We start from the raw sequence: 72089 nt of genomic DNA on the forward strand, positions 1-72089 counted from the left end.
CTCAGCAGTATCCAGTCACCCTCTACTGTACAGCATTCACTCCTGGCCCACCTTCCCAATGTGAAAACAAGCCCTACCCCAGCACTCCTCTGGCTTCCTTGTGAAGGTGAGCATCACCCAGAGATTGTGTGCCCCGCCCCCACCTTTGTTCAACTGGGCAGCTCTGTATGAGTTTCTCACAAGTGGTTATACTGAATCTTTCCTTGTTAAGAGTATTGACTGAGATGACAGACATCCTAAATTAGATGTAAAAGAATCTACACTGGCCCCATAAGAAGAAAATAAACAAACAAACAAACAAACAAACAAACAAAAGACTACTACTCTCAAGAACACAAAGAATGTGGGCAGGTGGTACACACCTGAAACTCATGACCCTGAGACAGGAATCAAGAATTTGGGTTTCGGAAAGTCAACATCTGGGGGAAAAAAAAGAAAGAGAGAAAAAAGAAAAAGAAAGAAAGAAAGAAAAACACCCAAGAGAATGGGGGAGAATATGCCCTTCTGTCATGTCTACAAAGCTCACAGACATTGTGTGCCCAGCAGTGGGAGATAAAGGAGGCTGCTACATGTCTGGGCTTAGTGGGAGGAGTGTATATTAACTCTGAGGTTGTCTCTTCAATATTCCACAGCCAAAGTTCAACCGGAATGTGGGTTTAAAAAATACTCAGTTCATTAGACTTCCTGCTGGGGAAAACAAAGAGCATGAAAACTGGAATGTCTCCTTAGAGGGCATTGTGAACACATAGGATTTGAGCCATGATTTAGCATGGCTACCAGAAAACAGGACAATTGTACAATGAAGTACTTGGTGGGTCTCATGGAGACCTTTCTGTTTTGTGAAGGTAAAATGAGGAAGAAGCCTTCTTTGTAGCATTTTTTTTTTTTGCTTTTTTGTTTTGTTTTGTTTCATTGTGTCATGGCACAAAACTGGTCTAACCATAAAATTTGGTGAAATTTTATGAAGGCAGAAAGCGACGTGATCTAATGATGATCAGGTAGAGTTATGAACATGAACCTAGCCTGGAACTCTCTTGACGTCTAGCTGTAAATACCAGGGCTTTATCTCAAACTAACGGAAGAAGGGACAGGTCTCAGTCAGGAGGAAACAGCTCAGTGAACCTGACTCTTGTGCATTCACGAGAATGAGAATGGAAAGCCACACAAAGAAGACTGGAAATCTCTCCCCGTCACCATCTCATTCATATGTGCTACAGTTCCAAGCTGCCCTCATGGATGCTAATTGACTCTGCAATAGATCGAAACTGTGTTGGTGAGCATTTAAGCATGGCACTGAATGCTTCTCACACAGTATTTGGAAACATGCCATAAAGACAGGAGCTAACACCTTCTAACTGTGTCTCCAGCAGAGGAGGAGAGAGGACAGCACCAAGGACCATCCCAAGGGATTTGAGTGTCTTTGTGGTTTACACTCTCAGAACCTCTCTGTCCATTTACCTAGAGTCCCATCTACCCATCCATATCCACCCCAACTGATCACCCAGTCCATAGTCACCGTTATTGCCAAGAACAAGTCATTTTCTAGGAAGTGCTCCCATTTCTATTACCCAGGGAGTTAAAAGCTGTGCCAGAGTTGGGCTTCCTTGACCTGTTTGTGCTTAGCTCTGTATGCCTATGTTAGTATTTGCCTACAGATAGTGCTGGTGCTGAGGCATGGGATACAGGCGGCCGGATAAGAGTGTGGGTAGGGAGAGATGGGCCTCCTGCTTTCAAAACCCCTACTACAGTCAGGAGGGAGTGCAGCTTCTTTTATAATTTTCTGGAAATAACTGAATTGGTACAGATTACCACCAACTGATGCATCCAATTGACATACGAAGTTACACACAGGGTCCCTCAGTGTTCGTGAGGACATTCCTAGGGCATCCTTGACATAGGAGATGTTGCTCATCACCTGGTGACAAGCATTGGCTTTATTCTTCTGACTCTGAGTTTTCTGTGTAAAGAGCAGAGGCTCTGTGGGCACACTCATCTAGGCTTTTCCCATGGCAGTGTCGAAATGTCCTGCAAAGGCAACTTAGGAGAAGAATTATTTAAGCTCACAGTTTCAGAGAGTTGCTGTGTTTTAGAGCAGAGAGGGCATGGGGTGTTCATCACAGAATCTGTGGCAGTGGATCGTTTGACAGACACTCCTCACAGAACCAGAAAGGAGTACCTGAAGTCTGAAGCAGGGGCAGGAAGCACACCCAAGGGCCTGCCCCATTCTCTCCTTTTGCCATCTGTCTGCAGCCTCTGACCTAAACTCTCCACAACTTTCAAAAGAGCACCAGAGCCAGAGACCAAGCACTCATACTGTGAATTATAACAACAGTAATCTGTGTAGCCCTGAATGTGCTGTCGATGCCTCGTTTGCAAAGCACAGATACTAAAATGCTTACCCACAGAAGCTCATCAGTGTGCAAACTAAATCGAGTGATGCCTGAGGTAATGCTCACCGGTTCAGAGTTGGCCAATGTTGGCATGGCCTCCCTTCCATTTTATTCATTCCTCTTAGTGACATAACAAGAAAATGATCAACCAGACTTCTAAGTTTGATGGTTGTTCTGTGGAGGAGAAACTTGTCCATTGCTCAGAAAATAGTATGTGTACAGCCCTATGCAGAAGCGGTTCCTATGTTGTGAGCATATTGCTAGGTATGTTGTTCAACACAGGGTCTATCTGCCAAATATGTGCAGCTAAGGGTCTTGGGCTGCCAGATTTTAATAACAATAACAATTATTATTATTATTATTATTATTATTAGTAGTAGTAGTAGTAGTAGTAGTAGTACAAGAAGTAGAGGAGGAGGAAAAAAGAAGGGTGTATATAGCTAATACAAGTGGAATACTGGGTAACTAAACTATTCTCTAAGCTTTTCTGCTTTAGTCTTACAGCAAACCAATAAATAATACAAACATTGAAAATTAGAAAATAACAATGCTAACACATTGTTTAGAAAATCAGAAGAAAACGTCACAAGTATTAGCTAAAAATTGTTGGTGGCTTTTTATTTATTTTAGGAAAACAGTGATCTGGAAGGAAGCAGGCAATTCCCTTGAATCCCTCACAGGTGTGGGGCACTCAGATCACCACGTTCTGTGTCAGGCATCTGTAACAGGTGAAGCAACTACAGAAGGACATTTCAGAACATGAAAACAGTTTTTAATAAACAAGTTATCCTTTTCTATCCTAAATTTTGTGGTGTTAGGCTTTCAGAAATTTTCAGAATAAATCCAAATAAAATAAAATAAACATGAACCTGTAATTTTATGCATTTGAAAATAAATGATGGCACTATTTCCTCAGAAAAGTTAGGAGATATTGCACATGCCCACAAAGCAAGGCCTAGAAGTTCCACAAAGGAAAAGAGTGGGGTTTTGGAGAAGGCAAAGAAACTTCAGCGTCATGAAGTAAAATTGCATCTTTTTTAAAAATAAGACAAAGCATAGAAATACAACGTGACAAGTACATTTGCTGTTCTAACAAACTCCAAAATAGAAAAAGCTTATCTGTCTTGAGAGTTGGGAAAAGGCTAATGACAAGACCACAGACAGGTTTCTCTTAGCTACAATCCATTGACTACATCTGGATTGACTACACTTCTGAACCATTTCTGTAACAATCACGTTATCACTCTGTGGCTTTACTACTTACACTTGCTTGTTCATCCACTGACTCCATTTCAAAGAAGTGTGCTCTTTCTATGAGTTCAATATCCTTTGACATGTCTCTGCTGGTTGTCACTGAAGATGCCATAGTTGCCTGCCCTGCCTGTGCTAATCTCTCAGGGTCTGTCCTTTCACAGGAGAGCTTCTCACTGCTGATTCACTTTCCCTAGAGCACTAAAGAACTAGAGTGGGCACTGTCAGTCACTAAGCTTTGTTTTGGTCAGCAGTTCCGGGGTAGGGGGTTAACCACATGCAGGGTGCCTGGCCATCTCCCTAGATCAGTGGCTCTCGACCTGTGGCTAGTGACCCCCTGTGGGGGTCACATATCAGATATTTATATTATGATTCATAACAGTACAGTTATGAGGTATCAATGAAATAATTTTTTATGGTTAGGAGTCATCACAACATGAAGAAGTGTATTGAAGGATCAAACATAAGGAAGGTTAACAACCATTGCGTTAGAAGGAAGCACGCTTTCGTTCTTTTGGGCAGAGGGATCCTTCTTCTTACAGATGCCTCTTAAGGGGTTGGATGAGGCAAGGGCATGTAAGAAGTCCCAGGCTCCTTAGTCACATTAGAACTGAGCTTGGCACAAAGCTGCCCTTCCATTAATTTCTCCTTTCCTGAAGACAGGAGTACCATGTTATTTAGAGGACACATCTCATCTATTATACAGAAGGAAATAACACAGCCAGCTTTCTGTGTATCAGAATCAAGGACCAGCCCAGCTGGGCTGGCAACCTTTCAATTAATTATGTTGCTAATTACCACACAGCCCGCTCATTCATCCAACATCATTCGACAAATATTTCTAACCCTCATTGATGGTGATCTTGGAGACTTTCCAGGGCTCTCTGGGGGAGGACCGGTGCTGTCTTCTGCAGTGACCCATTTCAGATGCCCAGCTGTCTCTGTTTTCTTCCTTCTTCTTTCCTTCCTTCTTCCTTACATAATTCCTTCTTTTTTCCTGGTAAGTTTTGATATGTTTCCCAAGCTGGCATCAAATTCATGTGCTCAAGCAATCCTCCACTGTAGCCTCTCCAGTAGCTCTAACCACAGGCCCTCACCATAGCCAGATGTCTCCATTTGTTTGTGGTTTTTCTCCACTCTCCTACTGCCAAGCCAGTCTACTATATAGCTTTCCAAAAATTCTTTAAAATTCTGATCTGCTGATTAAATCTCTTTTTCCAGAACCTTGTATCCTGTAAGGACGTGTAACCCTGCCCTCCTCTCACTAGCTTTTCTCCAACGTGGAGAGGTAGAGAAGCGCTCACACATGTGTGTGTGTGCTGTGTTTGCTTAGTTTGTCATACTGATATAGTTGTGAAATTCTAAGTTTAATTTGTTTCTTGCTTTCTAGAATTTTTCTGAGCAAATTTAAAGGCAGGTATGGGCATTGCAGTATATCCAAAAACCTTTGAGCACCTTTTCTCATAAACAATAGCTGGGTATAAAATTCTGATCTCACAGAATTCTCGTCTCAGAATTGTGTAAGCGTTGGCTCCCTTTCCCCAAAGTCTCCATTGATGATAAACTGCCTTGTCTTTCATTTAAGTAATTTATTTCCTTTGGCTTGAATACTTAGATTTTCCCCACTGAGCATCACATTTTACAAAGCATATTCAGAGTGTAGCTCATGTGGGTTTTTTCACAACCTTGTTTCACACCTGTTATTCACATTCAATGCAGAAGAGATAACCCCTGACCTTCTTTACTGCCTTTCTCTAAAATCTCCCAGATTCTAATAAATCTTTTCCTCAGTCACTGGATATTTCTTCAATGAATATAATCTCCTAGACCCCCTATCACTTCAATTTTATGCTGAGCTGTCAAACAAAGTTCATTCTCTTACGAGCTCTCAATATGCTATACATCCTTTCAAAGTACCCAATGGGGGGGGTGGTCAGAGATCTCCATATGTAACATAAGCACTTATTTTTTCAATATTACTCTAGCAGGCTCCATCTATTCAATATGCCCTTATGATTCCCTGCTGCAGGGACACAAAGGCAAGGACTTCCCCCATGCCACGGCCATAGTCTACTTGGTGTCTTCTTACGTTTCTCTACTCCTCCTGTAGTATTCTCTCCTTCATCTGTATACACTTAGGCAATGCCATCTCCTCCGATGAAATTCTCTACTGTCGCCCCCTCTTCCCATGGGGTCTCATCTCTAACCTGCCTCCCTCATTGCAGTCCGTTTAATGCCTCATTAAAATACGTCCTTCAACATGCACAATGTGCCACTAGCTATCCAACCTGTGTCTGAGGTTCCTTCTCAGAAAATGGAGTTTAACTAGTCCAACCTGGTCACGTGCTTGCTCTCCTTGCTTTCTTCCATGATCTAATATCTCATGATCTGATGATTCTCTCTCTTACTTGCACCCATCCCCATGAACGTTTTTCTGGTTTAGACTGACATCCCGGAAACCTGTGGTGGTCTCCTAATGGGTCCTTTTCATTAGTCGTAAAGATTCTCCTGCTGTTGATTGTCCTCATGATCTCTGGGAACCCCTTTTTAAAAAATACACATAAGAAGCCCTTATCTTCTTGTGGCATCGCCCTTAGGTAGGACTGGTACTGTACTGAAACTAGTTTCTATAATGGCTGCAGTCATTCGTATAAAGAATCTTCTCTTCTGGAAATCAGTCTCTGCTTCGCTTGCACTTTCTCAGCTTAGTCACTTTGTTTTTATTCTAACCTTACAGAGACGCTTTTCTGTCACAACAGTCTGTATCATTTTCTTTCAGTTTTTGCTATTCGAAGATGTACTTTATTTTGATTTGTGTATATGTCCATGTGTGTATGGGTATGTGCACATAAATGTAACACCTGCAGAGGCAAGAAGCGGGAGTCTGAGCGCTCTGGAGCTGGAGTTAGGAGTAGTGAACCACCCAGCATGGGTGCTGGGATCTGAACCTAGGTCCTCCATAAGGGCAGTGGGTGCTGGGAACTGCTGACTCATCTCTCTGACCCCTGTCTTTCAGTTTTGAGACATCATCCAGGCAGTTACTTCAGCCTGGGTGACTTCCCATCTCACCCATTAAGCTATAGTTTTCTTCTAATACCTACATACTCTTCAAGCCTGCAAAATGATGACTGCTGGAAAGTCTCCCCTGATCCCCGAAACCCCTGCCCCCAAGTTAGCCAACACTGCCTCTGGCAGCCTGTCACTTCTGGTACAGCACTTTACAAACTGAGCTCTTCTTGATGGTGCTCTGCCTATAAGGTAGACTCAGGTCTATTGAAGCAAGTGCCATTCCCATTGTGTACTAGCTATTTTTAACTGACTTTTTATTTTGTGGTGCTGCTTGGTTACTAAACCTGCAACATCACACATGCTGTCGGTGTTTCCTCAATGCCTATAGTGTAGGCGTTGTAATGACTTTTCACTCCTCTGGTCTTTTGCATGATGCCCAGCCTTTGAAGTCCTTTTAATTAAGATCAGAACCTTAACTCATTTTAGCAAAATTGTCTGCTATTGTTATTTTTTAGTATTTCTTCTTCAATTCTGCTCTATTTCCAATTTTTGGAATTCTCAGTGCACCAAGTGCATAATTTTTCTTCATCGATGAATCCAGGAGACATTTCTTCAACTGCCTTCAACTTCCGCGATTGTCTGATGTGCTAGGGCAAGCTATCACTAGGCCACATCTGCCCTGACAGGTTAGACTGTATATAGCCAGTTCGCATTCGTCTGTAGACAATCCCCTAACTTCAACTCCAAACCATTTTGTAACTGCTACCCTGGTTGCATAGATCCTTTCAACTTTGATCAGGAAGACCAGCAAGAAATTTTCTCTCCCTCCCCTCCTCTGCTCTCCCCTCCCTTCCCCCCTCCCTCTTTACCCAACCTCTCCTCTGGTCTAGTCACCCTCATAGATGCCCTCTATTGTTGTATGAAGAACAATCAGGAGAGTTGCCCTCTCGCACCTGGTTGTTCTTCCGCTTTATGTGAAAGTAGAAGTCACCAGATTCATACATGGGTTCAGATTTCTGTTCCTCTACCCTGTTTCAGACCCCAATCTGTGTAGATAGCAAGCTTGTTGGCCCTGCTGTGTGTGAGTTCAGGCTGTTGAGCTGTAATTAAAGGAACATTTGAGATTGGTGCTTCTCCAGGGCCCACACTTAGTCACTGTCTTCAGATTACAGGGGTCTCTTGTCAGGTGTCCTTCACCTCCCACTGTGGCCAACATCTTCGGCAGAGACAGTCTCCGCCATCCCTCCCCATTTGCCCCTTCACTTTGAAAGTGCTTAAGGTTCTAAAATGCAGTTGGCAACCATCCGTAACTCCTAAGTCATAGAGAAGTCTGTTCATTCTTAGTCGTTTAACTGAGAATTTAAAAGCATCTTAGCCCATTTTTAAAAACATAATCTTACATTAATGGCACTTATCTCATTCCTACTATGCCACAAATTATATAATTCCTGCTTGTGAGAAACTTGAACAGCCAAGATGCCTTTACATTGGGGCTCCCCCTACTGGTCAGCAGTGGACCTGTCTAAGGAACTGCTCCGCTGAAGCTCCGGGAGGGAACCTGACTGGGGCTGGGGAGCAGTATAGGAGCCTCCAGACTAAGAAAGGCTTGAGGACATACTGAGAGGAGGCTATTGACTGCTGGTTGGAATTGGCTAACTTCCCTAGAGTTGAGGGGCTGGGTCAACCTGTGCTTATGAACAGAACTGTCTGTGAAAAAACACACGCGTGTTTCTAACGTTCCTTAAAGGAGGTAAAGAAGAGAAAATTTAATACCCAGCCCATTCTTAATGATTTTTACCTTTCATACTGTGCATAATGACTTCAAAACTGTAGTCGAGTCAGTGTATTTTGACTTGAAATTCTGTAGTATGAAGTTTAGACCACAAGAAGGTGTATGCTAGTGGCCAAGATGGCTCAGAGGGCAAGATGCTTGCTGCCAAGCCTGAAGACCAAGCCTGTTCAATCCTTAGAACCTATGTCGTCGTGGGAAGGCAGAACTGACCCCTGCAAGTTGTCCTTTCACCTCTACCTGCGTGTTAAAGCATGCATGTGCCCAGCACCACCTTCACATGCACACAATTAAATGTGGGAAATGTTAAAGAAGGGTGCATGCTCTTTATGACCAAAAGCTTTGATAAGAAAGAGAAGAATAAATGGGTTCATGGTGCTCTTACCATAAATGGTTTTTGCAAATCTGACTTTTATTTTCCAAGTCACCTCAGGCAACAAATTCAATGAGTGATTACGATGTGTGTGCGTGTGTGCACACACTATTTCAATAGTCATTGCTCTGTGTGTTCACAGATGTGTTTCCATTTGAGATTGCCATCAAAGTGTCATTAAGAAAATGCTTTAGAAATTATTAATTAACTAAAAATAATGTTTCCCTTGCATCAAATGGACAGGGATGTTGCCTAATTATCCTTTTGTTATGGGTTAAATGCTTAGCAGTCTCCCTTATGTGAATTGGGCAAAGCCATGATTTTTCCTCATAAGCCTGCTCATTCTGTCTTTGATTGTCCTTTCATCCCACTTGAGACCTAATGCAGATTCAGCCTCTTCAGAAACCACGGACATTTGAAAGAGCTTTGGAACATTCCCACAGGACTGGAAAGTAACAATGTTTAAAGGATAGAGTATGGAGTTTCAAACATTTTGTGTTAAAGTAAGCTCTCTTAGGACTTGTAAGCTGTAGACAAATGACTTTTGTCCCACATTCCCTTAGGCCAGCTGACTCCTACAGCCCTGGAGTGTCTGCCTTGTCGATATGTTTCAAGGAATATACTTTCGTCCTCTTTGACTAGGTCTTAGACCCCTTCCAGTCAATGTAGTTAAAATGAGACATGCGCAACGCATCTAAGTGTGGGGGAACAGAGCAATTACAATCACAGCATCCAGAAGGCAGGAACAGGGGGATTAAGTTCAACAAACAAGCAAGCAAACAGCATGAATCTGCTCTTCCTGGCACCTGGGAGGCAGACTGACCATCGAGAACATGCCCGGAGTTTTGTGGCTGTGAACACAGAGACAAGAGAGAGATGTCTTCTCTTGTTTTGGAGCATCTCTGGGAAGCAACCAGGTTAACAGCACATAGAAATTGTGAAAAGAAATGGGACCGAACTCTGGCTGAGAAGTGTAGGAATCAAGTATTTGAGGGAGGCTTAGGGTGAAGCCAGCTTAGGGTTACATCTCAGCTACACATGTGTCTTTGTTAGGGAGAGTGTGTGATTCCAATCATTTTCTTTCAAGGCAGTCCCAACTAGTTAGCAAAAGACCTTTTGATGATAATGTGATTTCTATTTTTCATTCTGTTAATACTGTGTCTCTCATTTATGACCGTGTCTGAATTGAAACGCCTTTACATTACAGACATAAATCTTATCTGGTCACAAGACATGACTATTTTCATATGTTGTTGAGTTCAGCCCTCTAGAATTTCACTGAGAATTTTTAATGTTCACCAGGTATGCTATAGGAATCAAAATGGCATGATACCAACACTAAGACAGATCTGTTATCTATCTATCTATCTATCTATCTATCTATCTATCTATCTATCTATCTATCCATCTATCTATCTACCTATCTATCACCTCCTTATCCCTCTATCTATCTCAAACTTGTTTTTCATCATAATTACATTTTTATTTGTTTACTGTACTTTTAATAAAGTAGAAAATGATAAGAATTATAAACATCTTTTTTAAAAAAAAAAGAAATTCCAAAGCCTGAATCTTAAAGCCAGAGCACCAGAGTCCATCCGATGAGATCCACACCTAAGGCATCACTCCTGTGGTGTGAAGAAGATGAGGGAAGGAGGATCCGGGACCTGTGGAATCCTTCGAGCGTCTGAGTTGGGAGCTACATACATCAGTGTGACATCCACTGTACTGTAGTCATGTTGAGCATTTCACTTTCAGACCAAGAATCTCCTCTTAAAGATCATTCTAGATTGACATTCAATTTGGTTATGCTCCTGTTATTAACAGATGATCCATTCTTCTGGCATTGCCCAAATCTGATGCCCAAATCAGGTGGAGGGACACTGAAGAAATGACATGAGGGCAAAGCTGTTTAGACTAGAAGTGGGGTGCTTCTCCCAGCCTTGTGATGTGTGTTCTCCTTCGCCTTTTCTGTGGTTCTCTCAAGGGAAGCACAGAGCTTAGAAGGTAGCCTCTCGCCTTCATGGAGCACACTCTCTTTTGACTGAGGAAACTGAAGCTTTGACCCAAGAAGAAATGCTCTGAATAACCCAGTAGGCAGGCTGGCACTTCAGGGGGCCATCTGACTATTGTTACTGCATCTGCAAGTCAGGACTGTTGAGTTTCTACAAGTAATACCTCACTGAATCTCTCATTTAATAGAGTCCCTTGCTTTAGCAGAAATAACTACTCTTGGTAACATGGGGATTCATCATGATGCTCTTCCAAGTCTTCAATATGAAGTACCCATCTACGAGGCATCAATCCAAACATGGAATTCTAAACCTGTTCATAGTATTTGCAATACAAGCAAATAGAGGTCTGTCCTGCAAGACATTGTTCCCATGTCCTTTTTGACAGACTACATAGTTCCCTCAAACAACTGACATTAAGGGGACTTTTTACAGGTTGATCATCCTTTATTTCAAATGCTTGAGACCCAAATTGTTATAGATTTCTTTACTTTGGACCCTTCACCACTTCTTCACAATGGGATATCTCAGGGAAAAACCCAACCCAAACAGGAAGTTCAATTATGTTTTACATAGGCCTTACCTATGAGGGAGGGCTGGATGTAATTTCATCAAACTGCTTGGTGTTTCTGGGCTTTGACTGGCCTCTGTTGAGTGAGGCCAGGAATAGAAATTGCCTCTTGTAGAGTCAGTCGTGCCTGGTCAAAAAGCTTTGGATTGAGAGCATTTCTGATATCCGACTAGGACTGCAGAATGTAACTAGAAAGGGGAAAGGAACCTTGAGCTTTCTTCTTTAAAGCTACACTCTCTGTATTTTATTGTCTTTATGCTCTTTTAGTCAGAGGACTGTTTGTGGGGGAAAAGCCTTCAGGGAAGTGCTATCTCCCTATCTCTGGATTTGCTCTGGGTTTAGTTTAAACAGCAGCACTCCCAGCCATGTAAAGCTGTGCTTTTCTTGCAGAAATAGAATAGAGTGGATTCTTTAACATTACTTGGAATGTCAAAACAAACGCAGCAATTGAGAACAAGTAAGCAATTTTAGTATTAGGGAAGCCTTCTTAAACCACACACCCTGACACGGTTTCTCCCCGGGGCCGCCTGAGGGGCATAGCCAGCTGGCTGTGCTCAGTAGTTCTCCCTCACTGAGCAGCAAGATCTCCCTAAGGAGTAGTCAAGCCCACAGCCCTGAGGTGGCTAAACATTTATTTTCTATATACATCGATGACCACACAGCTGCATTCTATACTAGAGAGCATAACACAGACTTTCCAGCCAAACACTGAACAATCAACTCATTCAGGAATGGCCTCTTCCTATGAATGCATGAGAAAGTCCTCCAAGGCTACGCGTGGTTATTAATAGGCGATAAAGAACTCCGGAGGGCACGGTTTTCTGTTTGTGCATGCTTTATTTTGAGTTTAAGTTTCTAGTCTTCCAGTATGTAAGCAGTGAAAAACTGAGCTGCCTCTCAACCTTAATTTTTTTTATCAAGTATCTGACCCCCTGTCCTCACCCCTACCCCCATCTCCTTAGAGTTTGACACAAACCATAAGGGCAAACACTATAGATGAGGTGATGGGCAAGTTGGAAGGAACAAAGATGGTTATCTGAAGATTTCCACAGAGGTCCCCCGGAGCTGGGGCTGGGATGTTTTAAGAATTTCCCATGAGCTTGTCAGACTGGCTCCACACTGACCTCAGCTATTCAAGAGTTCTACACAACATTTCTCATCTTTGATGGAACACGGGCAAGTGCGGAAGAAAATATATGGCATGCTGCTAAGAACAGCGACATGATCTAATTCGTGTTAGGTGGAGTTCTGGTTGTTGAGGAGAAAATGACTCATAAGCTGACTAAGAAAGAATGGTTTGTAAGGATTTGCTCAAGTCACCATCTCTACAAAGTTCCCAGTGCTGAAGAGAATTCTGTTCTGCAATGGAAAGCAAGTTGCCAGGGGACTGACTGAAAAGCATCCCTAGAAATACCCATACATAATTTCAGGGCCGCCTTTTATCCACAAGCCCTGCTTCCCTGATGACATCTGTAAATCTTAACTGCTCATGCCCTGCTACCCAGTAAAAACCTCTCAACCCCCGTAAGCTCTCAGCAGCCCCCCAAAACTATTTCTGCTAAGACGCAGGCCTCTCTGACCATGACACACACCATGAAAGCATGAATGACACCAGCTAGTCAGGTCCTTTAGCTCACGGTGATCTAGCAAACCTATGACTATAATGTGAGTTCCTATGGTGCTGCTTGGTAGGATAGCATAATATTTGCCTGATGATAGTTAATATCCATCCATTAATACTTGCTTTCAAGGTCTCCTGCACTTGCTGAACATGATCCAAGCCAAAGGACTGGGCCAGAGTTCTAACCAAACGGAACTGATTTCTCTGAAAGCCAGTGTTCTCTTTTTCTGTGGTGACAATGTGATGAGCTGCTTGATTGCTCAACCAGATGCCCTAATGACACCCGTCGACTACAGCCGCCTCATTAAGGAAAACAGATTTGTTCTTGTCAGTGAAGATGTATGCAGAGATCCAGAACGTGGTTATCTCTGGAATGATGTCATGGAACATGGAGAAAGGAAGATGGTGCTCACCTGGAAGCGTTGGCTTTCCTGATTCTGGAAGCTGCTACACATGCTGCTACGGGAGAAAAGTGCTCGTTGACCTCGCTCATCTCTGAGCCCCTTGGAGCCTGGGGAAGGTATACCTCCTGATGCAACATTGTCACAACTGTGGCTCAAAGGATGGTTCACTGCTTAAGAGCGTAGGCTGCTCTTACAGAGAACCCGACTGCCATTAGACAGAGTGTGCGTTTGGTTCGGAGCACCCACCATGTTGGTTCACAACTGTTTGTAACTCTAGTTCCAAGGAATGTGATTCCAACTCTTGCCCTTTTTTTGGGCACAGAGCATGTACATGGTGCATACGTGTGCATGGAGGCAAATACTCATACACACAAATTTTCAAAAGACTGAATAGTTTTTTTTTTAAATTAGTGGCATTAATGTTATGGGAGTAGCCAATCATTTTCAGATTGGTTCCAGGGTGTATCTCGTGAGAGAGATCCCATACGTGGCACTGTTAATGGGGCCAATAACCTGTGGTTAGATAGGCCCTAGGGGAGAATTTAGTATTATCATCCTATTAGATGGACATGGTATGAAAGCAACTTCTAATGATTTATTGCCATACCCATAGATCATTGCATCCCTCAACCATCATCAGAGAAGCTTCTCCTTGCAGTAGATGGCAATTAACAGAGATCCCCATCTGGTCAATGTGCAGAGAATAATAGACTATGAAGTGCTTAGCTCTTAATGGAGCACAGATATCACACCCTTCCCGCTGGGACTCAGAGACTTTTCCTGAAAAATATTGTTAGAGCCAAAGGTGTTCTCAGAACACAGAACTCACAGCAATTGTGAGAGCATGCACAAGACCTGTGCAAGTTCAAGCCAGACGAAAACCCCAGCATAAAGGTGGCGGGGGTGGGGGTGGGGTGGACACAAAATCCCATCACTAGCTGAAGAGCTGTTGGTGTCTGGCCTAGGGCAGAACTCGGTTCCTGAAGAAATGTGTTCTCAATCCAGTAACACCACTCCACAGACTCATGGAACAGCCTATTGTTTCTGTTATGTTTGCTAATCAAAAGGAATGTTTAACCGAAACGGACTTTTGAGCATAAAAAGATTCCATTGTCATATAACAAGTTTACTCAAATTGAGAAACTCAGGTGGGTATCAGGAGGGAAGTGAGAAAGGGAGTGTGTAGTTACAGTAATGAAAGGGGAATTGGGTATTTTGGTTTAAAGAACCTCTTAATTCTAAGTGCTTTAATATACAACCAGGATGACAAAGAACATTTTGCAACTTCTTTGAAAAGTCTAAGAGTTGCATCCTTTCAAAAAGATTTATTTTACTTCTCTCTCGGTCTGTCTCTGTCTCTCCCTGCCTCCTCTGTCTGTCAGTCTGTCAGTCTCTCTCTCTCTCTCTCTCTCTCTCTCTCTCTCTCTCTCTGTGTGTGTGTGTGTGTGTGTGTGTGTGTGTGTGTGTGTGTGTGTGTCCATAAAAGGGAGTCTGGAATTTCTCAAAGTTGTAAGCCACTCCACACAAACTCCGCTGGAACCGCAACAAGGGTCTTAACCCCCGAACTATCTCTGCAGCCCTCCATCCATTTTTTTAAGTTTTACTTTTAGCTGATAACACATAAATAAACTCATATCACCAAGTGCAAGATTAAAGCAGAGCCCTAAAGAATAGAAACTTTAAGACACTCTATTAGGAGGAATTGTACAACCAAAGACAGAGAATGTCACACTGGCATCTGTGCTGAATAGTTTTTTGTCACCTTGGCACAAGCTCAAGTCATCTGAGAAGAGGGAAGCTCTGTTGGGAAAAATGTCCTTATCAGATTGGTCTCTACACAAGCCATTTCTTGGGGACATTGTTCTGATTAATGATTGTTGTGTGAGAACCCAGCCCGATGTGAGTGGTACTGCCTCTGGGTAGGTGGTCCTGGTTGTGTAAGACAGCAGCCTGAGCAAGCCTTAAGGATCAAGCCAGTAAGCAGCACCCCTCCAGGGCTTCTACATCAGCTCCTTCCTTGAATTCCTCAGAGATGGACTGAAGGATAAGCACCACTGAACTCTCTTGAATTTATTAAGCTCAGCCTAGCCAACACCATTCTACAGAACTGCTTTACAAATGCTATTGTTCCTTGTCTTTGATTCAGGTTTCATGCAGGGATAGGATGGTGAGGAAGAACAAGGAACTTCTCTGTGAGCTACCATGTGTACTGTTTCTTCCAGCAATAGCTGTGCTGATTTCTCTTTACTGGACATGGTTTGTATGATTTACCTGCTTGTGTGTGTGTGTGTGTGTGTGTGTTGGGGCAGGGAGGTAGGAATTCCTCCTCCAGGCTGACTAAATGAGGTTCTGGATGACTCTTCCACAAACAGACACCAAGCATGTGGTGGTGTTTGGGTCGCCATTACAAAGCACTTTCCCACATCTCCGGTTCCAATGCTTAAGACTCCGAAGAAAAAGCAGGGCTTCATTGTGTCAAAATAAATATATACCCCCACCACCACACAGCAAGGCTGCCCCTCACGGCCCCCCCAAGCAACTCTTCGCTTGGCTCTGATCAGACCTGAGTGAATGTCTATCCTTAACCATGACTCAATCGGTTTAATTGCTATCCCTGAGTCTCTGAAGATCCATTGGCTCTGATCCAGACCAGGGAAGTGGAGGTGTTCTGGCCTTGAACTAACTGAAGCTTCCAAGTGCGAGGCTGCGGTACTCTACTGTACTGGAGCCAGTGTTGTGGAGCAGACACTGTCTGTGTGGAAGCCAGACGTGCTGAAGACACACAAGACTCCAGATGCATCCTTCTGTCTCCCTTCTTTGTCTGCATGAACTGTCGTGTTTCTGGCCAATCATATTATACCCCAACCAAATGGAAGGTCCGGGTCACCCTGCATTTGTGGTGTAAATTTAAAATATGAATTTATAAGACAATAACAACCACAACAACAACAAAACTGGTAGATGAGAAAAACTTCCTTGGTTTCTTACATTTGCAATAATGAACCTATTTTCATCATAAAAGACAGCCCTTCATTCCCCACGGAGGACGTCTGAAAAACTGACTTATTTCCCTTGCTGGGGAAGTAATACCAGGAAGAAACTGGAAAACTTAGTTATCTGTGGAGCATTGCCATCAGAACAGGAAGATGTAAGTCAGGATCAGAGGAGGGGAGCCTTTGAGCTCCCTTAAGTTCTTTCCTCTAAACTAGGAATTTGTCTAGGGCTAAATGAACACAGGTGCCATAGAGATCCTATAGGGATTGGGTTCTTTTGGTTTCTTTTTTTTTTCATGTTCTTCAAAACTACAGTATCTTTCACATCATCACCATCTTGCCATTGTTATGTCTGTGCATGACTGAGGTTCCTTCCTAGGCCCAGTGAGAGGAGCCTAAACGCATAGCATCACTTCTTGCTAACTGGGCCTGAGGCGACACAAAGACCCTCTTGGGCTGGGAAGACAGGGGCTTTCAGTGCAGCCTGACCTCTCCGGTAGTAATCAATGTTTATGGCTGCTGTTACAGTAAAAATAGCAAAAGTCAATATTTGTGCTCTGTATCTGTCAGATAATAAACTTGGCTATAGACACCACACATGACATCTGTGTGCGGTATAGAGGGTCTGGCTGCACCCCTAGCCAATCTTTCCAGACAGTTTGTCAAAGATGGCATCATGTTTGCACAGCTGACATTCTGAAAATCCCCCAAGTGTCCTTAGGAAAGCTCAGGATATATTTTTTTTAATCCTGTTGATTTTAGGCTTTAAACTGAAAAGGGAAAGTTAAGAAAAGGGGGGAAAAGAAATAAAAGGAAGGGACAGAGAAGAAAACAAAAGGTAAAGGGACTAATAAAGACAAAATAATCACCCCGATGAATAACCTAACAATCTTAAATCTAATGGGAAGGTCCCACCACCCCAGCCACCCACCCGAATCTAAGGTCCTCGACATGACTCCCAGATCCTGTCCAATGTTATGTCATTTTGAATAGTTTCGAAGAGAAGAACAAGGAAATGACAGAAAGAGATTAGAATCCACTGAAATCTCACTGAGATTTTGTGTAAGCCTGTGTTGTCCTGACTCTGTGGCCTTGGGTAAGATGCCTGCTATAAGGACCTCCTTAGGCTCTCACCTGTAAAGAGAATATTCAAAGAATCACGGCCCAGGCGATAATGGAGGGAAGGACTGTATGCAGCATGTGGAGATGAATATCATGACCATCGTTAGCCGCATGTTGTAATTTTTTCAATTTAATTTTATTTATTTTTACTCATTCACTTTATAGCCCACTCACTGGACCTCTCCTGGTCACTCCCTCCCACAATTCATCCCTCATACCTCTCCTCCATCCCCTTCTCCTCTCAGTGGGTGGGGCCTCCTGGGTATCCCCTCACCCTGGCACTTCAACTCTCTGTGACACTAGGCACTTCCTCCCACACTGAGGCCAGACAAGGCAGCCCAACTAGAAGAACTTATCCAATTTGCAGGCAACAGCTTTGGGGGTAGCCCTTGTTCCAGTTGTTGGGGGCCCACGTGAAGGCCAAGCAGCACATCTGCTCCATATGAGCTGAGAGGCCTAGGTCTTTGGTGGTTTAGACTCTGAGAGTCCCTAGGGTTCAGGTTAGTTGACTCTGTTGTTCTTCCTGTGGTGCTCCTGTCCTTTGGAAGGCCTGAAATCCTTCCTCCTATTCTTCCATAAGAGTCCCCAAGCTCCATCCATTGTTTGGCTGTACGTCTCAGTATCTGTCAGAGTCAGCCTCTGAGTGGAGCCTCTCAGATATCAACACACTCCTCACACATTGTAACTTTTAATCCACCCAGTATGGCTTCCTGTTGTACACAGCCTGGCTAAGGGAGGAGCAGGAACCATTGAACACTGTGAGGGAGGCAAGTTAAAGTCTACACATAAGCTAGCTCCTATGGTCCATTTCTTTACTCTTGTTAGCATTAATCTCCTGTAACCTGAAGCTTATGTCTCTGTCTTGATAATTATTTCCAAGCCGGAATTGGGGACCAAAGTCTGGGGACAAAATTATCCTAATTTCTAAATGTTTAGCTTGGTCTTGAATGTTCATGCTTGAGATATTCAGCATCCCTCAGTTCCTGTACAGTCCTACACGACCCTCTTTCCCTCACCTGCAACTGACAACAATTGATGAGGCTCTCTTTCTCTAAAGTGGCCCATTCTGTAGCCCACATCTGCCATGTCCATCCTTTAAGGGCAACAGCTAGAGATGCCCTTACGGATATGGATTCTTTTAGGCAGCCAAGTTTCTCCTTATTGCATAAGAAGAAGGCATGCTTCTCAGAAGTCCCAGCCCCGGCCATCACAGAGAATTCTGGAGTCATTTTCTAGAGATGGGACGATGTGAGACCCACTTGAAAAGTAGGATCTTTGCTGGTATGTTTTAATAACAGAATTCTAAAATGATTATTCTTGTGAGGTAAAATATGTGTTTGCTGTAACGTAATTTCCCCCCAAATCAAAAGATCTGGGGAAACCTTTGAGGAAGTACAATGTTTAGCTTGTGGTTGGAATGAGGTAGGCTTCAAATGCATTTAAGAGGGAGGCAGGCAAGGGTAGGGATATGGAAGAGAGAGAAAATCAATGTAAAGGGGGAGAGAGGAAGAAAGGGATGAGGAAAGATGGGATGGAGGTAAAAAAAGGAAGAAAGGTTTAAAGGCTGGAGAGAGGAGAGGAAGGAGTTTGGAAACACAGGAATTGGAAAATTAAAGTAAAAGAATATGAGACTATTATAATATACGAAGCCTGCCCTTGGCTGACAGTGTCTCATCTGCTCCTGAAGAAGGATCTCTTCTCTTGCCGTATCCCTACCCTGCCAACACAAAGTATTTTCTAGTCTCTCACCGACTCTCTTCCTCCTTCCACTTCACCAATGTAGTAGGAATTCTATTTTCTCCATTCTATTTCATGAATCTATTATGTGGAAACTTGAGTAACTTTATTTAACAATTATTTATAGAGAATTAACTATTCAACAACTTGGATAGCCACATAACATAGCAGTATACAAGACAGGACACTGGGGTAGACCCCACAGAGGTCTCTCTCATCTTCCTCCTCACAATCGTGTTGCTTACACAGCTGAAACCTGGGATGTGGAGAGTCTTTCTACTTCCCTCCCAAGATCACCCCAGCAGCATCTGGGTAGCCACAGAACCACAACAGCTGCATATGCCCCTGGAAACCCAACTGAACTTCCCTCTAGGCACTACTGTCAAATATGCCTGTGTGCCGTTGCCTGGACAGGGCTTAAGAAAGAGTGAGTTCAGGGTCAGGAGAAAGGAAAGGTCCTGGGTGAGTGTTACTGTCCAGGGTGGCTTTTCTTCAGTTTCCTTTCCTCCTCAGGTTGATGCGTGTGTGTGACTTTGCGTGTGAGGACAGTCTCCCAGCTAGCCACTATTTGGAGAGAAAGGTCCTGAATCTTTCTGAACCCCAGACCATTCCAAGTATCTCACTTCCATGATTCACGTGGTGACTTTCGTGATCGTACTATGAGACACAGTCACTCTGGACATGAAAATGCACCTGAAAAAAATAGAAAATTGGTAAGGTAGGATATTCAATGCTCAGAGTATCAATATTTGGTATCTATTTTTCATATCACGATGCCTTATATTTTTTTCTCTTATGACACATCACTTCACCTTTCTCAAATATTTGGGGTAGAAATCTGGGAGGTTTATGAGATAAGATCTCTTTATGTAGTACTACCTGACCTGACGTTTGCTATAGAGACCAGGTTGGTCTTGAACTCCTAATCCTCTCCCTCCCAAGTACTGAGAATATAGGTATGTACCATGCTGCTCAGCTGAAATACAATTTTCAATAATAATATAAGACACCATTACTTCCTCGTCAGTGTCAACCTGACCAGATTTAGAATCACCAAGGAGATTAGTAATCAGGCCTCTGGGTTTGTCTGTGAAGAAGGAAAACTCACTCTGAGTGTGGCTGGCATTCTGTGGGTAGTACCTAGAGAAAATAAAAGGGGAGAGATCAAGTCCCAGAATCCACCTCTCTCTCATTCCTTCCCACCACCATCCTCCTCCTCCATACACCCCTCTAACACTGCCATAAGGTGCTAACCAAGTGCAAGAAGCCAATGAGCATGGCCAGAACGGCCTGAAACAGTCTAAACAACGCTTTCCTGCCTTCAGTTGTCTCTGCCAGGTATTTCGGTCACCACACTGTCAAATGATTTATGTTTAAATACCTTATTAGTCAGTGGCTGTCCAATTTTCAGGTATTTCATTATTATGATTCTGGCTTACCTTTCTAATAATATTTTAACACAGACCTGTGTGCATTTCCCCGGGATAAATTCTTACTAGTAAAATTATTGAGTAAAAAATTAAAGCTATAAATCTCAGCCTTTTGTTTTGCTTTGCTTTGATTTTGTTGCACCGGGAACAGAACCCAGAGCTTTGTGAATGTTAGTCACGTGCTCTGCCACTGAGCTACAGTGACCTCAGCTGACCATGTTGGAGACTTTGAGGACTTAGCCCCTGGAAAGTCTGTGTTATTTTATCTTTTATGTCATTGCAGGAGGCTGCTTAGTGAGCAACCAATAGTAAAAAAAATGCTTCCAGACAAATTGGGTCAGGGGATCCTCTTCTGTAAATGGATGTGACTCCATCTTTCCTCAGAAAGATGTTAGTTCTTCTCGGCTATTTAAACTCTGTCCTATGCTGGCCATACTGTTGCAATTTCACTCTCGCATGTGAAGACAGTTAATACTGAGGATGGAGAGATAACTCAGTGGTTAAGAGGGAGCACTGGCTGCTATCACTGAGGACCTGGCTTTGAGTCTTAGCACACAAGCAGCAGTTCACAACTGACTACAGCTCTACTCCCAGGATATTATTCAACACCCTCTTCTAGCTACCCCACTCACTGCTCACATGATGCACTTGAGGGAAACACAGCCATATATAAAAAATAATAAAATTGAAAGTATTTTAAAGAATATCACTGCCCTCATCTTAGATCTGAGTATTTTCTCAGGGCTCTGTCATTTGAATATTAATTTGTGTTTAGTGTGTCTGGGGTGCAGCTGGGTAGTTTTCTGAGGTGAGCTATCAAGTAATGCTTGTTAGACCATGTCTCTCTCTCTGTCTCTCTGAAAGTCCCATGTGAGGATTCTATAGAAGGTGGGATAGAAATATTACCATTTCAAAAACCACTATAATAGGAGTTCCCATAGGATGGGGTTTTGAGACTGTTAAACAAATTTCTGGAAACACAAGGCAAACAAGGTCAAATGGGAGGACGATGTAATTGGCCCATGTTGCAGATGAGGTCGGTGGTCCCCGTGGTCATGTGTATTATTGCCCTATGAAGGTACCTACTTTACTGTGTGATAAATTCTGCCATGTCTACTCTGTGTGTGTGTGTGTGTGTGTGTGTGTGTGTGTGTGTGTGTGTGTGTGTATCTTTCAGCAGAAATCACAAGGACCAGGGATCCATCATCTTCCACATCACCTGCAGCTGTGAAAGATCTTGTGAAGATTAGCCAGACTGTAGACAGCCCCTGTGATAATTCAAAGACAGCAGAAACCCCAGGGCATGCTCCTCCAGGATCATAATGCGAAACTAGAACAGTCTTCAGAGCCCAGCTGCAGACAGGAGTGTGTATATACAGCATGTTTAGTGAAGGTTCGCTGTGCCCTCCTGAGATACTCTTCTGCACAGGCATCAGTGGAGGGAGACAGGCAGACACAGGGGGCCTCACTTTATTTTTTGGGTGGGATAAGGGAGGAATATATGCTCCTGAATGTTGTCAGAAACTACAGAATAGTCAGCTAGTGCTCAGCTCATAGTATTAACCTTGAGAGGTTAATACAGATAGGATCAACAGCCCCTAAGTTAATAGAAAGATTCAGGAACCAGTCAAAGATGACAGTGTTCAAGTCACAACTTGTGTGGTGGGGGAAAACTTCAAAAAACACTATAACAGGAGTGAAGTAACCAGAAACTTTCTAGCTACGGGTCATTGGCTGTATGCAGGGCAAGGTCCTAATGTCCCTGCACCAGATGGAGACTAGGCTCCAGACACACTGATCCAAATTAGAATATGGAAATCTGTTCAAGCAGAAGGCACATTGGTCATCATAGGCTGCCTTACTAAATATCATGGACTGCCTCATTGGTTAAAAAACAGAAATCCACTCCGTCACAGCTCTGGAGAAAGATCAGGATACCAGGCTAGTGAGACAAGCTAGTGAGAGTTTGCTTCCAGATATGTAGTCAACCATGGTCTTACTGTGTCCTCAGGTGGCCTTTCCCCTATGCCCAAACATGGAACTCCCTGGTGAGTTTATAAGAGTGTTAATTCCATTATAATTGCTCAACCTCGTGACCTCACCTGACACCAATTATCTCCTAAAAGTTAAGATGTCTCCAATTCAACTCTCCTGTGAGGAGCAGTGGGGGTCAGTACAAATGTGGATAGGAGGCTGGGTTTCAGTCAGTGCTGTATTAGAGCACATGCTTAGCCAAATGCTCAGTTTCTAGCACAAAAACCCGAAGAAGTTCTCCCCACAAGAAGTTGTTGTCTGGCCTCCACATGCAAACAAAGAAAGTCATAATAGATACCTACTGTCTCCTACTTTTGATGTAAAGGTCCATGCATCCTGACACCCAGCCCTTTGTTTCACCCAGCTTCAAAGGTAATGTGTGACACAGGCCTGACAGAGCATGACATTGACTTTGATATAGAGATTGGCTGAGTCATTCAGCTCAGCTTCATGGTTAAATCAGACCTTACTTGTTTCCCATCCTGAGACCAGAGAAAGGGTCTGTCTTCTTCCAACGGGTTCCTGGTTCCAGTTGGAGAGCTGAAGCCAGCAGGATGAAGGGATGAAAGGGACAAAGCTATTCTGTCATATTTGTGGTCCCGGATCGGGCCAGGGCATCTCAGTTATAACACCCAACAAGACCTGTTGTTGTAAAGATAGTTTTAATTAAGTTTCCTATGATTTGCAAAAACATAAATCCTAAAGAAATTTCAGCATATGCATGGGGGCAGGATTAAATTCTATCACCCACAGATGATATCAAAAGCTGGCATTTGTGTCTTGCTCCCTTGGTTGGCTTTTATTAGCACGTACTTGCTCAACCTTTACCTTTTATAAAGTTTGGTATCTATGACCAATTGTTAAGCCAAGATTGAGAAGAACAATGGGAACCACTCAACAACCATTTAGCTAGTTAGGGTGTAGAACAAAGACTACGCAGACACTGGGTGATTACTGAAATAAGCTAAAATCACCATCTATTTTTTATTTTGTTTATCTGTTTTAAAACCCATCTAACAATTTCTAGCCAAAACACAAAAACATTGGAATAAAAAAATTAAAAATAAAAGAGTGGAAGAAGAAGAGAGGAAAAAGAAAGAAGAAAAAAGTAAAAAAAAAAAAGTCTCTGTGAAAATATAAGTGTAGCAGTTCTCTAGGTCTTGAAATCATTTCTGGATGTCAAATATTTTGTTCTGTGTGACCATCCCAGCATTTATCTTATTATGGTCATCTCCTGTCTTTTGTCTTTTGGAAGATATTTGAAGAGAAAAATGAGAAAGAAATATGTGTCTTTCTGGGCCCAGCCGACTAGCCCTAGGTGTTTGTCGGCAGCCCCTCACTGTGGGATTGGCAGCCCAGCTGTTGAGGGGTCACAGGGAGACAGGCAAGAGAAGGCAATTCATCAGCTCTCTGGGCGATGGACTTGCCCTAATGTTACCATTCCCCTATGGTCATAATAACCCCCTACACAGCACACCTGGAATAATTTAACTCACTTTGACCGATCAGTTGAGAAATGATTTGGGAAGTCTTTTCTCTTCTGCCAGGAGCTGGGTGGATTCTCTGTGAGAGACAGCCAAAGAATGCCTGCCAAGACTGGTCATGGGCTGATAGATCACTGAAAGGGTTCACTGCCATCCACACTGGAACCATGTCAGCCTGACCCCACCCCTCCATTCCACCCAAAAGCAGATGCAAAGGTTACACGCTGAGGAAAAGGTCAGTGTTTGTTGTTTTGCTTTGCATCCAATTAATTACCACTCTTTGAAATTCATGAATTCTCTTAGAGTATCAGACTTGCACTTTCAAGAGACAGAAGTTGGCTGGCATTCAATGGAGATTCTCTCCTTAGAGAGGTGATTGGATGTGGTCCCCGGTACACCAGGCCATCCCATTCCCTGCATTTCAGCAACCTCCTTGGACCCACAGGTATCTGAACATGCGGCCTCTGCAGAAGGCAGAAAAGAACAGCTTGGGACAAACTCCTCAGATAAACAGCCGACGTCTCTGGATCATGAACAAACCATGGTTTTTCTTAGGACCAGAACTTGTTCTTTCGGGTGTGACTATTTCAAACACAGATATGTTATTATTTTCCTTTTGACTCATTCATAAATCCCTAACTTCCAGCTTAGGAGTCTCCCGTCTGAACATAATGTTTGAAGTAGTAATGAGCCCTAAATGGATTCTTTATCTTTTTCACAAATGGAGAATGTTTCTTGCTGTCTCCAGCCATGTGTTAATGGTTTCTCAGGGGTCACCTGTACCGATAGATCTTTTGAATTTCCCTTGAAACACATGTGGTTTTAAGCTAGATGTTAATTGGAAACATTTATAGTGTCAAACATTTGATTAATGCTCTTGGTTTTAATTGAAGGGAATAAGCCTTTCTTAAGCCAAGTCTGCTAAGTTGGGTTTGAGGGGAAAAAAAGTTTCCCAGAATGGCTTAGAAACTTACTTGAAAGCCCAGTGATGGTTTTTTTTTAAACAGTCCCCACCATTTTCCAGCACCCTCTTTTGAAGCAAATCTTTTGGAGACAATTCTTAGCCATCGGATAATTGGTTGGTGCGGGGTGTGGCACACGATAATAAATGCAGGTGATTTTCATCAATGGCCAGTGTCAATTCAGAAGTCGAACATGACTACATCACCCGGGAGGCTTTGCAATGATACAAGCTCTGACCATGTCTAAACCCTTGGAGAAGAGAGCAAAAGGAGATTAAGACCATCGTGTTTGTTGAGAGTCCCTATACCCTCTGGGACCCTCTAAGTGGAAACAGTTGCCATGTGGCAGGAGGATCAAACATGGTGAAGTGCTCTAGGTGTGAGCAGTCCAGAGCCACGTTCAGAGGAAAGAACGTGTTGACTATAATTTTTGTTCATAAAGAGCACAAATTGGGTCTCCAGATGGTGCCCCGTAGACATAATTACCCATTGCAATAAATCACATGGACGTGACACAGCAATTATTCTTGAGCCTCCACCCCTCCCTTGTCAGGTGCTGGGGAGACGCACCCGGACAGTCTTTCAGGTATTTTGAGGTAGTGATGTGCAGTCCATTAGGGGTCTGTGAGGGGGATGCAGCCATTAGTGCTTTATCGTCAGCTGGGACAGATAATGGATGCAAGATGTAGTCTATTGCCCAGGTACTAATCCCCATTACAGCTGTGGCTCTCTGGATAGTAGAGAGGAAGCACGGAGAGGGAGGGTTCAAAGCCACATCTGCATGGTGGCTAGAGTTTAGGATGTAAACATTTAAGGAGGAATGAGTCCTTTGACTTCCACACTCATCACCAAAGAATTTGGTGTGCAACTCACTTTTCTCATCAAATCCTCAGCCTGTTTGGTTGTTTGGGAAGCATTTCTTCTTCATCATCTCTTTATTCATTCAACATGTGTATATTTTAGGATCACCCAAGCTCTATCAGTGCCTAAAGATATTTTAGAACCTCCAAAGGCATATCCATAGACCCGCCTGTGCCCACAAGGAGGTTAAGCAGTGCCTGTTTGAAAAAGCACTGGCTTGAACATGCAGAATGCTGTTCCGGAGGAATGCCAGACCCCACAAATGATGCAGTGCAAAATAGAGTCAGATTTCATTGCTATATCAAGTAAGAGTATGTCCTAAAATTTTCATAGAATTTTCAAAAGCATAAAATTAATTCTTTGAGAAACTCCCGTTATGTATTTACTTGGTGCTTCTTCTATGCTGATACCATAATAGACCCTGAACTTGGGGTAATCTTCCCCTTCAAACAGGGCGAGGAAGAGCTGTGTTTCCTGTGCTCTTGAAGCTGCACACGCTTCTAAGTGACAGGTTGTATTTGTGATATCATAGGCCTCCCTATCCGTGGTGTGAAGGTTAGCAAGGATGTGCTAGATATAGAAAACAAAGAGCCAGACATAGTGGTTCACGTCTCTAATATTCTGAAGTAATGGGATCAGAGGTTATCCTCAGATACATTGTGAGTCAGAGACCACGCTGGGCTGTGTGACACCGTCTCAAAACAGAGAAACAAGCAAGCAAAGCTATGTAGAAAGTGAGCGTCTTCTTTCAGTATTGGCTGGCCCTCCCATGAGTGCCCTTTAGATGTTATAACAAGTTACTTTAACTTAGCATATTTTTAAAAGTTATTTATTTCACACACACACACACACACACACACACACACACACACACACACACACACACACACTCTTACTAAATGGACAACAAGTTCATTTAGTAAATCAAAAATAGTAGATTTACCCCTAGCACCTATGACTTCCTAGCCTTGGGCCTTTGACTAGTTCAATGGTACTAGGTAAGCATGACCTTCCCTCCTATGGACTTGATGTCAGATTCTCAGATTCCAAAAGAAGTCATCCTGTGGTGATGGTTTGAATGAGAACTATCCCCCATTGCCTCAGGTATTTGAACACTTGGTTCCCAGTTATTCCATTGTTTGTCAAGGTTTAGATGGTATAGCCTTGCTGTAAAAAATAAGTAACAGGGAGACACTTTCAGCCATCCTACCCTGCCTACTTGTAGTTTGCTCTCTCTGCTTGTGGTTCATTATCTAAGTTCTCTGCTTGTTGATCCAGGTGCCATTTCTGCCACACACTGTTCCGTTGTCCCTGTCATATATTCTAACTTCCTGGAAACATAATACCAAATAAACTTTTTGTTCCTTAAGTTGTGTTGATTATGGCATTTTATCATGACCACAGGAAAGTAACTAACGCATTCCCCTAAGAGCCATGCCATTAATACACCAATAAGGACATCTTTCCTAGAAAGGTATTATTTTTATATACAAGGTCCAAAGCTATAGAAGGCCACACTGTCTACACAGTAACTTTCAATATCAGGGAGGAAGCTTCCAGCTCTGTTCCAATATGATTGCTCAGTGTTCTGCATTCCAAAGTATAAGGCATCTTCAGTAGCAGGGTCTTACACCCAGTTCTAGTGGTAACCAAGAGCAGAAGCCCTAACTGTGTTTTTCTAGGTCCTAAATGATCTTCCTTGCTAACAACTTGTAGGGAAATGTTCTTCATCCACTGCTTCTGTGATCAACATCATTCACGCAAATATGATACTCCCACTATGTGCATTTAAATTGTGTTTGCCAATTAGTTCTTAAATAATAGGTTTCAATATGGTCTCTTCATTTACTTAGTGTCTTAACACAACTCAAATATATTTCCTGATAGTTCTGAGAATCAGAAGTCTAAAACACAGAAGAGAACTGAAAGACTGTGGCCATATTATAAAAGGAAATATATTCCTTTGGCTTATCCAGTTTGGGCTGAGTAGTTCAACAGTGACTCCCTGCACACTGGAGGGGCTGAGGACCCTGTAGCTGCTCAGTTTATGAGAGTAAATGCCTGTATCTAGCCTAGAATGACATTTAAACCAAAGATTTTTAATCTCAAATGACAATCAGTAGTGTCATAACAACGGTTGGGTGACATCTTTGCTTAATCATTGATCACAATTTCCTTTTCATTGTGCCCGGGGTGCAGCAGCGTTCTGAAGCATTCTTCTGCACATATGTCTTGTCCTATTGATCTTGACAAAGAGTGATAAAAAAATAAACACCTCATAATATCATACAGCAGAAGAGAGAAAGACAGATAAGACAGTTATCTTGAAAAAGAGATGGGAATGAGGAAGCCCCACCTAACAGGATGTGGGAGTCAGGCTATTTCAGCTTGAGCAACTGATATTGGGCAAAGAGATCACACACTAACCTCCTCCATCATCACAGGACTAATTCATGAAGGGAAGGTGTTGGCAAGAGATATAATAACTTAAGGAGAAGCATAAAAGTCAAGGTGAGGGGCTGGAGAGATGGCTCAGCAGTTAGTAACACTAACTGCTCTTCCAGAGGACTTGAGTTCAATTCCCAGCAACCACATGGTGCCTCACAACCATCTGTAATCGGATTCAATGCTCTCCTCTGTTATATCTGAAGAGAGCAACAGTATACTCATAAATAAAATACATTTAAAAAAAGTCAAGGTGAATGATCTGTTTAATTTACAGCTGTGCTTTACAAAGACTGGAATTTCTGGATGCAAAATTTTTGATGGTGTAGCATTAATGGATAGATGCAAGTAAATGAATAAACTTGAACCAACAGTGAATGTAGAATTTGCTCTGTGTGTGTGAGTGTGTGCATGTGTGTGTGTGTGTGTGTGTGTGTGTGTGTGTGTGTGTGTACATACATATATTCTAGAATATTCTGCATCCTTGCGATAAAAATTTGGAATTCACATTCTATGGATTTGAAAATGTTGAACACCGGAAACCGGTTACAGGCATGAAGAATCAAGGTTATGAATACTCTATAGTTCTAGGAGCCTACCTCGTTCCCCACATGGTCAGTGTTCACAACCATTTGGACTACCAGCTGTGAGGCCAGAATACGATTCTCGTCCTGAGCTGACATAAATCTCCCTGTACATATGGATAATCCTGTCTGGGATGGAACATTAAACCCTCACTATTTGAACATGGTCACCCATTACTTACAATAAGTATAAAATGATTACATTAGTTCTTGGGACTGAAGAGATATCTCTGTGGTTAAGGGTATATACTGCTCTTACAGAGGACCTGAGTTTGGTTCCCAACACCCACCAGGGGTCACTCAGAGTCTCCTATAACTTCATCTTCAGAAGACCTCTAGCCTCTGTGGTAACCCGTATTCATGGGAAATATCTACTTGAACATACACATAATTTAAAATGATAAAAAATAAATCCTTAAAAAATGTTAGTTGGAAAAGTTTGAGGTTGTTGTCTGATCCTAGCTAGCATTCACCAGGGAGGGGCTTATAGGAAAAATTTTATCAATGATAGAATGAAAAAATACTGTTTTGTACATTAGAGCTTTGAAACATTTACATCTTTACATACATGTGAGATTTTATTTGTGTAATTATCCATACTCAAATTAAAATTATATATATATATATATCTTATATTATAGGTATACATTTTATAAGTATTTGCTACATAACTAGTGAATTCCATCCTTGATTCTGTAATGTGTATTAGACGTGCCAGCACCCCAGGGTTCCTCTCACTCATCTCATCAGAAGAAAGAGCAGCAAAGGTCTGGTAGCTTTTTGAAAATCCATATGGAAACTTACTACTGCAGAAGCTTCCTAGATACTTATACACGTGCATATACAAAAAGACTGTAAATGGAGTTACCTTATAATAGAAAGATAATTCCCTCACCAGCACCATGGGTACCAGGAATAGGTTACCTGTTTTGGGAGTGATGGTAAGTGAGGTCAGTAGCAAATGTTATAGACTATTGCCATTGCTCTTGGTTACCCACCAGAACTTGACAGTAAAGACCCCAATAATGCTCAAAACATCAAGTGCTTAAGTCATAGAGTGGGAGGGGAAAAGCAGATACTGACTGGAAGCTTCATCCTGATTGGCTAGTTTTCATAGTGCTGGAAGGTTCTATACAAGCTATGGTACACACCTCAGCTTCCTACCCACCCACCTTTGTGTTCTCTTCTATTTTTAACCCATCAACTCCAGTTTGTGTTACCCAGATATTCTTGGGTGGAGGGGTATTTTCTGGAGCCTGGTTGACTTATCAGTGGTCACATCCTTAAAGAGTCAGTCTGTCTGTCTGTCTGTCTGTCTGTCTGTCTGTCTGTCTCTCTCTCTCTCTCTCTCTCTCTCTCTCTCTCTCTCTCTGCTATCAAATTCCAATAGTCCTCAGCTAAGTGTGAGGCCTAGTGGCCACCCACCCCCATGCTGTGATCTTGTCTGGCTTGAGTGTGTGCAGGACTTGCAGATACTGTCACAATCATGGTGAGTTCACAGGATCAACTCTAACTGTTGTGTCTTTAAAACGCCTTTCTGTTGAAGTTATCTACTACCTCTGGCTCTTATACTATTTCTACCCTCTTCCATGAAGATTCCTGCACCTAAAAGGAAGAGGTATGATAGAGATGTCCCATCAGAGGCAGTGTACTCTGAATTCTCTTATACTGTGTGTGTTGACCAGTGTGTGGGGTTCTGTGTTAAATGCAATTCTAAATAGGGTTGAGAGATGCCCTGTCTATGAGTATAGCCATACGTCATTAGGAGTCATCTTTATGTTATGTCCAGTTAGCAAAACAATACTATTAGGCTCTTCCTTAGGATCTGTGACTTATCTAGACTCTTGGCCCAGTTAACAGTGTCTGGTATGGGTTACATCTCATACAGTGAACTTTAAATCCAATCAGAAATTGGTTGGTTACTGCAGTGACATTCATGTCATCGTCTTAGTCAGTGGTCTGTTGCTCAAAAGAGACACCATGACCAAGGTACCTTCTAAGAGAAGGTATTTGCCTATGGATTCTGTCCCCCTCACTGTCCCTTGTCTGGCCTCCGTGGGAGAGGATATGCCTAGTCCTGCAGTGACTTGAGATGCCAGGATGGGTTGATACCCAGAGGGTACCTCGTGCTTCTCAGAGGTGGTGGGTGGAAGGACCATGTGAGGCAGGTACTGGGAGGAAGGGGCTGTGATTGGGATGTAAAATGAATAAACAAACAAACAAATAAATAAATGGAAACAGAAAAAGAGATAAGGAAGGCATTTACTTGTAGGCTTGCTTACAATTTCAGAGGCTTAGTCCATTATCATCATGGCAAGGAGCCTGGCAACATGCAGACAGGTGCTGGAGCAGTAGCTGAAAGCCACATCCATGGGGAGAGAGAGAGAGAGAGAGAGAGAGAGAGAGAGAGAGAGAGAGAGAGACAGACAGACAGACAGACAGACTGGGCCTGGAGTAGGTTTTTGAAACTTCAAATCCCTCTCCCAGTGGCACACTTCCTCCAGCTGGCCCATATCCCCCTAATCCTTCTGATCTTTGCAAAGGGTTCCACTCCCTGTTGACTCAGCATTCAAATGTATGAACTGTGAGCCTATGGAGGGGCCATTCCTATTCAAACCACCACAGTTGCTAATGCCCCAGCAGTATATCTTGACAGGACAGCCATTATTATAGCCCACAGGGTTTGCAGTTGAATAAGATTAATGATAACTTTTCTTTTCTAAAAAATACTTAAAAGAGTGGTGGAGGTCAAGTAATCAGGCACTGCACGATAACTTGCCCATAACATGGTGTGTCTGTGTATGTCTGTTTTCTATGACTGACCCGTCTTAGTCTGTCCTGGTGGCTGTGATGGGAGGCTCTGGCCCGGGAGGTTAATAAACAGGGATATATGTGCCGCCATTCTGGAAGTTGGGAAATCCAGGACCAAGGTGCCCACAGGCGGTACCTCCTCTCTGCCTCATCGCACAGTGGAAGGAAGAGCAACCCTCTCACACATCTGTTATTCACACTAATCCCTGGCATGGAGAAGCCACACTCATAACCTCCCTCTCCAAGTCCCCAGCTCTGAATACCACCGTGTTCCAGTGTAGGAACTTGGGGGAACACTGGCATGCCCCCTTCTTGTTCTCAGGTCCACTGAATTAGGTGCTATAGAAACATGTAAACACACAATTAATTATGGGTGATAGAGGAGACAGGACACAGTCAGTAGGGACAGTCTCAGCTGAACAGATAAATCTGCACCCACCAGAAAAACAGACACAGATCTTACAAAGAGTCCTAAACACCCACAAGAATCACTTGGAGAAGCTTTTCTTGTCCAGAAAGCAAGCTGGGGCTATGACTCATAAATATGTAGTCGGAGAAATGAGCTAAAACAGCGTGTGTAGCCCTCCTGGACAACAGTTATGATCTCACTGAGAACATTCAGTAAAAAGACATTTGTCTCTTTTTTTTTTTTTTTTTTTTTGCCTCCTTCCAACCACAAGCAGACAGGGAAAAGGAGGGCAGGGGCAAGAGGGATAGAGAGGCTGTATTGAGTAGACCACCCAGTCCATCTCCCCCAAAGCCACTCCAGCCACAGGCCTGGCCACCCAAGCAGGAGGGAGAAGAGTGAAGGCATTAGGAATGAGACGAGAGGCCTTACACAAACACAACGGAGTCTCAAGAACCCAAATGAGGTACTTCGAAAAACCAAACGGGACCCGAAAGTTATAGAACCAAGCAGAGAGACCATTAAACACGCCCTTCCCAGAATAGAGGATACGACCAGCAAGGTAGTTAGAAAAAATACACCTCTCTTTCATATTTGTCCCCCCAACCCACACATATATACAAAAATAGACTTCTCAATAAAATGGCTCTATGAAGCTCATGAGTCCTGCGTCTTTGGGTTGCTTTGAAAAATTAGATAAAGATGATCATTGTAAGACCCAGTGCCTGGGCGGCTCTCAGTAACTGCAGAGGGGTTCCTTTCTTTCTTCTAAATCCTTTCTGCTACCCTTTTCTTTTTTTTAGCAGAGATGAAACTACTCATATAAACATTACTAGGCATGGTCATTTGCATAAACTTTTAATCCATAATCTAACTGTGCATATGCATTTGTGTGCGAACTTGCTTAAAGGAAGTGCTCTCTGTCTGGATCCACGGGTATTTTTAGTCTACAGTTGTTAAAGAAACTTCCAAAGCATATGGAGCATCTTAGGCCAAATTCAAGTCAAAGCACAAAAAACACCGGTGAGCAGGTTTCTGAGACACGCACGGGCAGGACACTCAGTCAAACAGTGAGCCTCTTTACTCTGCTGGTCTTCCTCTCCCCATCCCCTCTTTTCTCTCTTCCTTTCTCTGCTCTCTTCTCTCCTTCCTCACTGCTTCCTTCCTTCCTCCTTTGCCTTCCCTTCCTTCTCTCCCCACTCCTGTCTTCCCTCTTTCCCTCATTCCCCTGTCCTTCTCTCCCTACTTCCTTCTCTCCTCCCATTCTTCTACCCTTCCTCCCTTCCTTATTGTCTCTTCTCTATCCACGTGGAAGATTCCTTCCCTGTGAAAATAGAAACAATATCTACCCTCCTTATATAATCCCAGAAACAACCTGAAGAACACTTCACACAATTCCACCAACGTTCGCCCAGGGGATATGAGCGATATGTACTCAGGAGCACATTATCTCAAAGGATAGGAGAAAAGTTTCCATTAGATGGATAAAAGAAAATCTGTCATTTCCTCAATGATCATCCGTGTGATTTCCACCCAAGTCATCATGAAGTTGGATGCTTATTACCCATCAATTATCCTGACATTCCCCACCTTTCTCCCCTCCATGCCTGTCAGATGGCATGTGGGAGCCATTACCACAGGCACACGATGCAAAAACCCTGGGCTTTCATGGTGACTTCTTGCCTCTCTGTCAAGTTCAAAGACACATAATGGAATGTAGGTGAGAGGTTTGGCTTTTTACTTTTTTAATAGAAATAATCTTGAGTCTCCTCAAATGTCTGGAAAAAAAAAAAAAACAGGCTTCCCATGTACTGCCACAAAGAGACCGTTAGTACTGAAACATCCAATGGGTATAAGACAATCTATTTTTCCAAAGCTAAGAATTAGTTGCTAGTAAAGGAAATAAATAAAGTTCCCACCTCTGCCAAGACTTTGGAAGACCATACATTGTCCTGTAGTCAGCACAAGACATCTAGTAGACTGAAGGAATTCTCCCCTCTTTTATTTGGCTAGGGGTTATGGTGTCACTATGTAGCACTGGCTGGCCTGGAACACATAATGTAGAAGAGACCATCCCAGAATCCTTCGAAATCCACCTGCCGCTGCTTCTGGAGTGCTGGGACTAAGGGCTTGCATTTTAAAGAGTTCTTAGCTGCTTTAGTAATTAGGCTTCCCAAAACACAACCACAAGTCTTGCTGACATCTTTAGGAGACTTTCTAAGCACCTGGACAGAAGGAGTGAAAATATTATTTGTTCTCGCTAACTTGTGGGTGACCGACCGAGCATGGGCTGCAGACGCTTATGCATCTTGGCATCTGTTCCTGTCCAATCCTCCATAAAACTGTCAGTCAAAACACCCGTGCACGAGAACGTGTGCCAGGAGGAGAGGTTGGTGGAGTTCAGTTCACACCTGTGGGTCAACTCCATGCGTGTCTCCTCATCCCACACCTGCAGAGGAATGGGCTCTTAGGAGGTAAGATCAAACACGCATAACAGTTCATTTTATTGAGCCTCAGGCACCGTGGCAGGAATGCCCTGGGCCTCAGTCTGAGGGTCTGGTATTACGTGCTGAGGGTAACAACAACACTCTTGGTTGGAGATCACACTGCTTGGGCAAAAGGACATTCTGATCTCCACCTCTGGTCTCAGGAGGCTGAGTTGGGCATTATACAAACAGCACATGCTTTAAGATGTACAGAGCCTTGTGCTTTTAAGAGGCCTAAAGAACATTTTTCCATGGGTACCATTAAGGGGGGGGTGCTGTTTAAACAAAAACTGGCTGCAGCTGCGTCTGCCTTCTCTGCTAGTGACATAATTCATCTTTGGGTAAATAGTTCTTTTGTTTCAGCCATGTCTGCCCTTTCCCCTTCTAGAAAGAAAACGAAGACCCATGGGCACAGCATGGATGAGTTAACAGGACTGTACACATGGCCCTATATAAAAATTCCCAGTCGCTCTTAAGGAGACCAGAGGATGCTTTGTTTCCACAGGAACAGCATGCCTCAGAAGGCCTCAGGACAAAAAAAAAAAAAAGAGCGAGCTGTTGGTAGCAGTAACTCCCAAACTTGACTGACGGTTGGAATAAGTTACTTCAGAAAATGTTAACTAGTCTGATGAGCCCGTAGGACTTGGTCAGCTTAGGATCAGAGACGCACAATGGGAAGTGTGAAAATCTGGTTGGGTGACTCCTCAAGTTGATAGCTAGGACCAAGGTCCCTAAAAACTAAGACTATATTGAAAGGCTTTAAAAGGAATTTGCAAACTGTTTCTGAGAATCCCTGTTTTAGGAGGTAATTAATGTATTTCTAAAACCATAGCATGTAGCATTAAATTGAGCATTGTTTTTTTAATATTCACTTCATCCTCACTGAATAAATCTTTACTCTAAGATAACTGACTCTCTCCCACCTCACAGCCAGCCACGTGAAGAGCAAGAGAGTTCTATCTGCTCACATACGTAACTCCAGAGAATCTGAAGGATTGCCTACCTGTATGAGCTTCACTATTCAACAGTGCTTGGCACTGAATGCAGAGCTTCATGAATAGAAGATGTGGTGGTTTGGATAAAATCACCCCCATAGGCTCATAGGAAGTGGGACTATTAGGAGGTGTGGCCTTGTTACAGTAGGTGTGGCCTTGTTGGAGGAAGTGTGTCACTGCCATGGCAGGATGAGCTTTGAGGTTCAGATGCTCAAGTCAGTCCCAATGTCATTCTGTTGCCCTTCTTCCTGCCAATCCAGGTGTAGAATCCTGTTCCTTGCATGTCGCCATACTTCCTGCCATGATGATAATGAACTAACCTCTGAACCTGTAAGCCAGCCCCAATTAAATCTTTTCATTTATACGAGTTGTGGTCATGATGATTCTTCACAGTAGGAGAAACACTAACCAAGATGGTAGGAAAGTGCTCTACCATTGAGCTACCACCCCCAGACTAAACCGGCACCAACCATTTCTGCTTTGATGTAAAAGAAAGGGGAAAACACTGATGGAGAATATCCAGACAATAACATTTGAGTTCCATAGGCTCCTGTAGGGAAGCCGTGGCCTCACTGAGGAAAAGAAATCAAACAAAATAGATTAGCACTGCAGGAGGTGTCTGGCCAGGGCTGGATGGGGATGAGCCTCAACACGGACTTTTCCACTCTGGAGCCCCAGGGTCGGTGTTCTTGTCAGACACTGTGGTGAAGTTCAAGATGCAGTTCTGGGAAACCAAGGCTGGCTGGCACCTGTCACCTCAGGCAGATACTGCCTTGTGGTGGTTATGATATGAAATAGATCATTTATTGATGGTCATGTATGGAAGCAAACTGATTTATTTATTTTATTCAACAGGCCTCACCGTGAGCAGACTTAGAGTAGAGAAACCTTTGAAGTGCAATGACTGACAGCTCATGTCACATGCATCCTCAGATATCCTCAGAGCAGATATGCTGGCACTATGTTAAATATTTTGTAAAACGCAGTCTCTGCATAAGGACTGCCTCCTCGTTCCCCAGCTTGTGTCGGTATTTTTCAGCACAGCTGTGAATCTTGCAGAAGCAATCCTTAAAATTTCAGAATTATAGGTTCTTTGCATTGACTGGAATTTTTGTCTACAAGATCCATAATGTCAACAAGTCTAACTTTATCAGGTAGTCTAAATGAAAAGATAAAGGGTCCCAGTGCAGACAACAGGTGGGACAATTCTACAGATACTACTTAAAGCTGGACAATCCCAGTGAGAAAACATATTTAGCATTTCCATCTTGAATTAGCCTTTTAAGAAAACATTATCACTTGTTTCTGTTGGCACTAGTATATTTAATTTTTGCATCATTTGACAACTTTTTATAGAGATAAAACTCACCAATGCACTGAAACCATTGAAAGAGTGTACGTATAGAAAGAATATTTTCTTCTAACCCCTTCTTTGTCTCTGGCCTCTCCCTCACTCTGCTTACTTCCTGTCGTCATTACCAACACTTGCTAATTACCACAAATGTGGGAGGAAACTTTAGTTTTGCTTTTCCTCCATGAGACACATGCTACCTTTAACTGTAACTCATTCTCTCAAACAATGTCCCTCTACAGGACGTTGTAATAAATACAGTCACTTCGTTGAGACCTACACACAAAATGCTGTCGTTTATTTAACTCTGTCTACGACTGGTATTCACCTTCTATTTTCAGACCGGGGCACTTCAGCCTTTTATTTTCTGTGGCTACAATTTTCAGAAAAGTATAACTATGCATGAGTCTATTGGTAGTGAAGAGGGCATTTTAAGTTGTTGAGATATGAAAATGAATCGCATTGTTTAATACACTGTGCTGCATCTTGCCATTAAAAAACAATTCCATCATCATTGAATAACCTTTATTTGAGAGAGCCTCATTTATGCTCAAAAGACGTGGTCTTTTCTTGTTCCTTTGAACAGTAGCATTTTTACATTACAGACTAGGTTTTGTTTCAGTTCAGTGTGTATTTAATGAAATGCCCACATTGGCCTGGGCCCATGGGATAGTATATCCCACCACATCACCACTCAGTTTTTATTTTTGAACAAATGCTTACCCTCGATGTTCTGCACACCTCACCGCTTTGCTTTTTCATCAGTAGATAGCTGCCTCTGGGTTTTTCATTCCTTGTTTTATTTTTAATACACTCATATTGTTAGATTATCTCCCTATAGTGCAAGACCAGTTCACTTTCCGAAGAACACATTGGAGAGAACCATTCCTCTGTGTCCTGGATTTTGGTAGATGTTGATATATTTTTATCTTTATATTGTTTTTAATTAAGACAGAGGAGGTGGCTATGTAGCCCAGGCTGGCCTAAACCTTTAGATTCTCCCGCCTCTCTGTCTGCATGCCGGGATCACAGGTTTATCCTAGAACATGTGGCAAAAGTTTTACTTCTAAGGCAGTTCATTTTGATAATGTTTAGATACACATCACACTTAAAAATACTCCCTTTTTAATCTTTGGGTTGTTTTTTTTTTTTTTTTTTGAGATTGAAAAGCACATCAAAGACACTGAATGTGCAGACATGAGTCACTGAACAAACTTTCAGTGGGGCGCGCATGTCTCGATTGATACAGTGAAGAAACACGCATCCTGATTCCCCTCAGCAGGCCCCGAGGAGTGTGATGGTAACCACGACTTCCCTGAGGGACCCTGACTCCTTGGCCAAAGCGTTGTTCCATGAGGGTGAGCAAATAAACAGGGTTATAGGAAACAGATGGGCATTCAGTGACTTCTCTGAGTAACAAACTGTGTGTGGAGAGCACAGAGCTCCTCTGCAAGCCCTGCCTGCAGCAGGTTCCCTTTGGTGTGCATGAGGAGCAGACCTTCAATTCAAGTGTTCAAGCAGGGAAGAAAAGCACAAGGCATTGCCCAGATATTTAAAATTCCAACCTTATCATCTCCAGATCCAATTGGATCAGCAATGAGATTACCCAAGCTTGGTTTCCCTCCAATTTGGGTTGAATGCTCCTTAATAGAAGTGTTAACTTTTTACTCCCAGATGTTCCTCTGAGAGACTCACCACCTCTGAAAAGCTCTAGGTGAGAAGACCAATTAGTGTATTTATGGGGAGTTACAGACCTAAAATTAGGATTAAAGTATTGAAAGGGAGTTTTTGAACATAATGATTATAGAGTACTCACAGGAATTCCATGCACATGAATGACGATCAGAAGACAACTTACAAGAGTTCAATTCTCTCTTTTCACAGTGTGGTCCCAGGAACTGAACTCAGTTACCTGGCTTAACAATCAGTGCCCCCACATGTTGGTCAGCCCCAACCCCTTGGGAATTTTTAAGTATGTCTGTCTACAGAAGAGACATTAGTGAAGGTCAGAATTGCCTACATGCTACTTTCTCTGATAAAAATGCCAGTCACGTGACTCAAGGGTCTTGCCCCAGAATATTGCCAAATTGAATATTGCCAAATTGAAGGTCCCCAACACTGTGACCAGAGCTGAAGAGAAAAACTATTTTCAGTCTTGATGAGATGATCCAAGCTTCCAAATGTATACAAATTAGCAATAGGAGTTTGGAATTTCATTATATAGTGCTGGTAGGGGAGACTTAATCTGCTTTCTAAACTCTAAAACCCCCACATGTTCTACTCTCAGACTAAAAAGGTGCAACTTTCCCGGCTCTCGGGAGACTCTAGGTACTTTCCTGTTGATTCTGAAAGAGTCTTACCTATACGTGTAGATCAATTTGCTGCTTCTGTCACCTCCTGTTACAGCGATAAGGGATCTGAATACCTTTTGTTTCTATATTAACAATCCTGAAGGTGATCAGATTCCAATCCCTATAAAAGACATGAGTCATGGGTATCCAGATATGGACAATCCCATTATAAAAAATATAAACATAAATCAATAAACTCACTATTCTGTGAATTGGATAAAACTGAACGACACCCGGTGTCTTAGCGAGGGTTTCGAATGCTGTGCTAAAACATCCCGACCAGAAGTAGCGTAGGAAGGAAAGATTTTATTTTAGCTTACAGCTTATAGTCCATCATCCAGGGAAGTCAGGGCAGAAACTCAAGGCTCAAGCCTAGAGGCAAGAACTGAAGCAAAGGCCACGGAGGAGTGCTGCTTATTGACTTGCTCCTCATGGCTTGTTCGGTCTGCTTTCTTATGCATTCCAGGACCACCTGGCTGGCGGTGGCAACACCCACAATGGCATAGGCCTTTAACACCGATCACTAATTAAAAAAAAAATGTACCACAGCCTTGCCCATCTGATGGAAGCATTTTTTGCAATTGAAATTTCTTCTTCCCAAATGATTCTTGCCTGTGTCAACTTGACATGGAATAGCTGCCATCATAGTGACACGCACTTGTAATTTCAGCACTTGCGAGGTAGAGGTGGGGGGGTCAGAAATTCAAGGTCATCTCAGTCACATGAGACCCTGTCTTAAAAACCAACCAAACATTAAATTAAGTAAAATAAATGAATAGGAGAGATGAACACATTGGGAGATGGGGAGATGACACAGCAGGGAAGGTGTGTATTCTGGAAAACATAAAAAACCTGAGTTTGGCTCACGAACACTCACATAAAAGACAAGCATGGTAGACTGTACTTGAAACCAGAGTTACAGAGACGGCAAAACCAGGAAGATCCTCAGAGTTCATTGGCAAGCCACTCTACTGAAATAACCAGCATCAGGTTCATTGAGAGAAATGCTTCAAAAATGAAGTGGAGTGTAAGAAAGGAAGACACATGCTGTCAACCTCTGCCTTCCACATTCTGTGCACAGGCTGTACACATTCTGTGTACTATGCTCACCAAAAAATAAACAAGTAACATAATAAAGACATTAATCCAGTAATCCAAGCATAGTGATTTAAATGTGAATGTCTCCCATAGGTTCACATGTTTGGACACTTGATCCCCAGTCAGTGGTGCTGTTCTGAGGAGGCAATATCGAGGTGGTACCTTGGTGGATGAAGTAGATCGCCAGGGTCAGGCCTGGCCTCACTTCCACCTTGCTCTGTGCTCTGTGCTTGTGGTGGAAGATGCGATCTTTCAGCTTTCTGCTTCTGTCCTTATGCCTGCCATTTTCTGTCATGCCTGGCTGTCATGATGGGTTTTTATTCATTTAGAATAATAAGCTTGAATGAACTCTCTCTTCCTTAAGTTGCTTTGGGCATGGTGTTTTGTCATGGCAACAACAAAACAAAATGACTAATATACAGAGGAACGTTGTTTTAAAACATAGAGGATATAAATATGAGAAGGGCTTGAAGGACAGACCATCCTGATAGATAAATACTGTAAGTAAATAATCCAGTGCATTCCCGAACACCAGCAGAAGCTCACAGAAGCTGACCCAGTCCCACAGAATTAGCCAAAGCTCGTTGCTAACAATTCCTATGAGGCTTTTGCAAGATGAACGGAAACATCCTGAGCAGTTCTGAATCCACAGTGAGGCCATGCGTGTCTCCACAGGTTTATGCAAGCTTAGATGCCTTTGCTGTCACTGACAGGCAAGTCAGGCTGAGTTGCATGTCTCCTGGCACACCCAGCAGAGATGATCCCAGGGCATCAGCCAGAGGGTGTGCTGCACGCTGAATGACCTGCTCAGCTCAACAGAGTCAAGTGAAAACGGCAATGCTCTGCTAAAATAAAACCTGAACAAAACCATTCTGTTGTATCTTCCTTATTTATTCTTTTGTACCTAGAAAACTCAGTTCAAGACCTGCCTGTGTTCTGAATTGGTCTATGAAGAAAGTCTGGGAGGAAATTATTTATCAGCTGGGTGCACCAGACACAGCAGCCTAATTCAGAATGGAGTCAAGCTGATGTTTTCAATGGACCACTCACTTTTTAGATTCAGATCGGAGAGCAGTGGAGTTTATTATTATATAGATTCATGCCTTCAAGACTCAAGCTTTTCTTAGTCCTCCCTGGTACATCCTGGCCCTGCAAGAGAGCTTGAGAGAAGTGAAGGTCTGAGCGTTCGGAAGAAATGGGGTTTTGATACCTTTCTAGGTTCTTCAGTGCCGCTTGAAAGGAAAAGCAAGTACCCTGATGAACTTAACAGAAGGCCAAAGTGAAAGAAATGAAGGCAAGAGAAACAGGGATGTGTTCAGGATGATGAATTGAGTCTTCGTCAAAAGGAACAGATTCTGAACTAACTGTGGAAAGTATAAGATGTCTGCGTGCCGAGAGCCTGCCACTGACAACAGATGAATGGATGGGGCACTTCAAAGAAGGAATTTTCCAGCTGGGGCTCACAGGAATCTTCAAAAGCTGTTCCATATGAGATATCAGGAAAATACAGTAATAACAAATAGAAACAAATATCCACATAATATGACGGGAGAAGAAATTTCCAGTGAGCTCTCTGCTCCATATAGCAAAGACGATGCATCAGACTACTTCAGTGGCTTTTAAATATATTTCTATGTAAATTATTTCAGATAACTCCCTAGGCAAGACTTTCTTTATATTCCCAGAAGAATGTATATAAAGTTAAATCTACAATAATCACAGGGCAAATACCCAGGAGACCATGGGGAAGTTAGCAGAGAAAAGATAGCCAGAGCACCATAGCTTTGATGGGCAAGAAGAAAAATGTCCCCATGTGCCACCACACTATTATGGATGAAACTGATCTCTTAGCTATGAACAGGAGCCCAACTCACTGAAACCTGAGAGGAGGCAGAGAGCCAGGATCAGGTGACTTCACCTCCTGTATCTGGGGCTCTCAGCACAGAGGAGGATGGTCTGTCCTCCCTGTATCCTGTCTGAGCTCTTGTCATTACTCACACAGCAGGCTTGGGCTCCTTGGTCACCTGTTAAAGAGAAAACTCTGTTGCAGCTGGCACCATCCACTCACTGTCATCTGTGTCCTCTGATCTCTGTGCTTGGCCTGACATGAGGTGGGTCAAGAACTAAAGAACAAGCCATCCTCCTTGATTTCTCCTAAAAATAGTTCCCACCAAACTTCACAAGTCTCTGTCTGGGACTGAAGAAATAGATTGGTGGTTCTTCCAAAGGACCAGAGTTTACTTCCCAACAGTTATGTTGAGCAGCTCACAACAACCTGCAAATCCAGCTTTAGAGAACCTGACTCCCTCTTTTGACAGTCACGGGCACCTGAACAAACGTGGCAGGCAAGCACACACACACACACACACACACACACACACACACACACACACACACACACACACACACACACACACACACACACACACACGGACTGACTTGGGCGGTTGTCAAATTCAAATTTAAGGATTCACTTAGGACCCATATTCAGAAGGGCAATAGCCGTCAGAAACTTCTTGATTTTATCTTTGATTTAATGTTTTGCAAATACAGTTTAGTGGGACCAGGCAACAGCTGGTCTAAGCTAAGTCTGGTGACCTAGAATCTTGATTCCCATTCAGTCTCACCTTTCCCCCATCTCCATCCACCCAGATGTGTGTGGATCTTTGGGTTGTACATCCTGGTCCAAGGGTCCAGCTCCTCCTCTCTCCGTCCATCATTAATTACTGCCATTGAAGTGCCAAACAAGCCATGTCAACTGAAAAAGTCCCCTTTGGCCATCACACTCTGCTCCCAGGAATCTCGTGCATGCTCTGCCATTCCCCTTGTGCAAGCTCTAGTTATTTTCTATCCAGATATGATGCTTGTCCCAGCAAGGTGGTTGCAACTCACTGATGGGAGCCACAGTATATTGGTATTTTATGAGCTTGTGAGGCTCCTCTCTATCCCTGGAAATGTTCATGCATTTTTCATTTGTATTGAGCTTACCTTCTCCCTCAGAATCACTTGAGCAGACCTGAGGAAACACTGGTTAGTGTCTGTGCATAATAAAAAAAACTGACCATGACGATGCAGCACTTAATAAAGGGACAGATGCAGAGTAACCTTGTTTTAGGTGATTTTTTTTCTGGGGTGACACTATAAGATACACTCCTCAAACTAAGATGGTAACAATATCTTATGGGGCCACCTTCATGTATGTGGTAAGAAGATCGTCAAGAGTTATCAATCAGCCTGTAAAAAGTAAATGTCTCATGACTTCAGAGGTCATAATTGCTTAGCCCTTTTGCTGTGTACCCATAGAAACCTTGCAAGAGTCACATGAGCATATAGAAGAGATGTCTCTAACACAGTGATGTCAAGGGACTGAGCTTTGGTCTCAATAACCCTTTCTAGGGACACCCCAATGACCTAACCTCCTCCCAGCTGAACCTACTTCTATAGTGGCCAGCACTGCCCAATGGCACCACAGGATGGCAGCCAAGCTTTTAGCATATGACCTTTGGAGGACGCTTAAGAACCAAACCGTAATCCATGATAACTATGGTTTATGACAGTGTGTTGTGTATTTGAAAAGTGTTAAAAGAGTATATTTTAAATATCCTGAGCAAACAAGAGAGAAAATTATGCAAGAAAATAGGAAATTAGTTTGCCTTAGACGTTCTACTATGAACAAACACTGCAAATCTCATTTCATACCATAAATGCATATGGTTGCTTCAAATTTTAAAAAGGGTTAAAATAAATAAATAAATAAATAAATAAATAAATAAATAAATAAATGGGTCCCACTAAAAAAATAAAAGGAAAGGGAGGAAATAAATGTAAATCAAAAAGTTGGTGTGGTAGAATTTTATAACTATATTAACATCTTGTCTTGAGTTATTTCAGAGAAAAGTGAAACTAATTTTAGTAATACATTGACATCCAATAGACCTAAAATATTGTTCAAGCACAAAATCAATACAACATTATTGAGATATCTTATATCCTTTTGCTTTCCAATTTGGACTCCATCTTTTAAACACCTAGCAATCTTGTGTAGTTAATGCCACAACTGAGCAGTGCTGTTGAAAGAAACACAGGTCAGAGCAAGGAGGAGGGGCTTACAGCTGAAGGGACTCCTGGGTCATGATACTCGGGAAGGAAGTGCACAGCCCCTGTGAGAGATGGTGAGCTCTCCCTGTGGATCGTGGTGGGAATGCAGAGGAATTGGAAGCTTCACAAAGTATGGCTATAGAACACCACCTGGGAGACCTGTTGAGCCAGCTAGCCAGGCTATGCAAGCATATGCAAACACACCTCCACCTTCCATGTTTTCAAAAAAAAATATTGCAAAAAACACCAAACTGTGAAGTCAACCACAGAAGCCTGTCTTCATTCGTTATACCCCAGCTTTTTAAACCCTGGGTTATGACCCTACTTGGGGTCACACAACTGAATGTAGGCACTTGAAGTATTTGGTAACAGGAGAAGAGAATGTGCAGAATCACAAATGAACTCAAAGTCAGTTGTGTAATGAATGGGAGGCAATTCTGACCTTCCTCACCAGTGTTGCCTTGTGAGACATCACTGAAGCCTTGGTTTTGAACACAGCACAGATAGCATAGACACTATACTATGACTGCCTCAAGTTACAGGAGCAAAGGCCTGAAGTGCTTCCACTTGGATCATAAGTTAATGTTAATGTTCCTTGTGATTTGGTGTGTTTTCACTGAGTATCCAAAGTTTGAGAGTCTTTTAAATGTTTTGTTTCATTATTAGTTTGTGTGTGGGTATAGCACACACGATGTGCAGATGGATCTCAGAAGACAACTGTTGGGAGTTTGTTCATCCTCCTCTTCCACTACATAGATTCCAGGGATTGAACTTAATCAGGCAGATGTTTACCCACTGAGCTGGATGGCCAGAGTGTTTGCAATTATAGAACCATACAACCTGGATTATACAGAACAAAAGATGCTAGCATTCTCCTACTGCCATTCTTCATTGCTCACATGTCATTAGTATATCTTTGGATTTTATTAGAATAAGTTTTGAAGTTGCTGTTTCCATTGCTCACTGAAGTTTTTGTTTTTTGTTTCTTTGATTTTTCAAGTATCACTAAGTTTGACGTGAGAGCGAGACAGAATTTTTGATAATTTCTTGAATGTCCCTACACATGCTTCTGAAATTATTTTTTACCAGTTTCTGCAAGGAGCCATTCTCAGCATTGATGACAATTAAATCAAGATGCCAATGCAGGCAGCTGGAGAGAGTTCAGTAGTTAAAAGCATTTACTGCTCTTCCAGAGCACCAAAGTTTGGTTCCTAGTGTTCCCATCAGGTATCTCAGGGATATCTGCTGCAACTCTAGCTCCAGGGAATCCAATGTCTCTGGCTTCTATAGGTACATGAACTCATGCCCATATACCTACAGAAACACATACACACACACACACACACACACACACACACGCACACATGCACACATACACGTACACACACACACGCACACATGCACTTAAGAATGCTTTTAAAAGTATCAATCAACTCTAAAGCTGATGGTCTCATTCAATAGGATCATATTCACCCAATATTTAATTCTTTATGTAAAAGTAATCACTTCCATGTCATTAGTATGTAAATTGGATTTTGCCTTTCATAAATGTTAAAATTATATATATATATATGTGTGTGATATACAACATATATGTATATTATCAAATAAATTATTTTTAAATAAGTTATTTTATGGTTTATCATAGAACATCTATTTCTATGCCTGTTTATTATTTTTTGTTTATCTAAAGAGAAAATTCAAAGAGAGAATAACCACATGCTTGCTTGCTCTCTGCTCTCGCCTCTCTTATACTGATCAGGACCCTCTGCCTAGAGAACGGCATCCCACACAAAGATATAGCTCTTGCTACATCAATGAACAATCACGACCATCATCTACATGCCACGGACCAACTGCATTCAGACAACTCTTCATTAGGATCCTCTTCCAGGAGGACTACTCTAGACTTGGTGAGGTTAACAGTTAAAACAAATAAGCACATTGAGGGGTGATTTTAAGAGAGAATGAGCCTTGAAGCCTTTGGGCCATATTTTGCTCATGAAGCCTAGAGGAGATATTTGATGTTACACTGCCCAGCCTTGTTAGCTCTTGGGACTTATAACCACAAGTTTCCTGCATATGTCACCATTTCTCTCAGGGCTTCTTGCTCTTGTACCTTGCTTAGCACCAGAGCTTGATTGGCTGTCTCATGGGTAGCCTTTCATTGGATTATAGATTCCCTGGGCTAGCCACCACTCAGGCCATTGACCCCACACATGCCCTCATAACTTAAACCTTTCCAAGTCTATCACCAAATTTTTTTCTAAACCTTAGCTCTGATAATTTTCCATCCTCTCTTCAAAACAGAAATGAACACACTGGATCAAGTCAAATGATTTAAATGTACATTTATGGAGTTATGTTATCTGAACTCATTTTCTTCACAACTCTATTTTCAAGAATTAAGAAAAAAATCTGTGAAATCTAATTGGCTATTATAGTCTATATAGACTTGTCACTTTTTACTTTTGGGGGGTATCCTTCCATACCTGGTCTTTGTGTACCAATAATGTGCCAGGATATCAAGCTTTGTTCAAAGGTGCCAAGGTTTATAAGGATTGTCCCCACGTGCTCCTGTGCCAGAGGCTTGTAACAATTTTGAAAGGTAACAGGGACCTAGGTGTTCTATATTACTTTCTGTTTCTGTGGTAAATGCCATGACCACAAGCAACTTGAAGAGGACAGGCTTTATTTGGCTTATTAACAAAGTCACACTTGTCATTGAACAAAATCAGGGTAGGAACTCAAGCAAGAATCCAGAGGCATGGTCTATGGAGAAACACAGATGAATGGCCTGTTCACTGGTTTGGGCTAAGCTTGCTTTCCTTTCTTTTCTTTTCTTTTCTTTTCTTTCTTTCTTTCTCTCTCTTTTTTCTTTCTTTCTTTCTTTTTCTTTCTATTTTTATTTTATTTTATTTTTTGTTTTTTGGGCTTTTTTTATTAGATATATTTCTCTACTTACATTTCAAATGTTATTCCCTTTCCTGGTTTCCTGTCCATAAGCCCCCCCATCCCCTCCCCCTCCCACAAATGGGTATCCCTCCCATCCATCCCCCTTACACAGCCCACAACCAACTGCCTAGGGATGGCACAGCCTCAGTGGATGGGGCCCTCCAATGTCAATCACTAATCACAATTTCTCAAAAACATGGCCACCTGCCAATCTGATCTGGTCACTTCCTCAATTGAGGCTCCCTCTTCCCTCATGACTCTAGGTGATGTCAAGATGACAAGGAAAAACTAATGAGTAGAGTTAATGAGGAAGTAATTAAGTACTTCCTAGTGAAAAGCAATTAGTCCCGGGGGCCCCATACCTATGGATGAGTTAATATGTTTCTTCACAGATAAAGTAGATCTCTCAAGACTAGATTAAGTCTCAGGGGAATGGCTAGCTGCAGCAAAAGTGCGTTATATATGGGCTTGAAGAGATGGCTCATTTATTAAAGAGTACTTGTTGCTCTGCCAAAGGACCTAGGTTCAGTTTCTCCTATACACATAGTAGCTCATAATCATCCATAACCTCAGTTCTAGGGGATCTGACACCCTCCACAAGTACCAGATTTGCAGGTGGTACACATACATGCATACAGTCAAAGTAGTCACACTCATAAAATAAAATAAATACATCTGAGGAATGTTTAAAAGAGTGGGTGGTTCAAAGCACCCCGGTCTCCTCTGTTTCTCCTCACACATGTATTCTCTGCAAACTCTGTCTTTCCTTCTACTAAACATGTGCTGGAACCAAGTTTCCAGACTTCCAGGACTGTGACCTAAATGGCCTCCTTTCTTCATAAATAATTCAATCTTGGGTATTCTGTTACAGTAACAAACACAAGAGTAAGGTGCAATTTTGTCTCTTTGGTACCTCTGGACATGAATGAAATGTTCCTCCAGTGTAGGCTCCCAGAGGACAGCAGCTGCTTATCTTACACTTGGCTCATTATGTAGTTCATAGTTTGTTCCCATACACAACTTTCTCCACCTGCCAGATGAAAGGGTCCTGGAAGGCGAGACCCACATGTGATATCTCTGAAAAATGTCAACCCACTAAATTGCATTTTGGGTTTTATTTTTTTTATATTTTATTTATTATATACAAGTACACTGTAGCTGTCTTCAGACACACCAGAAGAGGGCATCAGATCTCATTACAGATGGTTGTGGGCCACCATGTGGTTGCTGGGATTTGAACTCAGGACCTTTGGAAGAGCAGTCGGTGCTCTTAACCATTGAGCTATCTCTCCAGCCTCTTGGGTTTTATTTTTATTGAGCAGATTGGTAACTTTAGGTAAGTCGGTTCACTTGGGACACTTTCTCTTTGTCTGAAAAATGGGAGCTGAAATTGTGCTTGTCAAGCCTGTGGGTCTACGCAGATCCACTCTTGAGAGTCACCAGGCTGGCTGCCCACCTGCAGCCGTGGCCTTCTGCAAGGCTAGGAATAGCTACACACTTTCCTGCTCGACGTAATATTTTCTCCAACATGCCCAAAGTAGAGGAGTCTACTAATAAAATGGTTCCAAAGTCCAGACTGAGAACACTCTAGCCTTTCCTACTCCAGCACTGTTTGGGTCTAGACTTTGTGCATGTGTACCTACAGGTACATACACAGGTTAATGCCGAGACCATGGAACAACCTTTCGTGTGTTCCTCACAAGCCACCCAAATTGGTTTTTGAGACAGTCTTTCATTAGCCTGGAGCTCCTTGATTGGATTAAATTGCCTGGGCAGCAACCCCCAGTATCTGTAGTCATCCCTAACTCTGGTATAAAAAACATGTGTCATGCCTTTTTTTTTTTTACGTGGATGTGGGATTGGAACTCAGGCCTTCTTATTTGCATAACAAGCACTTTACGCACTGAGTCATCTCCCCTGCCTGGGCTCTAGATTTTTTTAATGAATCATCAAATAGTTCCTTCCCTGGCTCCTGGTCCCTATATGTAAGGGGAGAGTTGTTCTCCAGTTCTAGAATATTCTCGAATGTTCCTTACTAGATACCCATTCATGTCCTTAGCATCGTTATTTTCTTTGTTATATTTGTGAGGTTGTTCGCCTGTTTTCATATTGTTTCCACTTGTGTATATACTTTTCCCTAGAAAGAACGAAATGCTTCAACCATCCACAAGAGGATAATTTTGGTCAATCCATTCCATCCTTTGAAATGATCTCAATCCAGTATCATTTAAGAATTTGTTTAACATTTATTTATAAGAAACAAAAGGTCTGAGCCTTTCACAGGAGAAGAGCTGGAAGAACTTTCATTCTAAGCAATGCATACCTCTATTCCTCAGTTCAGCCTGATTTTCTACAGAAGGAAAAAATATTGCTGTTCCTGGAGCATGCTGTTGTGTGACATATTTCCGCTAAGACCTGACTGAGACACGAATAAATGTCTACTCACTGCAATTAGAGAATTAATAATGCAACAGAGCAAACCGTTACATCAAGGGTCCAACTTGGGGAAGCAATGGGTTTTCTACCATTATATACAGGAGTCTGGATGGCTCAAAGGCAGCTAGCTGCATTGGCCAAAGGCCACTCCAGCATGGGTGAGAACTCTTGAGAGCTGGGGTTCTTTGCATGGCTGGCCAGGGGACTCTGCCATAGCACTCAGCTCCTTATAGTCTTTTCTAGGCAGCTATTCAGAGTCCTCTTATCCTGCTACAACTGCTTCCCTAGGGCTTCTATCTCCATGGGGAAGATCCTTGGGAATCCTGTATAGTTCAACCTTCCTGTACAGCAAGGTTCACTCACTTCATGTGGGAAAAATGGGAGGTTTTAACTCAAGGGAAATTGTTACATCTCTCTCTCTCTCTCTCTCTCTCTCTCTCTCTCTCTCTCTCTCACACACACACACACACACACACACACAGAGACAGAGACAGACAGAGACAGAGACAGAGAGAGACAGAGACAGACAGAGAGGGAAAGACAAAGAGAGATAAAGAGACAGAGAGACACAGAGAGAGAGACAGAGAGCTCTATATTCGTATTGAGTTATACATTTCTGCTTAGAGCTTGCTGTGCTTAGAAATACATGTCACCCTCTATTTTAGGTTTAAGCTCAGCTTGGTCTAAATATGGTGCCCCTTCACCCATTTACTTCCCACAATATACGAACCATAGATGTTACCTGGGAGGGAATGCATCACTGAGTTTTGAAAAGGACATACCCTGTGGGTAGGAGGACATATCCATCATGCTCTGGGGCTTAGATGTTTGGTCAAGACTCAGACCCCAATATGAGCAGAGATTTGTGAACGATGGCATATTCTTATTCACCACAGGAAATTTTGTCACCTGGAATCCTTCCAGAAAATTCCAGCACTTTTAATTCTTTCTGCTCATCCATCAGGAGCTGGCCAAGTGCTACTGATGGAAGATTGAAGGCTTTTTATTCACTCAAGTTAATGGGGTACTACTCTCACAGACTTCCTCAGATAGAAGGTGCAAACCACCCCCAGCTTTGACCCATGTGTATGTGGCCTCTGCAAACATCTGCCCCCACCCTTACCCCACCCCCACTCCCACCCCCACCCCAGAAAAGCTGGTTTATTGCTCATAGCCAAGATTGAATTTCTTTCTTCCTCTTGGATTTCAGTTGCTGTCTCCCCCTACCCTGGGTTAAACCAGAAACACAATAAAATTACAGAATGACGCTCAGTTCGTTGCACAGAACTAGCTAAGCAAACCTTGACATACTCATGTAGGTGACAATCCCAGGGCAGCGGAAATAATTCTGGATTTACTAAATTTATCAGCAAGTGAGGGGCATGACTCTCTCCCCAGTGGGAAGGCAGGAGAGTCATCATCTTAGTCGATATGTGAATTCCCAAGCTGTGAGCCCAGGCTCAGTTTAGAGCCATTTACATTTTACCACATCGTTCTATTCCAATAAAAGCAGACAGCTTTGTTTATTACTGACTTCCATTCTTAGGTGAAACATGACTCTTCTGAGCTTTACAGCATCATTATGTGATATCCTATCGCAGACTATACTGTAAAGTCAAGTGACATCATGTTGAGGAAAGGGGGCCATTTTGAGGAAACAAATTATTTTAATACCAAGTTTATATTGGACTCATTTTTTTTTAACATTTCAAAACACACTCCATTTCAAATGCTTGGCTGAAATGAATCCAGGGGCATCATGTTTCTTCTCTTGAATGACAAAAACAAAACCAAGTCCAAGATATCTCGGCACATGGGTTTTGTGAAGAAAGAGTGGAACTGAGGGTTGTAAAATTTTGTTGTTTTATGTCAAGCAGCCCAGATTCCACTGATAAGTCTACTTCATTTCCATCCCCTTTCTCTTCCCAAGACCTTAAATTTAGGGTGTCACACTTCAAAACATCACTGTTTCGTCCTTTCAAAGTGCATCTCCATGTCCTGTGGCACCTGTGTGGCCTTGTTGCTAATACGTTTTTAAGTTCTTTGGTTACAGCCGTTGGTGAATTTAGCTCACACATGTTGCCAGACAGCCAAATGGGAAGTTTCTGAAGCAAATGGGCCTTTTGTTTATGAGAGGAGAGAAGCAGAGTCGATAAACAAATGAGCTCTTGAATGAATTATGCTATTGCTTGCCATGGAAACCAAGGTGGGATGCTGAGTTTAGAAGGCTGGTAATGTGGTTCCTCCGGGACGCAATGAGAGGCAGGGTTAAGGCGCCCAGAGGAATGGCCTGAAGTTTTCACCACTAAAGACGTCTGTGCCCTTGCCAGGCTTGGGTCCCAGGAACCGGACTAGGGACAAGTAAATGAGAAAAAGACAAACACTCCCACAGGGCTGAGGCACCCCGTGGCCCTTGACATGTCTGACTACTCACACACTCAGTACATCACTCATTCCCTACAAAAGGCCATGGGCGATCAAAATTGTTGTTCTCCTGGTTTTTGCCATCAAGTTATTCCATTGTCTAGAATGTCTTCCTAAAGTTTATACAGTGTTTTAAAAATAATTTGGTTTCATCGCTCTGTTATTTTAAGTACATGTTCTTTATGCCTGTGTGGCATTGTGTACCCATGAGTCCGAGTGCCTGGAGAGCCCAGAAGAGCATCAGATACCCTGGCATGGTACGACAGGTTACTGTGAGCTTCATGCCATGAGTGTGAGAATGCTAATCTGGGTCCTGAGCAGTCTGGACTAACCACAGAGATATCTCTTCAGTCCTTATACCTTGTGTTGGTTGCTTGTTTGTTTTTATTTATAATCCCAGTTTCATATCAACCAATACAACCCCAGCTGTTGCAATGGATTCATAGGGTCTCTGGGTTGGCTTGGTCCAGTTCTACACAGCAAAATTGTGCACTGATACATGATACGGTGTACACTTTGTCCTTCCCCATTCAGCTTTCATCCACTTATTCCCTGATTAATAAATATCTATTGCGTCCTATCCAGGAAGCCAGGAACATTGAAGGCAGGCATGTACTAAGGACACCATTAGATCCATATGTCCACTCTTGTCAAGGCAATATGTAAGTGACCTTCCTTCTCCTGGGTGCTGCCGCCTAAAAGCAGATTCAAAACACTTGGGTGTGATCTTGGTTGAATTCACACATTCCTTTGTTTTCAGTCATATCTCAGACAGGTAAATCTACTACATTGAGAAGGGCATATTCTCCTCCTCTATCTTTCTGAGCTAAGGTCACAGTGACCCAAGACTTGGTGGTCAGACATCTCCATCTTGTCAGACATACTATATACTCATCCAAGTCAAGACATGATCTGGAGCAGAATAGGTATACAATTACTCATGCCAATGGAACACCTAGTTTGGCTTCAGGAATGGGTTGGTCAGGCTGTCTCCGTTCATCTCTTCTTGTTGGCTTTACCCTTCAGCTGCCTTCCAGTTGTAGGGGAAGATGGCTGCCAGCAGCAACTCAAGAAAAGCTTTGTGGATGAAGCTCAAAAGGAGAGTCAGAAAATGGGACATCCAGAAGCAGTTTTCTGGCCAGTGAAATGAGAAGCAATATGCAAATGTCTTAGCCATGTGCCTAATGTTAATCCTTGAGTCAATTACAGTAGCCAGGAGGTAGGCTCAGTCCAATCAGGGTAAATGTCCACAGCCAATCAGAAAAGAGCAAGCTGCTACTGGGGTAAGTGGGGAGGTAGAATGACAGTATCCATAAGCATACTAGAAATATAAACAGGAAATTCTAAACATTACAATTGGAAGGTTAGAGAGTTATAATTAGTTCAAATCATCTATCTTATAAATGAAGAAGCCAGGGGTCCATGGGACACTTGGGCAGGTTTGGTGTCTCCTACCTGGAGTCTCCAGAACCTCTAAAATACTGAGACCCTTTCTGGGGTACAAGCCCCTGAATGGGATGTCTGTGTTGTACACAGATTGCTTCTTCAGGTCAACTGTATCCCTTTGTCTTACCCCCAAAAAACATGTTTCTTACTTTCTCGCCAGCAATCCTCTCCTTTCAGAGTAGCGATTTTGACTGAGGTGAGATGATAGTCCACGATGGTTTTGACTAACATTTCCCAGACAGTTTATGAAATTGTTGTCCTTTTCTCATTAATATCTTGGTCGTTTGGTCAATAATGGTCTTAAATAACTAAATAATTATGCAACTCTCATACAAGCTGGTTTGTGCTATTTCCACCTCCTACCCCTCCTAGACCTCCATGGACCTGCTTTCTGTATTCTCTCTCTGTGGGTGTTGCTTTTATGGAACTTTATAGACTTGTGTACTTAATGTATGGTCTTAGAAACTCATCTACATTGCTTTGAAATTCCCTTGCTTATTATAAGTCATTGTATGGACACACTTCATTTCATTCATCCATTCACCAACCGACATATGGAATTTGGTGATGCATTTGGCATTATGAATATTCATAGACAAGTCTTTCTTGGTAATATGTTTTTCCCTCCTCTTAAGTATTTAGCAATGAAAGGGTTGCATCTTTAGATTTACAGTAACTTTTAAAGGGGTATGTATGGTAAGTCCTCTAATCCAAACTAGGTTGTTTGATGTTTATTTGTTTATTTGTGAGACCCTATGAGGTCCAGGCTGGCTTCGCCTTTGAATCCTCCTGCTTCAGCTTCTCTATTGCCAAAGGAATCACCAGTGTTTCCTCCATTGCCTTCCCTGAGAAGCTGGTGTTTAAATCCAAAATGTCACACATGACGGTCAAGACTATTCTTCCTCTTTGTATTTCCATGTGGACTTTAGGATCTACTGTCAAGGTCTACAGAAAGCTGAGATTCTGATACATGAGTCGCATTGATAGGACTATTCCACATAGAATTTTCTTGAGAATTGCCTCAGATCTGTAGGTCACTTCAGTATCCACCATCCTGAGTTCTCCAATCCCTGCCTAACCCCTGTCTCCCACACTACTTACAGCTTTCATTTATCCCCGAAGAAATTCACAGACTTCAGTGAAATGGTCTTTAAATTTGTTAAAATTTTTTTCAGAATTTGTTAAAATTTTAAAGGAAAAAATAAAGTTAAAGAAAAAATTGTTGAAGTTTTCTTTCTACACTAGTATGACTTGAACCATCTTTCTTTTATTTCTAGATTGTCCCTCACTAATCTATTGAAATATGACTGATAGGTGTGTTTTGGTCGTGTGCTCCATGGCTTTGCTGAGTTCCTTCATTTATAGTAGTCTTGGTAGATTGCTTGGATTTCCTACATTTGAGTACATGTTTAATGCATAAAATAATTTTCTTTTCCTTTTTTAAAATACAGATTCTTCCATCTTTTTTTCTTACTGTCATACTGTGTTAGACAGGTTCACACATAAAATGTTTCCAGAAAAATAACAAATGAGCCCTCCTTACTCTGCCCCCAGGCACAGAAGGAAACGCCCTGGCCTTACTCTGACTTCTCTGGGTAGCTTATTGAGAATTCTTATCATCTTATCAATGAACCCTTCTGAATCTCTCTGAATAATTCTGTGGCTTTTTTGCACATTCTATTACAAATGTCTGTTCTACACTAACTTATTTTGAAATATTAAAAATGTATTGTTGCACATTGGGTAAATCCTTTTTCATCATGCTTATCTTTCTTTCCCCCAGATTACTCAACTTAATTTGTTAATTTTCTCCTTGGGACTCTTGTGTCTCTACTCACGAGCAATCTTAGCCTGAAGTTTTCGCTCATTGTGTTTTCTTTCTGACCCACACATTAGACTAAAACTAACCACAGGATACATGAAAAGTGGCCTTCCTGTTCTAACTAATTAGTTTATGAAAACCTGACTTAGTTCCTTTCTAAAATAGATCTTTAATCGAGCTTAACCTGCTCAACAGGAGAGAGATCACACCTAGTCCTGTAACCCAGCCAACCAGCTGTGGCCAGTGAGGTCATGGGTCTTAGAGGGTAAATTACTCCCACCACTTTATTAAGCTGGCATGAATTCCTAACTGCATTCTAAATACCTTTCCTTCTACCCGCAGATAAATGTAGCTTTCACCACACATCAAAGAAGCCTCTCTCTGTAACAGAAGAAGGCCATTACAGAAAAACCTCAATGGTCCAACATAGAAAACGAATGACTGCGAGGGCACGCAGCCCCAGCTGGTAAATCTAGCACACAGCATGTGAGGTCCAGAGAAGATCACAGGAAGGGTTGGAAGTCTGTTATAGTTAAATACGGTGGCTCTCTTCTCCTTAGAAGTCACTTTGAGGCTTTGCTTGGGATACATAGTGCTACAGTAGTTACCCCTTCCTAATGACCTGATCCCTTTGTCCAAGTCACATCTCTGTTACATTTGTTGTCTTCAAGTTGATTTTGTTTACTATCAGTGGAGCTTGTCCATATATCTTGCTGTGGGTATTTCCTCTAACTCCCTTGAATCTACAATGTTTCTCATCAAAAGCACATAGTGTATTAATATCTTGTTTATCTTAGAATCTGCCCCCCATTTTCTCCCCACTCAGATTTATCTATCTATCTATCTATCTATCTATCTATCTATCTATCTATCTACCTACCTACCTACCTACCTACCTACCTACCTGCCTATTCAGCTATCTATCTATTGAGACAAGGTCCCAGTATGTGGTCCAGATTTGCCTGGGATACACCACATTAGTGGTTCTCAACTACTACTATTCTTGCCCTTTAATACAGTTCCTTATGCCATAGTGACCTCAACTATGAAATTATTTTCATTGCTACTTCATAACTGTAATTTTGTTACTGTTATGAATAACAACATAAATATCTGTGTTTTCTGATAGTATTAGGTGACCCCTGTGAAAGGGTTGTTTGACACCCCCCTACTCCGACATATAAGAGAGCCTCTGCAGTATATAGTCCAGGCTGACCTTGAACTCACGGCAAACCTCTGCTTTAGCCTCCAAAGTCCTGGGATGAAGGCTGTGAACCATCATGCTAGACTAAGGATCACACCCTTCCTCTCTTCCCAGCTTCTGTGAAGTGGTTACTGCATTACTGCATCTGTACATGTTATGGAGTCAAAGATTGTGTCATAAATGCTGGGTTAGCTGACCTTAAACTCGCAGAGGTATTAAGGCAGGAGGGTGTACGGCTTAAATTTCTATGCTCATGTGTTTAGCTTCTTCACCATTTATAGCACTGTTCCAGTCTCCACAATCTAAGGTTGCTTCCTTCTTTGGAAGTGAATTTTTCAGTATTGTTGGGAGGGCAGACCCCACTGCTCCAATGAGTGGGCTCCTCTTCCTAAAAGTGCATGAGGGGGTATAGACTAACCTTAGGTTAGGTGTGAGTTGGGAAGAAAGTGAGCTTTAGATGCCCATCTAATTTATAATTGCTCATATTTCTATAAAATATTTTCAAGCCAATTGGTGTTTTAGAAGAAATATGCCAAATAAATGCTTAATAAGATGTTTCAAAATAGATGGTTTGTACAAAATGGCAAAGTTGACCACGATGTGTGATGTTCAAGAGATTAATAGGCAGCCATTCTCATTTGGTGGCTGTCTGAGATTTTCCATGTAATGTCTTGCCTTCAAGGGGCTTGTCTGCATTTTCTGTATATACATTATGACAACATAATTCCATACCACCATCATTATTTAACCAACACACCAATTTCTTCTAACTTTGTTACATTTCAGATCCTCAAAGACAAAAAAAAAAAAAAAAAAAAAAGTCAGGGAACTGTGGTGTGTCGCTAAAAAATAACTGGAAAATTAGTGAAGGCAAGAAGGTCCAAAAAAAAAAAATCCCATGAATTAAAAAGTCAGAGCATTAAATCAATGGTCTTGTTTATTTAAACAAAAGTGTGTGAGTGCTCTCTCTCTCTCTCTCTCTCTCTCTCTCTCTCTCTCTGTGTGTGTGTGTGTGTGTGTGTGTGTGTGTGTGTGTATGTGCATGTGTGCGTGCATGCACATGCGCATGTGTGTTTTGCAACTTCAAGAATAAAATAAGGGAACTACTCATTGCCTGTCACAGAAATTACCCATGTTACACATGCTGGACGAATTAGCAACGTATTATCCCAAATGTGTGTTAGTTTTTCTTCCTAACGTTTATTTTTCCTTGTGCTGTCACATAGCAGTTCATCTTCGGTAAGGATCTGTACCTTGGGACAAGGGCCACTTGGGACTGGGCACATAATTTATAACAATAATGGAACTGACTCGCTCAGTTGATAGCCAGGGGACCTATGTGTATATGGAGGGAAGGAGAAGTTACATCACCCATGAAAAGGCTAATGAGCTAGGCAGATTTCAAGGAAAAAGATCTTTTTGTCTTGCCCTTAGACCTTGTTCAACCAGGGAGACCCCATTCGACACGTAATGATTCCAGCATGCACTTTCTGAGTGGACGGTTGTATGATGAACGAGGTCAGTTGCTCAGAAGTCAGAGCTCTCACCAATAAATGCCACTTTAACTGGATGCCTTAATCAGGCCACCTCTGCTCCCAGAGCATGCCCCAGAGACACAGCGAGGAGTGGCTTTTGGTTCGAAATCTTAGTGCGGAGTTCCTGGCTTTCAAACGAGTATCACCTACAGATAGCTATGGTCCTCCGCACTTGATAGAATGCGTATCCACTTAGCAGTTGGAAATACAGTTCTAGGACTCGGGAGAGAATTTATTCCACTCTGTGAGATAAATGTATCTACATCAGGATAGCCACTTTTACAAGGCGGCTCTGATCCCCTTCTGTCCTCTTTATACAGCAGCTGGGAGTCAGCCATCTTGAAAGCAGGTGGACCACAGAGATGCTATTGGCCGTGCACAGCAGGAAATCATCCTTCCTTGCATCCAGACGCTGCTTGAGAGCAAGGCTGTTTCCAAACGATGAGAGTCTGTTACTGCTTCAAATGCCCCCTGAAACCTTAGCATCTTAAAATCAGGAGCCTTCCAGCTAAGCAGTGTGTACGCTTGGAGAGGCCCCGGAACTCATCAGAGGAGAAGGCATTTGGGATGCATCAGAAATTCAATAGGGGCTTGGTAAACTTGTTAATCATTAGCCACAGCTTTTGTCTCCATCCCTACAGCTAGGGACATGAAAGTGGTTAGGTTCCTAAAAGGCGGCCTCAGCTTACTGTGCATATTGAGTAACAAGGATTTTCATCAACAGCTTATTGGTTCCAGCAGGACAGTTGTGACAGAAAACAGGCACCTAGGCACTGAGTGTCAGGGTGGTTTTGCAGCCATGCTCGCTCGCTCAAACTTCAAGAAAGAAAGCGTTAGCTCCCATAGCTCCAGAGGAATGTAACTTCCCCCTCTGAGAGAGAGGAAGTGCTGTGATAATGAAAATATCCTAATCCTTAACATGGGGGCCTTGTATCTCTCTTCCCCCCACCTCTTTCACCTCTATATTTTAAGGAAAAGACGTTAATAACGAGCCACTTCTGTAGTCGCTCTTCAACAAGCACTGCTTAGGAGTTTCAACAAAAACTAATATCTGTAAGGTAGCTCATCAAAATAACTGAGTATCAAAAATACTAAAACTTTCAACCACATAGAGATGGCTGTTACTGCCGAACTCTATAAGCACTTGGTGGCAAGAATTGGAGCATCCTCCCTCAACTAATAGGCCTGGATGGACTACAAGATGGCAAGAAGCTTCACGCCTAGCTTTGCTTCGACAAAGCAATACAGGGATGAAAGGTTATGGTCATAGATCATAAACCAGGAGGCTGACTCTCGGCCACACTGGTGTGTTATGAGGCCCCTATTCTATGGACAGCTGTGCTTATCCTGTTTCCTTACCCACATGCATTTCAGGGGCAGGGGGTGACTGGAGGCAAGAAGCCAGGAACCCAAACTTGAGTAGTGGGTGTCTCATCCCTGAGATGTTAACATCTGAGGTGGACTGGGCCACCAGCCATAGTGGTCACAGAGGAGAAAACAAAATGCAGAGAGAAGAAATAATCAAAGTAGGGTTTTACAAGTCTGATACCTATGGGGGACATGGATTTTGAGATGAAGTTAGTCCACAGCTGTAAGGAAAGCTAAGTATAGAAGAAAAGGCAAGGGCCTTTAATTGTGGTCCTTCCTTGGGGAGACTGAATGTGACGCTTCCTTCTTTAATTACTGTGTTTATGAGGTTTGGATTTTATTCTTAAATAATGTTAGATTCCCCAAATTAGACATTTTTAAAATTTAAGTAAGTCAAGTCGATACCCTAAGAAACGACTGAATTTTGATGCTGGAAAGGTGAAGGATCCAGTAAATAGCCCTGGAAAGTGCATAATAACAAAACCACTCTCTCAGGGGAGACCTATTTGCAAATGATTTTTTTCAAGCAGCTCAAACATAAAATGTATTCATATACATTATGAAAATAGAAAGTGTATAGGGTAGCAAATCATCCTAGAGAACACAAACTTGTTTTGAAAGCAGATAAAAAAGAACTGTAGAGATGGCTCAGTGGTTAAGAGAGCTCCCTGCTCTTCCAGAAGACCTGAGTTCAATTCCTAGCAACCTCTGTCAGGTGACTCATAACTGCTTGTGACGGTAGCTTCAAGGCATCCAACACCTCTGGCCTCCACAGGCACCTGTGCTCCTAAGCAAAAAACACTCACACAGATATAATTATAAATTATTAAATTCTCTTTTAAAAAAACAGAAAGAAAATAAAGAAAGCTGACAAAACATAGAGATTGCTCAAGTCTCCATCTTTTATACAGAAAATTCCAAGTATCTTTTATACTTTGCCTTTCAGAAATTTAATGTAGGTTAAATGTAGATGACTTTAAAACTTTTATGCCACCCAATACAGAGCTGTCTTTCAAAACACTGTGGAAATTAAAACAAAAAATCCATATGGGAGAAGATCTGAGGAAAACAGCAAGTGGTAGGACAGACTAATAAACAAACCTCTCAGCTTCTATAAAAACTATTTTCACTTTGACCTATTTTTCAGATGTCATAATTCTTGATTCCTGGGAACTGTCGCTTTATGACACACACACACACACACACACCCTACTTAAGTTTCACGATACCCTTGGCTGTGGTTTGAATGCATCCCCCAGAGTTCAATTTGGAAATTTAATCCATAAATCCATATGTTAATGGTGCCTGGAAATAGGTGGCATTAGTAACTCTAGAAAGAAGAGACCTTAACTAGCAACCTTCCTCCATGTCAACCTGCAATGTCGTTCGCTGAGTGAGAATACAGCACGAAGGTCCTTACCAAATACCAGAACCATGTTCTTCAATGTGCAGGGCTCTGGGCCAGCTTCTGGGTAGGCCTTCCACAGTGTTCTCCTCCTCAAACAGTAGCAGCCTCAAGTGTTTTGTTACGGTGACATAAAGAAAAGATGCTGCACCCCTCAGGAAATTTCTCCTCTATGCAGACACTTCTCCTGCACTGTGCTTAAACCAGTGCTCCCGGGGTTTGTTTTTACATTTAGTATCCCCTCTGTAAAGGCTGTGAGGTCTCAGGCACTCATAGGTGCAGCTTTGTGTGTGATCCATTTGTTACCCCAAAGCAAGTCTGTCCTCTGAGCACACATCTGACCCACATCTGCTTCAGTCCATGTGCCTTACCTCAGATGCCTCAAAGCCACTCCAATTTCCACTTCCCTCAGAAACCTGCCTTCCTTCTGAGGTTCCCTTGCTGCAGGAATGTAGAGCAGCTGAAGGAAGGGAGAACTCAGGTCCCCATTGGTGCTTCCTGACTTTTCTCCTGTGTACCCCACCCCCACCAGGCTTCTGGATGAGGGTCCCTGCCTTCTCTCCACACAGAGCTTCCAGGCCTTTCCTCTACCTTCTGCTCCCTTACTTACCTCTTTTTAGCTCCTAATCAGCTCTTCATGCAATACAAAGGCTCCTTTCCCTCCAACCCCTGGCCCTTGCATTTCCTTGCTTGCTTATTTGTTGGTTGCCCTGTTTCTAAAACATTCCCCTCATTCAATCCATTATCATTTAGTCTTCCATTAAAATATTACCTTTTATGGAGAAGTTTTCTGACCTCTCAGGGTGGTGGAGGTCTCTCTGGAGGATCCTGCACCCTCCCTTCCTTTCACTCTCTTTTCTCTTTGAATAATGTCTTCCTCCTTCTTCTTCTTCTAGATACCGAGCTAAGCAAGGCCCAGGCTTGTGTCCAGGAACATGGCTTCTGTGACTAGAACATTCCTTTTGAAAGTTTATCTTTTAGAAACTTAATCTCAAATTTATGTTTGGGGAGATAATCCAAAAGGACCAGGCCCCATGGGTGACCTCCATGATGGTATTAGTGGTCTTATAAGAAAAACTCTTGCTCTATCTCACCATGGGTCACCTGTTCTCAGCCAAGTTTTGATACAAGAAGCCCTCACCTTACCAGAGGCAGAGGCAAGCCAGTGCTCTTGACTTCTCTGAAGAAACCTTCGTCTGAAACCTTGAACAAAACAGACTTATGTTTTTAGAAAATACCTACTCTCGGTCATTTTACTCTAGGCAACAAACAAACAAAAACAGATCAAAACAATGTCTTACCTATTTTATAAAAAGCTTTTGCTGGGTGATAAATTATCATGTATCATAAGTTGCTGAAACGATTACCTTTCGTTTAGGTAATGCTATTCTGCTGATTTGGAGAAGAGTCTAGTCAATTAGGTCTTCTTCACATCATGTTTCCAGACACAAGGTCCGGATTACCCACAAGCCTGTTTTGTGAAGGCAGAAAGGAGGTTGTGATTTAAGTGATACTCTTCCCTCTGAACCAGAGCCAATCACAGCTGGAGGATCCATTGACTCCTTGAGCCTCTGGTCCATCTGTTAAGACAGTAAACACCCGCTGTCTAGCAAGGTCATTCCTCCCTCGGTTTTTGCCCAGATCTACAGCTTGCTTTACAAACTGATGAAGCCCATCAGTAGAGCAGCCAAAAACAGGAAGACACACTCTCTTTGGTTCTGACACCAAGCACTATATGTGAACGTATATTCTGTACGTGATGCAAAGAGAAGGCAAAGTGGAATTCAGTGGCGATGACTACCTACAAGGCTTGTCAGTCTTGTAGGACTTTTCCATGGCTAAAATTTTGGGATTGGTAAAAAGTATATTAAATAAATATTTATTTAATACTTAAATAATTAAATAAATGATTATGTATTAATAATTAATTAGCTGATCATTTGCTTATTTAATTCTTAAATAATTAAATAAAGTTATTTAAAATTCATTTAAAAGTTTAGAAAAACTAGACAAGCACTACACTGTAATGTATTTGCTTTGTAGACACCCCCAAGCACTCCAAAAGCTGTTATTATTTTCAGGAACCATGAAATTGATGAGAATGTTCTTTGTTCAAAGGAAGAAAACGCATAGTTTCATGGAACCCCAGGATCTGAGGAATTCTTTGTTGTTTGGGATGGAGGTAAATTTAGGCTAGGTGCTACTCTCCATGATAAAATGTTTAGTCACTGAAAATAGGACAAGCAAATAAAAACTTAGAAAGACTTTGAAAGTGATGAGAAATCTGACAATCTGTGGAGATGGCTCAGTGGATAAAGTGTTGGCCATACATGTGTGAGGTTCAAAACCCCAGGATTGAAGGGTAGAGACAGGAAGATACCGAAACTCACTAGTCACACACCCTAGCCAACTGGCAAACACCGAGCTTAGTGAGAAACTCTGTTTTGAAAAATGAGATAAACCATGATAAGAGAAAATGAGAAGAAGCTGATGAAAACCTGGACCTCTGTCTGTCTGTCTGTCTGTCTCATACACACACCTCTCTGTCTGTCTTTGTCTGTCTGTCTGTCTGTCTGTCTGTCTCTCTCTCTCTCTCTCTCTCTCTCTCTCACACACACACACAATCACAAATTCACATTACCTACTCACAAACACATATCCTAGAAAAACACAAGCACAGAAGCACATACATACTACACACACACACACACACGCACGCACGCACACACACACTGAAAAAAATTGTAACATACATGAAGAAAAATGTTCAAATAACTATATACACACATTTAAAATTGTATTTATATACGAAAAACTCAAACTGGAAGAAGGAATTTTTTCTTCGTGGGAGATATCGCTAAGGCTGCAGAACCCAGACAGGAACACAGGCTGCAGGGGAAGTGAATCTGGGGAAGGGGGAGGCTGGAGGAAGCTGGGAGGGGTAGAGGGAGCAGACAGTGTGGTAGGGATATCTTGTATGAGAGAGTCTACTTTCAATTATAAAAGAAAAAAGACGTTAAAAAAAAAATACAGGCTGCTACTGCCCTGTCTGCATCCAGGAAGTCAGTTAAAATGGGACAGTACACATACACACAGACCAGGAGGATTAATTACACCAGTTTTTCTGATCAAAGTTTTATTTCCTGATTAAATCAAGATGCCCCAAAACTCAGGAGCCCAGAGGTGGACATTTCGCCAAAGAGGTGGTACATTTTGGAAAGCAAGCAGCAGAGAAGAACCTGGCACCACTGAAAGCGGTGTTCTGACAAAGGCAACTGAAAACTTACCTGTGAGTGGCAGGGAGCTGGGGAGCAGCTACAGCTCCCCAGTCCTGCACAGACTGTGGGATGCGACAGACACTTTGGGACGGCCAGTTGGCAGTCTCCAGAATGTACATGTTTGTGCTATTTGCCCAGTTATTTATCTAGGAAAAGAATAAAAAAACATTCATTCCTAGAAAGGTTTGCCTGTGACTATTCATAGCGAGTTCTACTTGTGTTTACCCAAAGCTTGAAAGTGCCCAGCAAAAGCCAACAAACAGTGGTACAGCAACCAAGCAGAACACTGCACAGCAGTAAAATCAAATGATGTAAGAAAGAAAGATATGCTCCATGATCTAGAACGATGAAGACAGAGACGAGGCTAGATAACAGTGGAAAGGCAAGCAGAGAGAGATGCAGAAAGTGTTTTAACTAAAAAGTGATCAAGGAAGTTGGTCAGGGGCTGCCTAGTAATAGCATGGATGGTGGGTGGGAGAACTGAGGAAAGGAAGAAAGGGGCTTGAGGATCCCATAGGGACGATGGAATGTACAGAATGACAGTAACTGACTACCTTCTCTGGATGCTGGATAACTTCCTGTCCTGTATCTTCTCAGCTCTTTCACTATCTACATCACAAACTCCTTGTATTAAATTCTTTCCCAAGTATCTAGAATGGGTTTTCATTTCTAGCCCAACCATGAATTAACGATCACACGAGTAGATTTTTTAAAAAAATATTTAAAACTTAATAAATTGTTTAATAAAATATATCTTCATAATAATAATGCTTGCAGGGAGAAACATTGTGTTTTCAAATAATATCCAAGGACTATAATATTAAATTTTATAACAAGCCCCTAATTTTATGTGAAAGATCTGTACTTAAAAGGGAGTAATATATATTATCAAAGCAACTGTGAAATGGCCTATGTCACCAGGCCAGAGAATCTAGTCTTTTCTTATAAAGCTAAACCTTTCTCTAAAATAAAGCCCAGCTACCACACTAGTGGAACTTTATCCTATATAAGTGAGATGCATTCTGACACTACAATTTGTACACTGGTGTTCGTGGTAGCTTTATTCATAACAGTCCTAAACTTCAACTAAACTAAATATCCTTGTATGGATAAGTGGCTAATCTGTGGTACAGCCAAGCCATAGACTATTCCCAGGAATTAAAGAGGTAAAGGATTGACACACACAACTTGGATGGAGTTCAAGACTATTTCACAGAGTAAAAACGAGCAGTCTCAGTTCAATAGCGCTACAGGACGGTGAACAAATCAATGGGTATGCGGGGCTATGGTCATGGAGAATGTGACAGAGAGGCAGCATAAAGCAGCATTTTCCTGTTGGTGGGACAATTCTGCATCCTAGTAGGGTTACAGATAGGATCCAACACACACACACACACACACACACACACACACACACACACACACACGCTAAAATGTCTCTGGAGACGGAGCGACTCCAGCTGAGGTGGAGACAGGGGTTGGACCTTTGGCAATGTGTTGATTTTGACAAAGTGCTGTGCTGTGTCGGTGTGAGAGGTGCCAGTGCACAATGCACTGAGAGGGCTCATGGGACTTCTATGTGCTGTCTTTGCACCTTCCGTTAATTTCAAACCACTTCAGTATTAGAAAATTATAATTAAGAACACATGAAATATGAGTACCTCTGAGTAATTAGGCCATTGGTAATTTCTATGTTCATTTTACATTTTCTAATTTTTCACACTGCAATGGACAGGTGTTACTTTTACAGCTAAGCTAAAGCCATGCATATATAATTAGTAATGTTGAGACATGCAGATTTACATGTATAGGAAAGGTTCATTAAAAATAGCTATGTGTAATTATTGGTGTAAGAATGGAGATGAAATTGTAGGAAACTATATATTTTAGAGTCTTAGTATATAGCGCTATGCACCAGGATAGAGGAGAAATTAAAAAAAAAAAAAAACCACAAGCTCATTTTATTTTGCTTTTAAAATTTAGAGATATTTGTGCTTGCTTGCTTGCTTGTCTTTTGTGAAGAGATTCTATGTTTATTATTTTAATAACTTTTGAATAAAATGTTTAGAGTAAATATGAAACATGATGGTGAGTGTTGTTAACTTGACAAAATCTAGAATAATTTAGGAGGTGGGTCTCTGAGCATATCTGTAGGGGATTACCTTGAGTATATTAACTGAGATGGAAAGACTCATTCACTGTGGGTGGCACCATTCCCTAGGCAGAGTTCCTAAACAGTGTAAGAGTGGGGAAAACCCTCTTATCAGCATGCATGAAGTTAGAACTCTGGATATTGACTGTGGATGTAAAGTGACCATTTCTTCATGCTCCTGCCCTTGGGACTTTCTTGCCATGACAGACTGTAACCTTGAATTGTAGCCCAAATAAACCTCTTCTTTTGCAAATTGCTCTGGTGATTTTGTCACAATGACAGAAATAAGTGGAGGCACGATGCTTTTTTTTTTTCTTTTCTTTTCTTTTTTTCGGAGCTGGGGACCGAACCCAGGGCCTTGCACTTGCTAGGCAAGCGCTCTACCACTGAGCTAAATCCCCAACCCCGACACGATGCTTTAAAGATCGGTTTACTAGGCTATTCATTGCTACGTATGCAGTTGCAGTCCAGGGTCAGTCCATGTACAGTCTTTGGGTAGTGGCTTAGAAGCTCTGGTTGGCTGGCATTGTTGTTCATATGGGGTCTCAAGCCCCTTCAAGCTCTTTCAGTCCTTTCTAAGATTTCTTCAACGGGGGTCCAGTTCTCAGTTCAGACTGAACCCCCAATGAATGTGATTGTTGGGGGGAGGGTGGTAATGGGAGCAGGATGGGAAGGGGAACACCCAGAGAGAAGGGGAGGGGAAGGGGTTAGGGGGATGTTGGCCCAGAAACCAGGAAGGGGAATAACAATCAAAATGTAAATAAGAAATACTCAAGTTAATAAAGATAAAAAAAAAGAAAGATTGATTTAACGTACACATTTCATTTTAAATATCCTGTTACATAATTTTCCTCTTGAAGTTGCACTGGAAAAAATTATAATATATACTAAATGGGGATTTTAAATATAGTAATGCTAAGATAAGAATTTGTTGTGATGGTTAGTTGAAATAAAACGTATCATGGGCCAGATTATCATCTGTGAGAAAAGAGGGAAACCCAGACGCTCTGGTACTACAAATGTTCTTCACTGGTGAAAAAATAGTTTTTTAGATGCAATTTATTATTTGTGTGTGTGTGTGTGTGTGTGTGTACATGCCTACATGAGTTTATATATATCATGTATATACAGGAACCTCCAGTAGCCAATGTGGATATTGAATGCCTTGAACTGTTACTAAGGGAGCTGTGAGCTGCCATGTGCTATGAGCCATCCCACCAGCTCCATGTCAAAATAGTTTTTACATATTTTTCATCAAAAAGTCAAATATGGTTCAAATATTATAAAGAAAAAGTAATCATCTTTACACCTGTAACTACACATCCTCTCATTTCATAGACAGTGTTTTGTACTAAAGAATTATTTATTCTGAGTCATGAGTATGTACAATTTCTGCATTAGTAAAAATGTATACATGTTTAAGTAAAAATTAAAAGGCACAATAAAAGGTTAAAAATCATTTTAAAATAAATTATTACCTTGTAAAGCAGCCATTTAACTCCTGCGTTGAAAACACATTTGCAATCTATTATGAAAGGCACAGAAATCATTACAAAACCCCTAAGAAGGGTGGAAGATTTCAAGTAAAAAAACTAATGACATTTCTAGCTTGGTCTGAGATTCAGAACTCAGTGTTCTGGGAGATTTGGCCCAGGATAACTCTGACTGTTGCATTGCTAATAATGGCCGGTCCTCCCAGCAGGCCAGGCTTTCAGTTATCTTCCTCAAGTGTTTGTGTTTAGAGGGGTATGTTGTTGTTTGTACTATTTTACTTTGAGATAAGTCTCCCAGATAGCCTCAAATTCTCCATGTAGCCTAGGATAGCCTTCGGGACACCATTCTGAGTTAGCAACTCATGTTCTGAGATTTTAAGTGTGAAGGGCATACCCAGCTCTAGTCTTCAGAGCTCCCCCATTCTGCTTCTAATATCAGAACTGCCAAATGTCACAATTCATGGCTTGTTGTCAGAAAAATGAAGCCAGCATTATTTATTGTTTATGTATACTTTTTCTCATCTCAGGACCTTCTAATGTTTCAGGTGCTCAAGAGTTAATGTCAACCCTCAGACTAGATGGGAACCAGTTCATTCTCTGTGAATCCCAGAGAAAGGTGGCCTCATATCTGAGCAGAGGAATTGGAGAACAGATAACACAAATCAGCTTGTTGGGATTTTTCTCTTGCTCTGGGTGTGTGAGATTCCTCAATTAGCAAGAGATATTTTAATTAATTCCCTGAGAATAATTTTCATTAGCGCTCATTCATCCCCCCTGCCCCCAGTCTTGTCAAGGGACTCATTAGCATACTAGGGATAGTCCTTACTTTGAGCTCTGGTTGGATGGCTTAGCAGTTATGTGACCTTTAGTGAATTACTGAAAGAACATTTTATTTCAAATATATGCTGAAGTTTAAATTATGTTATGTCCCCTGTGTCTGGGAAAACACAGATACCAATAAATATTTGTGGGCTCTGAAGTCGAACAGTTAAGGATCTGGCAAATGGGTCCTCTCTCTAGCAGCCTTACAACAAAGACAGTTGATGGAATGTTAATTTGCTCTTAAAGAAATTAACTTCATTTGTTTTCCTCTACTGTTCCCTTTTTGCTGGGTTTGGGGAAGGGTGGTCTGGTACTCCTGGTATTTTACAGTTTAATCATCCCCAGTAGACGCCTAGTTTTGCGTTTCTAGCTCTGCCTTTATTTGGCTGCCGAGTTTTAGGTTACTTGAGAGCCATATCTTTTTCTTAAACACAGGAAAACTGAATGTAATTTTATAGTCACTAAGTGAACAATTATTTACTCAAATTGATACTTGGAAAGCTCTGCCATGCCTACCATGCCTGCTCAACCAGCCTTGATAGGAACAAGGTGATGATGCTCTAAGTGGCTTGGAAGGAATGTGGTAATAATACTCAGAATGATGCCTGCCTTAGGTGATCACCCTTGCTCTCCTCCCCCACTCCTGCTTCTGCTCCCACTCTCTCCCTCTCTCCCTCTCTCCCTCTCTTGAACTCCTCCAGGCCAAAGTGATTGAACCATACATCAAAGTGGATGAACCATACATCAAGACATATACCTCTATAGACCCCTACAGTAAGGACAACTGGACCACTCTCTCCTCCCTCTCTGAATAGCCAATGTAATCACACATCTTGCCTTAGCTCTCCATGTGACAACAACACACACTGTCAAGGTCCTTGATCTAACCTTTTGGGAACAAGGAAGATGACGGGAGGTTGACGCTCTAGATTCCTCCCAGCTCACAATCTACCAGCCACAACCTTGAGCCACCAAGTGCCCCAAAGACTCCCGCAAATTGGACCCTCAAATGAATCATGGAGTCAGAAGGGCTCTTCCTGGCATTGCCTTAAGTCAGAGAACAGTTGAAGTTGCAGAAAGCATGCTGAGGTCACTACTGCCTCTTGCAACACAGAGACTCAGACAGAGGATAAGGTTACGTTCTGAGACTGTGTGGTTTATTTATTTGTACTGTGTCAATGGTGTCAGCTCTCTGAGGATAACTCCTTGAACCACAGTCCCCCTACAGCTTCCTGTTCTGGTTTCTATTTAACAGTCTTCAAAATGTATTGTCCCATGGGCTTCTAATATGGTATCAGTCAGGTCTATTTCCTCACTGTTCTCTGTACTACCCTGATGGCCTGATGTCTCTTGTCTCTACATTCATGGGCACAGCATCAGTCTCTCTACCATGCAAGGGCCACTGCTGTGCAACAGAAGTTGTTCCTACAAGATTCGACCTTACTAGACCCCTCACCTGTCACTGGTACTTGGCTGTGGTGTCCTTGTTGATCTGTAACACTGAGTATACAGCTTTGGGATGGGGATTGACCCTGTAAACTTTTCAAGAAATTTTCTTCTGCCTCTTATGACACCCCAGGCTTTTTAAAAATCATCTTCACAGTATCCATCACCTATTGCCTTCTTTAGTGAACCAGCTAAGGGACTCTTTAAGGATTGTTCTTTCTTTCGCTTAAAAGCTCCAACAAATAAGGTATATAAGAATAACCACCACATCGCATAAATTAATGTTTGTGATCCAGGAAAGAACACCACTGGCTGATACAAACTGTATAAGTGTTTTCCACAGAGACCCATCTTTCCATGGCCAGAAACAAAGCATTCTTATGTTTGGACAGCTATGCACTCCCTTCTATCTAAGGTCGAGCTCTGCTCTTACTCTTGAGTGACAGGGATTCTTTGGGCAACATGGATCAGCCTACACTTTGGTGGCTGTGACAGCTCTCCCAAGAGAGTCATCATCAGCCTGCTATGCCCAACATACATGCATCAAACTGAACACATATCTGCAGCAGTAAGAGATAACAGATGGAATATTTGATTTAAGTCTAGACTTCTACAAAAGGCTCTGTCTGCACAAGGCTGTGTCATTTCTGCTCTTAGTGTCCAGCTTGCTCTGCTAGACGTTGCCTCAAATCCTTCTCTTTGGAGTAGCAGAACACCAACTCTTTGTTGGGCTTATTACACAGAGCCCTGCTCGTGATGGGGCACAATTCCAAACTTTAAATCTTGTTAAGAGACTGAGTTTTAAAGTGTTTGACTGTGTAAAGAGTGCGGTACTTTTAAAGCTTGTAAAAATCTTTTGTATTAAGATGTTGATGTTAATGAGTAATCTTGGGGATGAACAAGGGAGGAAAGGTTGTGATTTAACAGTGATATGTTTGTGTATCAAGCTGAAAGGGGGGGATCAGTTGTCCTGGCTCATTTTATATCAATTTGATACAAGATAGAGTTAGCTGAAAGGAGGGAACCTCAATTGAGAAAATGCCTGCATAAGATCTGGCCATAAGGCATTTTTTTAAAATTAAGGATTAATGCATGAGTGCACAGCCCTTGGTGGATGGTGCCATCCCTGGGCTGGTGGTTTTGGGTTATGTAAGAGGAAAAAACTGAGGAAGCCATAGCAAGCAAGCCAGTAAGAAGTACACAGCCATAGCCTCTTTATTACCTCTTTCTGTCCTGATTTTCTTTAATGATGAACCATGATATGCAAATGTGAGTGAAATAAACCCTTTCCTCCCCAACTTGCATTATCGTCATGGTGTTTCATCAAAGCAATAAACTCCTAAGCAGAGACTGACTTTTAACATCTCCACTTTTAGTACTTCAAGGAGGGAGAGCATTACCACTGTTGAAAACATCTTAGCAATAACAGACTTGGAGGATGTGCCTCTGATCACTTTAAATTTCCCTTCTGGCTGCCCATGCTACCCACAGAGCACCCCATGGAGAATAATCTTTGCTGTCCTCTCAAGTCTTTATCTACACTTCATGTATACTATGCTTTATCTATGAGTGCCTACTCTCCAAATACGTCCTTGGAAGAGATATTGGACAAGTCATACAGAAACATGTTCAAGC

The 72089-nt window shown here is 42.2% G+C and overlaps 1 long non-coding RNA gene across 1 annotated transcript; it reads right to left on the reverse strand.

The window, feature by feature from the left end:
* Positions 1–19361: 19361 nt before the first annotated feature.
* On the reverse strand, positions 19362–23378 carry LOC134480697 (uncharacterized). Its single transcript, XR_015631242.1, has 3 exons — positions 23207–23378; positions 20381–20412; positions 19362–19965 (listed from the first exon to the last, which is right to left on the reverse strand). It is a non-coding gene; the product is annotated as an uncharacterized LOC134480697 (long non-coding RNA).
* Between the last annotated feature and the right edge of the window lie 48711 nt (positions 23379–72089).

The sequence above is a fragment of the Rattus norvegicus genome, chromosome 10, assembly GCF_021556685.1.
Source record: "Rattus norvegicus strain SHRSP/BbbUtx chromosome 10, alternate assembly SHRSP_T2T, whole genome shotgun sequence".
Lineage (NCBI taxonomy): Eukaryota > Metazoa > Chordata > Mammalia > Rodentia > Muridae > Rattus > Rattus norvegicus.